Source organism: Simochromis diagramma, unplaced genomic scaffold, assembly GCF_900408965.1.
Source record: "Simochromis diagramma unplaced genomic scaffold, fSimDia1.1 OVJJ01000501.1, whole genome shotgun sequence".
NCBI lineage: Eukaryota > Metazoa > Chordata > Actinopteri > Cichliformes > Cichlidae > Simochromis > Simochromis diagramma.
The window spans coordinates 6,593,259-6,665,181 of NW_024387320.1; the positions used below are offsets into that span (position 1 = coordinate 6,593,259).

Below are 71,923 nucleotides of genomic sequence, written 5' to 3' on the forward strand. Positions count from 1 at the left end.
TTCACAGATTATCGTATGAGCTCAAATTTTGTATAATCTTAAAAATATTCATTGAAAGACCGATGAGGGCAGCGTTTAAAGCTTTGCTTGGGAGTCACGTTATGAGCGAAGCTGTTTAATGAAATGTTCATAGTAGAACAGAATCATTCTTCCAGTAATCCAGTGTTATATTCAACACACGTTGAACAACTTGGCTAACTTCTTTGTCTAACATTGTATAACCTCTGATGACAAATCGCTCACTCTCGTCCTCCTCCCTCTCCTAGTAATTCAAAATCTGCAGACGACTTCCAAACACCAGTGTCAAGGTGTAGATCGTGCTGTTGGTTTGTGTTCTTGGTGCCACTACAGAAGGGCAAAGGCAGTTAAAGAAAGAGAAAAGCTTTGAATCTGAGCCGAATGAACAAAGAAAATCAGAAAAAGAGCTGAAATGGCCTCTTAAAATAACCCATATAGTAATAATAACTATTAAAGAGATTTACTTTTATTCTTATTCTATTACTTTATTAATCTTCTGACACTGGAAAAGACCCAGTGCTTTAGCCCTTCAGCTAAAGCTGGAAGACTATTCAGGAAGGTATTTTAAAAAGTGTTTATCGAGTTTTCCTTCCAAATAACTGAAAAACAGTCTGTCCAGTCAGCTCTTATTAGGTCAGCCGCAGCATCTCATTTAATTCATGGCAGCAGTTCTCACTTCAGGTGGGGTGGATGGAATAAGGAGTGAAGAGAAACTGAATTTGTTTGTTTTGGATGAAATTTAACCAACAAGAGTTTTCTGGTGCTATAGTTCTTGCTTTTACTGCAGTGAAAGTGATAAGTGATTGTAATCGTGGGCTGTGGGGCATTACTTTTTCAGACTCTGATGGAAGGAATATCAGGAGATGTTTTTCAAGTTTGAGACTCTATAAAAATGCCCTTTTTCTCATTTACCAATTGTTGATTAAGTTGTGTGCTTTGCTTCATTTGTCTTGTTGAATCACCCACGGACTTCTAACCTTCAGGTGATGTCCTTACACCTTCCAGTAAAATTATTACCATTATGACTACAAGGCATCCAGTGTCCCGAGGTAACAAAACATCCCCCACTGGTTTCTTTTGGGTGCTTTTGCCCTTTAGTTCATTTTTTTTTTTGTCTTGTAGTGGACGTTTGAACCAAGATTTGAGCAAGCTGGAGCGATTCTTCTCACAACCTTTGCTGGTCACAAACTCTTGTGAAGAGTAGCAACATATTGTTTTACAGAAGACTGACATATAGACTGGATCTTGAGATCTTTAGACATTTCTTTACTTCATATACAGTATCAGTCCATATGGTGACTCTCGGTGAACTCCACAACTCCCCACTGTGAACACATTTTGTGCATAAACTAACCACGAATGAAACACTGTCCAAATTCCTTTTGTCTGTCTTCCATTTGTGTACTATGTGACAAGGCTGTGTTACCCATGTGGCTGTCTTAATCTTAAAAGCAACCCACTCAAAACTTGACACTTTAACGTAGTACCTTTCCCCCCCTTTTTTTCTGAATATAAATGTCCTGGAGCTCAGGGGCAGTGAGTAGTTTGTCCTTTTGTGTCCTGCCCCTTTCCCCTCTCATTCACACATGTGGTGAAACGCCTTGCCATGTGAGAAAGCACATTATGGTATGGAGTTAATATTATGGAGGAGTTAATATGCACCGAGGGTTTTAGAATTAGTAGGATGAGAGGTGGAGTCTTTCTGTCTTGTCTGGGATAAAAGATCTGAAGCTGTGGAGCACTTGTTGAGAGAGAAGCTGCGACTGGCGTGACCCGTATTCTACTTTTTGATACGATTTTGCAGTTTGAAGAGAGAGCTGACTTTGTCATTTTTTTCAGTGACAGCTGAAAAGAAGAAGAATATAATAGAATACCAAAATGAGGGACTACGAGGGATCCATTGCGTTCCTGGGGATCTGGGGCTGGTACCAGGTGAAGGTCATCTTCTTCCTCTGTATCCTCAGCTTTCCTGCTGGGTACAACATCCTGTCTGTCATCTTTCTGCTGGCCATTCCCCCACACCAGTGCTACATCCCAGCACACAGCAACCTGAGTCAGGACTGGATCCAGGCTAGTATCCCGATACAGGTGAGAACCAGTGGCAGGCCTGATCAAGCTAAATGATTTTGAATGATTGTTTGAGTGAAGGACAGCGGCTAAGAAAACTCAGATTCAGCAAGTATTATTTTATTTTATTTTTCTGTTATTTAACATTATTTTGTTAACTAACTCCTCAACCTTAAGTTTCTATCATTTCTTCTGCCTTTCTATTACACACATGAGAAAGCAGTGATACATTTTGATCACTTTAGCAGTAGATTTAATAAAAGCTTGCCTCTCTGTTCCAGCAGACGCCTGCTTCAAGTAAAACACCTCGAAAAGAAAAACACATCCAGTGCAGGACCAAACATTTGAAAGATCCACTCAGCAGCTAGCTGGCAAACATAATGAAGGACTAAGCTTGATTTTCCATGAGGAGGTGGTTCCAAACACTGTCAGCTACAGTGTCTTGTCATTAATATAAAAAATATATATTTTCCTCTTAATGTCTTTTAACTGTCTTTGCTAAATATTCTCGGTGGTGATGGTTATGTTTAAACCTTCATTAGACTTTCTACTCCTGTGAGTCTGCTAGGATACAATTGGGTTTGAGTGATGCAAGTTGGTGTAAGGATCCATGCAGACGTGCTTGACCTTGGTGACTCTAGGTGTGCGTGTGCGCCGCAGAGTATAATCAAGGGTTTAACGACTCGGCTGTTCCTAGGGTGTTTGCAGCTGTAGTTAAATTATATTTTTGTAAAGCCAGTGTGAGAGAACCTTACACTGAAACGCTTAGTTTACCTAAATCTGCAGCAAGTCACTTTCCCCTAAAGCATTCTTGCGCCGCAGATTCACGTCATCACGACAGTTATTTGTCATTAACGTCTTGTGAAGTTCCAGTGTGGCGGGTGCAGTGGAGTGTACAGTGGGTCGTGGGTTGGATTTGGGGGACGATTCACATAGGAATAAGTCACATAATAATTTGTATCGCCAACTCCAGTCGATTTTCTTTGTGGACAAGCTGCGGTTACCTGAAGTGTGCTTCTATGAGTTTTACTGCTCTTTGTAGATTTAAAAAGCGGATGTTAAATCAGCTGTCATGGAAATGGTCTGTACAGAATATTGACCCACATCTGGTAAAAGCTTACTGATTATACAGCTCACAAATAAGATTTTAAAGGCTTTTTTCCTCTGGCAGTTGAAGTCTACTGTTGACTTCGACGTTATAGAATTCTCGTATAAATTTCAATTCAGGACTCTTTCACTGTCTTGTCTGTCTCTTATAATATCTCTGCTGCTGTACAGGGTCAAAATCTGGAGAGAAGCAGTTGTAGCCGCTACGAGATGCACATGATGCAGAACTTGTCTGCACTCGGAGTAAAACCCAACCTTGCCCAGATCCACAACGATTCTGAATTCGGAGCAAGTGCAGGGGTCATGCTGTCCAACCTGAAGCAGGAGGAGTGCAAAGATGGATGGATCTACAGCACAGAGCACTACGAGTTGACTGTAGTCACTGAGGTACTGTTACTGTCTTGATGATATTGTTCAGATCCAAGTCTCCCTGGATCACAAAGGACTTCCTGGTTCAATTACTTATATATATATATATATATATATATATTAGGGGTGCAACGATATTCGTATCGATATTGAACCGTTCGATACAGTGCTTTCGGTTCGGTACGCATATGTATCGAACAATACAACATTTGTAATTTATTTTATCAACTTTCCTTCTGACGATGCTGTCTGTGTTGAGCGCTCAGTGAATCTGCGTTCGACTACTCCGCCTAGGCTGCACTGTCGAGCGCAGATCCACTGAGCGCTCAACACAGACAGCATAGTCAGAAGGAAGAGCGCAGGGCAAGCTAGCAAGACAGAAGTTAAGCTCTCCTTGCAACATTCAGATCTGGCGTTTGGAATTATTTTGGTTTTCATGTGACGTATGACCCTGAAGGTAAGCGAGTCATGGACTAAAGTAAAACAGTATGTTGGATGTGCCATGCAATGCTCAATTACATGGGTGGGAACTAGTGTGTTAGCGCAGTTAGCTCGTTAACGTGTTGGCCGTCTAGCCCCATGCACGGGGCGATCGGCGGTAGCTCGTTAACGGAGATTTGCCGTGTTGTGGCGTTAAGGTCATTTCAACGAGATCAACCTGAAAGCACTAGTGGGAACACAACGAATATGACTGTACATTTACGCCGACATCATCCTAGTGCAAAGACAAAAACAACAAGCATGCTACCAACTTTAGCCGAGTCATTTAGACAGCTGTTAGCACATGATTCTCCCTATGCTGCTGAGAATATAGCCCAGAAGAAGCGGATAGTATAGCTTTTATTTTGGAAAGAGACATTTCTCTGTAATAAACTCTCTTTTCCAAAGATGAGTGATTCCTCAATCAGATACAGGGCTTGCAATATCGCTAGCCCGACGTCCTGGGGCTAGCGATTTTTTTCAGTCGGGCTACCAAAATCTATCTCTGCCCTGCCCGTCGGGCTATTGTAGGAAGGAAAAATATATGTCAATGCTTTTGCATTCTTTCAGAAATGTAGCTGGGTAATTATGTCATTGGCATCGGTGAGCCACTGTCAATATGTGACATATTGTAATCGCGTTTGAATTTGCGCTTGTTTTTTTGCTTTCACTTTGCAATCGTGCGAACTGTGTATAGAGAGCGACAGCACTGATCTGTGAGTGATGATAATTTGTGCACCAATTCCTCTGACATCGTCTTATTAATCGTTAGCTTACTATGCAAACATGACAAGTGAAATCTCCCGCAGCAAGCTTAAACATGTGAGAGGTTGATCGTGCAGAGAATCGCTGAGCTTATGTGAGTGCGTGTGTAAAAGCAGCAGGATATATATTTTAGTTCTGCTGAGCCAAATAAGACAGGTCAGGGTGAAGAAGTGACAGCCAAAGAAAAGCTTACCACAAAACGGAGAAGTTATGACAAATCAGACTATAAGGCAAAAAGAAAGTGCAGCTTTATGGTTTCATGGACAAAATAATTTCTGTGGCTGCAATGTGACAAGCTAAATAACCAGGGCTGCACATAAGTGGTCCGCAGGTGCGCATTCGCTGTCAAAATAAAAAACACGCACAAGGGTTAGGGTTAAATTTAAAAACTGTACCTTTGAGTTAAAATATATATTTATAATTTTAATAAATGACAAATTAAAAAGGCATGAACATTTTTTTGTATCGAAAAAATATCGAACCGTGACACCAAAGTATCGAACCGAACCGAACCGTGAATTTTGTGTATCGTTGCACCCCTAATATATATATATATATATATATATATATATATATATATATATATATATATATCAGAACTGAGGGGATTGAACTACCAGAAGGCAACATTGCAGACATAGAGGACAGTTACAAGTACCTGGGGATCCCGCAGGCAAATGGGAACCATGAAGAGGCCGCTAGAAAAGCTGCAACCACCAAGTACCTGTAGAGGGTCAGGCAAGTCCTGAGGAGTCAGCTGAATGGTAAGAACAAGATCCGGGCCATCAACACGTACGCCCTGCCCGTGATCAGGTACCCTGCTGGGGTAATAGGCTGGCCAAAGGAGGAGATAGAAGCCACTGACATAAAGACAAGAAAGCTCCTGACCATGCATGGAGGGTTTCACCCCAAGTCCAGCACCCTGAGGCTGTACGCTAAGCGGAAGGAAGGGGGCCGGGGACTGGTGAGTGTCAGCACCACAGTCCAGGATGAGACAACGAACATACAAGAATACATTGGGAAGATGGCCCCAACTGACCGAGTGCTCAGTGAATACCTCAGGCAGCAGAAACCCAAGAAAGAGGAGGGAGACGAGGAACCATCATGGAAGGACAGGTCCCTGCACGGTATGTACCACCGGCAGATAGAGGAGGTGGCTGATATCCAGAAATCCTACCAGTGGCTGGACAAAGCTGGACTGAAAGACAGCACGGAGGCACTAATCATGGCAGCACAAGAACAAGCTCTGAGTACATGATCCATAGAGGCTGGGGTCTATCACACCAGGCAAGACCCCAGGTGCAGGCTGTGTAAAGATTCCCCAGAGACAATCCAGCACATAACAGCAGGGTGCAAGATGCTAGCAGGCAAGGAATACATGGAACGCCATAACCAAGTGGCCGGCATAGTGTACAGGAACATCTGTGCCGAGTATAACCTGGAAGTCCCGAGGTCAAAATGGGAGATGTCCCCAAGGGTGGTGGAAAATGACCGAGCTAAGATCCTGTGGGACTTCCAGATACAGACGGACAAAATGGTGGTGGCTAACCAACCGGACATAGTGGTGGTAGACAAACAGAAGAAGACGGCCGTAGTGATCGATGTAGCGGTTCCGAATGACAGCAATATCAGGAAGAAGGAACACGAGAAGCTGGAGAAATACCAAGGGCTCAGAGAAGAGCTTGAGAGGATGTGGAGGGTGAAGGTAACGGTGGTCCCCGTGGTAATCGGAGCACTAGGTGCGGTGGCTCCAGCAGATCCCGGGAATAACATCGGAGATCTCTGTCCAGAAGAGCGCAGTCCTGGGAACAGCTAAGATACTGCGCAGGACCCTCAAGCTCCCAGGCCTCTGGTAGAGGACCCGAGCTTGAAGGATAAACCGCCCGCAGGGGCGTGCTGGGTGTTGTTTATCTATATATAGATCTATATATATACATATACATACATATATATATAGATCTATATATAGATATATACATATACATACATATATATATCTATATATAGATATATATATATATAGATATATATATTAGGGGTGCAACAATACTTGTATCGATATTGAACCGTTCAATACAGTGCTATTGTATCGAACAATACAAAATTATTTATTTAATTTATTTAATCTACATTCCTCACAAGCCCACCCAGTTCAAGTCTCCACCTGGCACTCTGTTTGCCTACAGGCAAAACCACTCCCCGCTGAACAAAAACAGTGTTGTGCCTGAGCTTGATGAATGTGGGTTGACCAGCACAGATCAAGTATGCCTTCCAAGAACCGGGACATCAGTTTAGAGGAAAATGGAGCTCATGTGTAGTGGGGTTTTTTTTGTTGTGGATCTGCTTTCGACTACTCCGCCTAGGCTGCACTGTCGAGCGCAAGCTAGCAAGACAGAAGCTAGGCTCGTTGCAACATGGCAACTGCCTCAACGCTACCCGAAATTGAACCTCCCCCACCCTCTTTCAGATCTGGCCTTTGGAACTATCTTGGTTTTCATGTGAAGCATGACCCTGATGGTAAGCGCGTCATGGACAAAAGTAAAACAGTATGTCGGATGTGCCACGCAATGCTCAATTGGTGGGAACTAGTGCGTTAGCGCAGTTAGCTTGTTAATGTGTTGACGCCGTCCAGCCCCACGCACGGGGCGATCCATGGTAACTCGTTAATGGAGATTAACATGACTATATTTCCATATTTTGTCCATGACTATTTTGTCATGGACAAAATATATATTAGGGGTGCAACAATACACAAAAATCACTGTTCGGTTCGATTCGATACTTTGGTGTCACGGTTTGATACTTTTTCGATACAAAAAAATGTTCCTGCTTTTTTAATTTGTCATTTATTAAAATTATAAATATATATTTTAACTCAAAAGTACAATTTTTAAATTTAATGTTGCTGAAACAAGAAAATAATAAAAAAAAAAACATCTATCTGATCGAGAAATCACTCATCTTTGGAAAAGAGAGTTTATTACAGAGAAATGGCTCTTTCCAAAATAAAAGCTATGCTATAGGCTTCTTCTGGGCTATATTCTCAGCAGCATATTAAACATACCAGGTCCCCATAAGGAGAATCATGTGCTAACGGCTGTCTAAATGACTCGGGTAAAGTTTGTAGCATGCGTGCTTGTTGTTTTTGTCTGCTTCCACTTGTCTTTGCACTAGGATGGTGTCGGCGTATATGTACAGTCATATTCGTTGTGTTCCCACTAGTGCTGTCAGCGTTAATCTCGTTAAAATGACGTTAACGCCATACCGCGGCAAATCTCCGTTAACAAGTTACCGCGGATCGCCCCGTGCGTGGGGCTAGACGGCGTCAGCACGTTAACAAGCTAACTGCGCTAACGCACTAGTTCCCACCAATTGAGCATTGCGTGGCACATCCGACATACTGTTTTACTTTTGTCCATGACGCGCTTACCATCAGGGTCATGCTTCATATGAAAACCAAGATAGTTCCAATGGCCAGATCTGAAAGAGGGTGGGGGAGGTTCAATTTCGGGTAGCGTTAAGGCAGCTGCCATGTTGCAACGAGCTTAGCTTCTGTCTTGCTAGCTTGCGCTGCGCTCAGTGGATCTGCACTCGACAGTGCAGCCTAGGCGGAGTAGTCGAACGCAGATCCACTGAGCGCTCAACACAGACAGCATAGTCAGAAGAAAAGTTGATAAAATAAATAAATAATTTTGTATTGTTCAATACATATGCGTACCGAACCGAAAGCACTGTATCGAACGGTTCAATATCGATACGAGTATTGTTGCACCCCTAATATATATATGTATATATATATATATATATATATATATATATATATATATATATATATATATATATATATGTGTGTGTGTGTGTGTGTGTATAATATATATATATACCTCATTACAGATGATGAGTCAGTAAAGGCAACATTGAATCCCTCCATCACACAGTAATTTATGAGAAGCTATTGCTTAAGGATATCCTCTAAACTTTACCTTAGCCTTATGCCACTTGTGGTCATACAAACAGTGACAGGACAACCCGTTCTCACTCCCAAAGCGTAACATTTTACGCTAGGTGACAAATCGTCACCATATTACGTTTTCGGCTACCCACCACGTTCCTAAATGACGACCTCGGAAAAAAGAGGAAATATGAGAACCGTCTGGACTGAATCTACACATGTTTGCTCTTTTTCCTCAAATCCCTTAGAAACACGCTATTTAACATCATTATAGTCCTGGTTAAGGTCAGGAATAAGGGCTGGAATACAGGGCTGGAACGTCTATTACCGCGGGAGCGTCATTGCACTGGATTCCAGCCATAACCCGCCGCGTACCATAAGAACGCCGAAGGTCTCCTTTTGCGTTCCTCAGGAACGCCGCGGGACGTGACAAAACGTCGACATGTTACGCCTCGGGAGTGAGAACGCTCTGGACAGGAATAAGAAGTCAAACAGCCTGAGGAGTAAAATATGGACAGAGACAAACTCATGTTACACACCCATCAAAACAAAGCAACATGGAGGCTAATGAAGCAAACAGTCTGCACAGGGACTGCTGGAAGACAGAGATTAGTGCCCAAGTATTTCCTTCTATGTTCTTATGCCTGCTTTAGATCACCCGTATGTGTACCCTGTCTTCTAGTTTAACCTGGTGTGCGACAACAAGTAGAAACAGCCAATGTCCTCTCTCATCTACTTCCTGGGATCACTTTGTGGCTGTTTCCTCTCTGGACAGATCTCTGACCGGTAAATTCACAGTTTCAGCTCAACCAGTCTCTAAAGTTAGCAAACCTGCAATGTTTTTCACTAAAATATGTCTGCTAGTTAGCTGTGAGCTAACTCATGCAGGACTAAATAAAATAAAGGATCTATCTTCCCAAATCTCGGTTACCTTTAAGTTTGAGCTAAATGAACTCCATTTTGTTGTTGATAAATCCTAATGTAGGTGCACTGAGCACATGACTCTTTTGCTCTTGGTTAATAATAATAATAATAATAATAATAATAATAATAATGTATACTTTATTGATCCCCATGGGGAAATTACTTGTTTTTTCTCTGCATTTGACCCATTCACTCAGTGAAGCAGTGGGCAGCCACTAAGCAGGCGCCCGGGGAGCAGTGTGTAGGGACAGTACCTTGCTCAGGGGTACCTCAGGGTAGCTGTGATGCTAGCTGCTAAAGCCCTGTTGAGGCTAATGGGCCTATTTTGAGGCTGTTGAGGCTAATGGGCCTATTTTTTAAGCATTAACATCTAAATAGAAAACTGTATGTGCCCATGTTGTGGCTGATTGCTGTCTTGCTGTATTTTTACTGTAGGTTTGGCAGGAAACCTGTTCTGTTCAGTTCCATTTTCATACTAAGTGTCTTCAACATCGCTTTGAGTTTTGCTCAGTCCTGGGCCGTCTTCAATGTGCTTTTCTTCATGGTGGGCATGGGTCAGCTCAGCATTTACATAGTTCTTCTTGTACTTGGTAAGTGTGTTTCTTTATTTCTAGGATAGTCTGCTCAACTGCTGCTGTTTTTAATGTAATAAGCCTTCGGCCAACACCTAAAATGAAACAAAAAGGAAACCACTTGTCTTGTATTGTCAACTAGTCACAACCTTTGACTGACTTTTCTGATTTACACATGTGCAGTAAACAGATAACAGAAAACAAAATATTTTATTGGACATTAGTTGTAATATAACATTAAGTACAACTTCCTGATTTCCTTTAAACTTTGCCTTTTCGTCACAGGTTCTGAGCTCCTAGTTGATGTTCCAAGAGTTCTCTTCAGCAGCCTTGCTTTGAGCTTTTTCTATGCAGCTGGTATGGTGGCATTCCCTGGCACTACCTACATAGTCAGGAACTGGAGATATCTATCAGTGTTAATGGCTTTGCCTGGTCTGGCCTGTTTCCCCCTTTGGTGGTAAATTGACCTCAGTACACTACTAGGATTTTTGTTTCTTGAGTATTTGCTGATTTTTTTCAGCAGATTTTTTTTGTTCAGTATATAATAGGTTGTTGAGAAATTTGTTGAACTGTGGAATGTGTTAAGCTAATGTAAACTAAATGTGCGCCTCCATCCATCCATCCATCCAGTCATCCAGTCTTCCATCCATGCATCCATCCATCCATCCATCACTTTGTTCCACTTCCTCAGATGCCCTTTTCCTTCCATTTGGGGGATCTTGAGACAAAAGAAAGGGATTTATAATTTTTTATTCCAGTTCCCGTTCTCCCCATAGATCTCCTCCCAACTGAACGTTGTTAAAAGCTCATTTCTGTTTAAACCTGTTTTGATTTGATGATCAAAGTTCCAAGGTTGTATCTGCAATCTCATTCATTCAGTCACAGTCAAGCATAAAGTGTTAAATAAAAAATCTTTGGCTTGTGGCAAAGTACATTTTTCACAGATTTTTACAATTATCATTATGGCGCTCAGATGATCCACTGTGGCTACCCGTACAGGGACAGCCAAAAGAAGACGTTCGTGGCATCCAGATAATTTCTAACTCATCGCATCCAGATAATTTCTAACTTTTCCAGCATCTGCTTGATGAATAAATAATACTCTCTCAAACACAGATACATGGAGCAGGAGGCTCTTGCTTGTATTTTTCTTCAGTTTCCACCTGTGCTGACTTGACTAATGAACTACACATTTGTGTCTGTCTGTCCACCAGGCTGGTTCCAGAATCTTCTCGCTGGCTAGTGTCCAAAGGCCGTTTTAAAGAAGCAGAACTCCTGCTAAGGTTTGCTGCTCTGGAGAACGGAGTGGAATTTCCATCTGACCTCTTTCGCTCAGCAAAAGTAAGAGCCTCTGACCTTATCCTTGTCCAACGTGTACCACACTAAACTACATTGGCTAATGTAATGAATTTTCTATGTGGCACATTGATCAGTCTCAACAGTCTGAACAGTCGCAGCAACCCGAACAACCTCAACAGCCTGAACAACCTCAGCAACCTGAACAACCAGCACAACCTGAACAACCTCAGCAACCTGAACAACCAGCACAACCTGAACAACCTCAGCAACCTGAACAACCTCAGCAACCTGAGGTTTCTGGTTACCTGGGTCTGCTGAGGAACACAACCATTCGAAGTATCATACTCGTAGTGTGGTTTCTCTGGTGAGTGCCTTCCCCATGAATCTATGAACTCAACGAACTGAATATAAACCAGACTAAAACCACACACAGAAGTACACGTGAAACTAAAACTAGAGAATAGAAATATAAAGAAAACTCAGAATGCTGGTTTTGGGCATCAGTGACTCTGACATGTTTTACAACTGCTTATTGATGTAATTGACTGAGCGATCCTAACAGGATTCATTTTATTTATTTATTTTTTGTTCTCTTGTTGTTTGCAGGTTTTCTTTGAATGTGAGCTACTTTGGATTATCATTCAATATGGCTACTCTCCATGGCAACCCCTTTCTGAACTACGCCTTGCTGTCACTAATGGATATCCCGGCACACTTGGTCAGCTGGTTTAGCGCAAAATATTTTCCTCGCCGCGTGTCCTTTATTGTCTTCTCCCTGCTGGGGGCGCTGGCACTCTTCCTCATCCAGATCACTTTGCACAGTAAGTGAGACCACTGTCCTTTTCTTGCTCTCTTTGTGAATATAACTGTCATTGTGTTGAAAAATATCAACACAATAAGCCTTTTCAACAAGGCCTCACACACACAGCCACTATGTTAGAGGTGCTGCCCTAAATGAGATTTATAGACAAAATAGACAAAACAAGATTATTTGAGGGAAGGTAAACCTGCTCACCAAATGTTTAAAAATAACTTGTTTCACTCCTCATGAGCTTAAAGTCCTTCTCCTCCCTTCAGAGTATCACAACATCACCCTCACTCTGGTGCTGATAGGTAAATTTGGAGTCCTGGCTTCTGAAGGAATCCTGCACCTGCTCACTGGAGAGCTGTCTCCCACAGTCATCAGGAATACGATGTTGTCGTCTGCTGCCTTATTCTCCAGAGTGGGGTCCTCTATCACCCCATACATATTGCAGCTGGGTGAGATATTTGGCATCACAATCACCCCATTTTCCCCCCAACAAAAGAAAAAAAGAAGAAGAAGAAAAACGTTAAATTTGGGACAACTGTTACAACTGACGATACTTGTATTAAAAATGTCCTAAGCTTACTCTCCAACACTTTCTACTGGTCTTGGGTCTGAGAAAAGAATAAAGCTATGGAGTGGGCTATGATGAAAAAAAAATCTCTTTAATCAAATAATCCAAGACAGTAAATGTTGAAATTAAGTAAATTTTAAAAACTTCGCTAAACTTCATTTTGAGGCAAGAGCGAGAAATGATTGAGAAAGTTGTGCAGCGCATCAAAAAACAGCAGATGGAAAATTGAACAACTAATTCTGTTTCAATATGTTTTTGTTACGATGTCCTTGTGCTCTATTCAGTGCCTTGTAGGCTTCTAATGATCTTAATAGCCGTCTGTTTTTCATTTACATGTTTTCAAAGCATCCCTACTTTTGTGTAAACATCATACTACACAGCAAAATCTCCAGTGTTAAATTAACACTGGAGAGTGTCTATATGGGTCCACACCTCTGAGTGTTAAATACAACACTGTTGAGTGTTAAATTAACACTTTTGACAGTGTTATATGTTTAAAAGTAACCTAGTCAGTTTTGAAGATTAACAAAGACTAACACTGAGCAGTGCTGATTTTCTAACACTGGAAAATAACTCAAAATGTTAGAAATATTCCAGTGTTAGAAAATCAGCACTGCTCAGTGTTAGCCATTGTTAATCTTCAAAACTGACTAGGTTACTTTTAAACATATAACACTGTCAAAAGTGTTAATTTAACACTCAACAGTGTTGTATTTAACACTCAGAGGTGTGGACCCATATAGACACTCTCTAGTGTTAATTTAACACTGGAGATTTTGCTGTGTAGGATAATTATTCTGCAATAGAGCACTTTGTAGTGTACACAGAACCTTTATGCCTTTTTTATGAGACAGGTGTCATTGTGTAGAGATGAAGTTTTAGTTCACTTTAATGACAAAAGCATCCTTAATGCTCAGCTTCTCAACTCTAAATCTAACAAACTGACCTGCAGCTCAGTGATGACAGAAGTCTGTAGCAGAGAAATAATCTGAATAATGGGCTCTGGTTTTGTCTGCAGCTGTGTTCTACGAGTTCCTGCCGTGGTTGACTGTGGGTCTCCTGTCAGTCATCGGTGTCTTTGTCTCCCTTTTCCTTCCGGAGTCATTTGGAAAACCGCTTCCTGATACCATCGATCAGATGCAAGTCATTAAGAAGTAAGCTTGTCTATTGATTATGCTAGTAATGCTGCTTTTGCAGGTTGTATATTCAGGTGCGTTCATATCTGCACTCTATATAATAGATATCCTATGAATGGATTGTAATAAAAAATATATAAATAGGGAAATCTGGTTTGATTGTTTACTGCACTGCGGTCTTAAAGTGTTATGTGGGTAGGTCTGTGTCATGAGACCAGAATAAGAAATATACAGTTCATTTTGAAATATCAAAAATAAAGGTGGGTACAATGTGAAAAAAACTGAAATGAAAAAACAAAACAAATAATGCAAATATATATCAAATATCTATTGTTTAATATTGCCTAACTGATGCAGCTCTCCTCATTTGGCTTCCAGGTTCAAATTTAAAGGGCTCTGTCGCCAAAAGGATGATGGGAATTCAGCTGAGGTCTAGGAGCCAGCTGTCAGCGAGACTTCTCTGTCTGAGATCAAATGCTCAACTGCCTTTTAAAGCTCGTGATGCAGAAATGAACAAATGATTTGAATTTGCTTTTCTAGTCTTGTGTTAGCAATTGTTAGCCACATTTTTAACCATGTGTATGTTCTTTTTATTCTCTAAACTTTTTTTTTTTACCTCATCATGTAGAAAGGCCCCAGTCATGAGACCAGGAAGACCAGGAACCTTCTTGTTGTGGGGCCGCAGCGGAAATTACCACAAAAACACATATTCATCCTGAGCAGGAATATGGAAGTGAAACAAAAAAAAGAAAAAATTAAATTTTTAAATAAACTTGAATTTAAGTTGTGTGAGCAGTTGCCATGCTTGGATTATACGATTTAAAATTTGTGTTTAAAACTTACAAATTTTTTTTATATCATTTTGATGAAATAAAAAGACTTTGATTAAGGAGTTACCATATAAGACGTGAGGGTGGAGTGCTTGCATTGGTTACTGATGCTTTGGATTGTTGTTGGTTACATAATAGAAATAACAATAATAGAGATGATGATAAGAACAGTAATATTAATAATAAAATCCTAATAATCCTGATAAGAAAAAAATGTGACTTGTTGTGTGTATTTTCTCTTTCTCTATGCCGTCCATACAATAATAATTACAAAGACTAAAACTAACACTGAAACCAATAAAAGGTAAATTTAAAAAAAAATCAAAATGAAGTAAATAATAATAATTATAATAATGATAATATAATACAAAACGAAACCTCCCATAGACAATGGGTGCCAGACTAGAATTTCTACTACACCAATGTAATAATTCACAGATAAACAGTTAAATTAAACGTTCTTTTTTCCCACTATCACAGTGGGTCCATAGTTTTGTTTGTTTGTTTTTCAAGGATTTTTTCTGTCAATTAAGAAAAAGTTGAAAAAGTTTTATAATTACATGACATGGTATTCTTTGCACTGAACTACCGGAACTTTTTCTGTACTTTTACACATTTATCATGTACCACGATATTTATATTTGTATTTATATTTATTTATTTAGCAAAGTGGCCACGTGTGTGCCCTGATGTAAAATGAATACTGAGGAAATGGGGAAAATAAAACTTTACACACACACACACAACATATTTCCAATGTTTCTGAAAAAACCAAACGAAAAAAACAAGAGGGCAAAAGTGTGCAAATCGTGGTTGTAAATAAATGCTGATAAGTAATGCATAAGTAAACATTGGCTCCTCTATAAAATGTGGTGAGAAATTGTTCCTCCAGGCATTTATTTGGAAAGTCGTTTTCACCGGAAGTCGCGTTCTTCGAGTTGGCTACACTGAGGCTGCGCACAACAGCCAGCTCCAACGCCTGCCTTGTGAGTGTGTGTTTGGAGTAGGACTGCAGCGGTGTTGAAAGCGTACTGTGAGCTCGCTGAGCTCCTCGGTGTTTTTCATGGAGAACAGATTCACTATCTGCTGATAAATCCGCCCGAGAGGACACAGAAGAGGAGGAGTAGGGAAGAGAGAGGAAGAAGGGAAAAACTGCAGAGGAGAAGAAGCGACAGAGGAGAAGAGGAGGGGGGACTAGGAGGAGGAAAAAAATCGGGACAGGGAAAAATGCCGCAGATTTGACTGAAAAGGTAAGAAAACGTGCGGGATCGATAGCTGCTGTTGTGGATCCCGGAGCTGCCGAGGCTGGGCGGGTCGAGGTTTGCAGTGAAGGGGAGGTTACGGCTGCAGCAGCCGCAGTCTGCAGCTGTGAATGTAGGTCATTGTGTCTGTGGGCCGAGCCGAACCAAGCCGAGACACACCGAGCTGGGCCGGATAAGCTGCAGCAGGACGAAGGTGAAGCCCCATCAGCAGCAGCACCAGGAGGAGATAGACACAGACTGGTGCTGCAGGGACCAAATCATTTAATCTAACTAATACTACATCTGCTGCAAATAGCACAATGAACACCTTTGTGCCAAATCATAAATGTGACGCAAAGTTTAGCAGAGGAGTAGAACAGAAACAGTAACAGAAGATAGTGGAGCATGAGTTTATACTTAAAAAAAAAAAAAAAAAAAAAAAAAGAGGTAAAAATGATAAAATATGTCATGACTGAAAGAATTTTGTTTTTCAAAATCTTCAACTAGTCAGAACTGTGTGATCATCAGATGTAATAAAGCAAGGACCCCACAGCTCTCCAGACACCAGATCGACATGACTCACTCACTGTAAGGCCAAAAACAAGAATACTGCAAACACAAAGCTTGAATATAACTCCAAGTTAGAAGCTCGATAAAGTGCTGAGTGTCTGTGTGCCACATCACGTCAAGGTCACTATGTGAACTGCATGATTGCAGTCAGCATGCCTGTGTAACTGAATAAATCCGAACACTACACTAAAATTAAAGGCGTTGCAATCCTGTGTTATGGCTTGCATGGGGGTGATTGCTGTGTCTCAAATTACAAGCAACAGAAAGCAGCTTAGATGGTAAGGAGCTAAATCTACAAAAACACTGAGATGGAATAAAAAAGGAATAGTTTGACATTTTTCTGTAGAGCCTACATTAAGTCCTCCAGCACTGCTGTAATTAACTGAAAAGCCCAGACTGTTCTTTAAAGGAGCACAGCCTTTAATAGGAGAGCGTGAGAAACAATGCAACAACTGTAGAAAGGGCGGGGGTTAAAAAAAAATCACCACAGATGTTAAGTCGTCCGATAAGCTGACAGAAATGCAAACTGACTGATTTACTGGCTGACTGCTTGAACCGCGCTGACATGCCGATGAGGCGGGCAGTAAATCGCAGGCCGAGGCCGGAGCCAAGAATCTGAATCGGCCGGGAGAAGCGCCAGCTGAGAGAAAATCCGCACACGAAAATCACAGTGCTGCTTCGCTGATATTGCTCTGACACTTCGGAGCTGGACGCAGCTTTTTAGCAGCCACCCCCAGATCTGTTTTTTATCACCTATGGCTGCTGTGCTCCTGCACTGACTTGCAAGGACGCTGTAAACTCGTTAGCTGCGGGATTTCTGTGTAGTTAATGCACATTCACATTCTGGTCAAGCACCTCAGAGCTGTTAAAGTGTGAGCCTGTGGGCCAACATCTGATCGTGCAGGTTTGAAAACTGTGGTCTAGTGTTGGAGTTTATTGACTATCTCGTGTAACAGTGGGCCTCTTTTCCACTAACTCACACTGCTTTTAGCTTTAGAAAGGATACCTTAGACTTAAGGAGGAAAAACTGTCTGCATGTGTGTTTACAGATGTCTGCTGTCACAATGGAAGCGACCACCATCCTCCCCATTCTCAAGAAGAAACTGGCCTTCTTGTCAGGTAAAACACTTGGATTTAAAATAAAAGAAAATGAAATATCGACACCTGTTTCCTCAATCCTGTGGTCATCCCAGTTTGAGCTGTAATCTGATTCCTCCCCTCTCCCACCCGTCTGCCTGTCACTCTTTAGGGGGTAAAGACCGGCGCAGTGGTCTGATTCTGAACATCCCTCTCAGTTCAGATCAGACCAGCATGGAGGAGCTTAGCGCCACGCTGGACTACCTGCTTAGCATCCCAAGGTACACACAGAGACACGACTGAGGACAGTCTGGTGTGTGTCCCAGAGCAGTTGTGTCACCCGGAGACTGTTGGATTTCACTTTTAATGCTTTTAGACATGTTTGGGTTTTGGCTTGTCAGCGAGGAGCTGCTGGATCTGAACCCTGTGGCTCGAGTGTAGAAATCCAGCTTAAAGGATGATTCTAGTTTATTAAGTGTTACTATTTTTCAACTCGTCCTTTTTGAGCGTCCCCAGCACGATCTGACAGCTGTAATTCTTGGCAGCTCCACAGGTGATTCAGTCCCATTTTCCATATCTGGCCTCTTCAGCTCACGCTTCGTTTCTTCCAACACACGCTGGATGAGCTGTTTAAGCTCCTGTAGGTTGTTTATAGCTGACAAACTGGTATATAGATGGACTTGAAAGAGGAGCAGAAATATACCCGATGCTGGGAATGTGTGAAAAGCATATAAAACAAATAAAAAATAGTCTCAGGCTTTATTTTTGTTACCATTTGTACTGGTGAAGAAAACATAAAGTAGCCTCGGTAGCAGCAGCTTGGTGAGCTGGCTACCCAAATGATGCTCAAACAGGAAACTGTGTATGTAAATGATGGGGTGTGCGTGCGCTGTTGGTAACACACTCCCTCTCTTTGTCTGTGCCAGTGAGAAGTGTAAGGCTCGGGGTTTCACTGTTATCGTGGATGGACGGAAGTCTCAGTGGAACACCGTGAAGACTGTGGTGCTCATGTTGCAGGTAGAAACACATTTAGAGTCCCCGCAGGCACAACGCAGGCTTATGCATTGGCTGCTATGGGTGTTCTTTAAAAAGCAGCGGGCTAATGATGGCGTTGATGCTGTTTCAGAATGTGATCCCACCTGAAGTGTCGCTGGTCTGCGTGGTGAAGCCAGATGAATTCTGGGATAAGAAGGTGACACACTTCTGCTTCTGGAAGGAGAAAGACCGTCTGGGCTTTGAGGTGAGTCTCTGAGCTGCTTCAGCTTGCAGCTAACTTTACACTTAAAACACGATCTCTCTCTGGAGCAGTGGGTTTGTGGATGTTGAAGATTTGTACCTCAAATGAAAACAAGTCATATTTTGCCTCACGTGAAGCTGTGATTTTCCCCATCTGGGGCCATTTTAAACAAATGGCCGGCGTGTGAGAAGCATTTCTTGTAAACCTCAGATTATTAGAGTGGGGTTTGGTTCCCTTCATCACTGCTCCAACTTTCCATGTTCCATATAACCTTAAGAAGAAACAGAGACTAACACTGTTCTTTTTTGCAGTATTATACATGTTTTGGTTTTGAGAAAGCTCTGGCTTTAGATTTCTGTCACACGTGGTGTAAACTCTTAGTTTCCATCTCCAGCCTGTCAAAAATCAGGTTGATTCCCACATGTAGACTTTTAAATTCACAAGCAGCTGCTTGCAAGAGAGGTAGTCCTTCCCCTAGCACTTGAGAGGGCCTAACAGCATATGGTGGCTGCTTTGTTTGCTTATTTTTACACATGCAGTTGTTAAGTTTGCGTGTCGGGATACCTGCTTGTAGGGAAATAACATCTGCTTGCAATCATGTTTCATCATGCTCATCATTTTATGACGGAAATCCATGGCCACACATCGGCATCAGGGCAATAACTTACAAACTGTGCTCACATCGGCTTCACTTTGTGCTTATGCTAAACTATAGAGGTGGTAGTGGGATACCTGTAAAACTTAACCTTGTTAGTACTGGTCATTATCAGCAGGCTGCTTGTGCTTTTTTTGGCGTCTCTCGCAGTGCAACGCTCTGCCCTAAGTATAGCCCCACACAGCTGCGTGGCTCCAGACTCCTGTTACTGCGGCTGTGAGAAGTGGTTCTAATAAAAGCGCTATACAAATACAGGCCATTTACCAATATTGTATTTATTTTCTTTTCACTTTGATTATTTTGCATAAACTGGCCCTGAAGTAACCAGTGCACAAGTGACTGAGTTAAGAGTCAGCACAAAACGGTTTTACTATTCATCCTGGAAAATCTTTGGTTCCTACGATACTTGAAAGTAGAATGGGAGACAGACACCTTCTCTACTTTTCTTTAAGATTAGGTTTAAAACACTTCTTCTTTTCGATAAAAGGATCATGTGGCCCTGAAATCCTCTCTTAGCAACTCTGCAGGAGGCTGAGACTTCTGGGAGCTTCCCATGATGCACTGTTTCTTCTTCACTTTCTATGTGTTTATACAACACTTTGTATTTAATCATTACTTAGTATTAAGCTCTGGCTCTCCCTTCCACAGTATGTCTTTTGTCTTGTCTTCTTCCCCTCACCCCCAACCAGTCACAGCAGGTGGCTGCACCTTGCTGAGTGTGGTTCTGCTGGAGGTTTCTTCCTGTTAAAAGGGAGTTTTTCCTTCCCACTATCACCAGGTGCTTGCTCAAAGGGGGTCGTGTAGTTGTTCGGGTTTTCTGTCTGTTATTGTATGGTCTTTATATTACAGTATAAAGCACTGTGTGGTTACTGTTGTTGTGATTTGGCATTATGTAAATAAAGTTGAATTGATTTCTTCTCAGTCACCAAACGGTTGTTGGTGCAACTTTGTGTCCTCCCCGTCTTCAGACAAAAACAGTGTAACTGCCACACCTAAAGGATGAAATGGCTGCTTTTACATGGAGGACTTGGACCAGTGTGAATGTCCCAGTTTTTCTCCAACATTGGAATGAACCAAACGATTTTTTTTCATTCTCATTTTCTTTTCCTCGTGATTTTTGGTTTAAAACGCACATGTACACACGTACCCTTCTGATCTGTGTTGTCACCCGATATCACGCACAGAGCAAGTACGCCAGTTATAATAACCTTGAGCGTCGTTAACTGTCCTGAGTGCTGCTGGAAACCTGAGACAGGATCAATGGAGTGTGAGTGTGTTTGTGTGTCTGCCTCCTCCTCTATTACAACAGATGGTTTTACCGAGAGAGATCAGTAGTCATTGTGACCCAGATTTCCACAGCCACGTTGGCTCCACGATTGTTACCATGGCAACCGGAGCAAGTTGGTTGATCTGTATTGACTTGATAGTTGTTAAATAAAGATAATCCGTCACAGCCAATGTTAAGGTGACTTTATTTTAGTAGTGAAATTGGAGCTTTTTTGGTTTTGTTCTCAGGGCAAGAAATCTCCCTGGTGGTGCGTTTAAGGACATGTGAACATTTCAGAAGTCGGCTCATGAGCTAAATATTTAAAATAATATGGTCAAAAGAAAGAGAGCTGGTGGTCTCATAAATTACATCTGTCTCATTCAATGCACTGGAGTATTACCGCCCATACACAGACCATCATCACTGAGCTTGTGGCTGATTGCTGGTGGTCTTGCGGTTGCATAGCTAAACCTCTAATATATTTGTCACACTGTCATATCTCAATCAGTTATTTTTTTGTCTTTTCTAAATGTATTAACAGTTGCTTCAAAGTTTAGATAAGTTTTAAGTATGCACTGGCATACCCAGCGTTTTTCTTTTTTTTCCTGTAGTCGCTACAAGTTGCTGAATTTCATACATGCTGCGTTGTCACTGGTGGCCACATCTCTGCTGTGCACCCCCCTCTGCGCACACGCACACACAGCTGTTAGAGATTCCAGTGATGGTGCTGAAATGTTACTCATCCGAACTATGGAGTGTCTCTGAGGGTGACACAGCAGGGTGTGGGTTGTACAGCTGCTCAAACATCTGACCTCACATTTAAATAAACATGCAGACACACGCTAGCTGAGTCCAATTCGTCTGCCGGCATCTGTTGCAGTGACAACTGGAAGTTTGACTCGACGTCAGATGTCTTAGCAGGTTTACTTACAAAGCAGCAATTAAAAAAGCAAACAAAACAAAAGGCACTTCCTATTTGTTTGTTCTCTTTTAAAAACTAAATTTCAGGAATGCTGAACGCGCCATCTGCAGATTTAGAAAGCCAAAAGAGAAGTTTATTGTGTTCCAAGCACTCCGCTTGGTTGATGGATCCAAACAATCAGCACTCAGTGCAGTGGCTTCTAAATGTCCTCTGAAAACAAGGACTAGTTATGTATGCCCTTCCTCAGACATGCCTACGTCTCACAGGGCTCCTGAGACATGAACACACAGACTGGCTGCCTGGCATGTGGCAGAGATTGAAGAAACTGTGTTTAATCCACAAATCACTGATATCAGAGCCTCAAATTAGACAGACAAACATGATCTTAAATGTAAGGATTGTTTATTGGATTAGAATCCGTAGCAACCAGTGACTGACATCTAGAATCCATGGACATCACCATATGCTGTGTTTCCTCCCTAAAGCTGCTCTGCTGGGCCTTTGCTGCAGACGCATTCAGTCACTGCATGTTAGTGAGTCTTTCAGTTTTGTATTTAATAACTGAAATGCACGCTCTGCTGGGCTGAAATCAGGTGACTGACTTTGCCGCTGAAAAAGTCTTGATTTCTTTGCATCGAGACACTCGACACTTGTTTTTTTGCTGTATGCTTTGGGTCATTATCAATTTACACAGTGAACTACAGTCCCATCAGTTTTGCAGTATTTGTCTGAGCAGAGTCTTTAGCCCTGTACACTTCACAATTCATCCTGCCTCTCCTATCAACAGTCACATCATCAACAAACACATCATTCATCGGTTCAGGACTGTGCAGGTGTTTTTCTTTTCTTTTCTTTTCTTCCAGTTTCAGGTTCATGCCAGAGGACTAATTGGGATTCTATGTATTAAAACCTGTAATTCCATGGAGTTAATGCAATCCTTTAATTGGTTGAATTCAAGCTGATATTCTGCACTTCAGTGACACGTTGATTATTTGATTGAAAATCCTCTGTGGTAGCAAAAAAATTTGTATTTGTCCAACAAATGATGGACTTGAATGTATACAGTTTATTGACATGCCCTACTTCAATCCAAATAAAATATCCTGGGTGGATGCTCATTCATGTCCCATGTAGCCTTACGTTACACATTTACACAAATTGATCCACATAAAAGCCTCAACAAATCAATAGATAATTAACAAGTTCCCTTGGTGTCTTACCACTTAGCCATTAATGAAACTTTGAGATTCGGCTGATAGAAAGATATTTTATTCGTCGTTGTGTGTGCCTGTGTCTTTCTGAAGACTCTCTTCCAAGTCTGTAGCTCAGTTTCCCTGCTGGTTGTGTGGTTTCAAAATCCAAGACCTATAAGAGTGTCTCGTGGTAAATGGATGTAGCACCATATGTAGCACCTAACAACCATCTTGAAATCGTCTGCCCTCAATGTTCCTTTTTCTTCTTCCTTTTTTATTTTTTGTGCCTTTTTGTATTAGCTTGCAGGTACAGTTGAGTGCGCCTCTATTTAGTTTTGTGGTGCGTGCGCGTTGCATATAGATGTGCAGATCACAGCTACAACTAGTACGGCCAGATTTATATTCACTGGAGGCCAGATTTGGGCCCCTGGGCCTTGAGTTTGATGCCTGCTGTTACATATATGTGATGAAGCCATGGACTAATTAGTAAATGCTTCTAACAAAAGGTAAGATTTCCAAAACATTAATAAAGCATTTCTTTTAAAAGGTCACACAAACTGTAAATCTGAAAGTAATATTGAGTGGCTTTATGATAGACTGTCTGTTCTGGATGACTTTCTGAAGTGTTCTGTAGTTTAGTGTTAGTTTCTATAGTCCAGGTTGACCTCTGTGTTACTTCTATATTGGAACCTACATGACATTTCTCAAAATTGCACACAGTGTGTTTAGTGTGTTTCTCCCTACTGATATGTGTTGCATGTTGGCATCTCTGCTTCCTGTCAGGTGATCCTGGTTTCAGCCAATAAGCTGACTCGTTACATTGAACCGTGTCAGCTGACGGATGATTTCGGAGGAAGTCTGGACTATGACCACAGCGACTGGCTCAACAAGAGACTGGTATCTATCTATTTAATTTTTATTTATTTTTTTTTTTTTATGCTTTCGAGGGATTTCTGTAACTTAAAATATTTGTTGCCATGGTAACCTGGCACCAGAACTGAGTGTTTGGCTTTGTTGCAGGTTTTTGAGAAGTTCACGAAGGAGTCTACGTCACTGCTGGACGAGCTGTCGATCATCAATGATGCTGATAAAAGCAGCTCAATGGACAAGGACAAGTAAGTATACACACACACACACACACACACACACACACACACACACACACACACACACACACGTCTACAGTTTAAACTAAACTGAGGGCAGACGGGTGAAATCCAGAGCCGTGTGTCTTGTCTGTCCTCTGCAGATCTGCCGACTGTGCCCTCTTGCCATCGTTTGACCCTGAGACTGTCCTTCAGACTGGTAAATATACATTTTCTTTACTTTATCCTCTTTCAGGAACTAAGATAATGTAAATCTGATTGCATTTGTACTGCTGGACTAGCAGGTAAAATACATGCAACTCTCGATAGTAACAACACCCAGCGTGAGGAGGCATTCGACTTTTTTTTTTTTTTTTTTTTTTTTTTAAGCCTCTTTAAATGATTCAGTGGATTGAAAGGTCAGTTTAGCGTTGACCTGAGGAGTGATTAAATACTCCTGATAAGATGAGCAGTGGTTTTGAAAATCAGGTAGTGGACATTTGTGAATGGAAAAATAATGTAGTGCATTCCTCTTTTCCCCATTGAGGTCCAACCTACTTCTTCACAAAGCACACAGTGATTTCTATGATAGCTCCTAAAGCACAACGATAAACTGTATCAAGCTTTCAGGTCAAGCAGGCGGCAGGAGTGGAGAGAATATCTCGATAATGAAGCACAGACATGATGGTTGACTGAACAATCATTCTGCTCTTCTTGCTGCAGAAACATACAATTCTAACACAGGAAAAATTAATAGAGCATGTTTAAATACATCAAATGTTGACTGGAGTGCTTTACAAAGACGTGACAACTACAGCTTGCCAAGAGCACAAACAGTCTGTCTGCGAGTATTTGGGCAGTGACACAATTTAAAGTAATTTTGCTTTTATAGACCACTGCAGCAGAATGATCATTTAGGAAGTCGAGGCATTTTGCATAATCTTTGCTACAGTGTGCTTGGGTGTGTGTGGGTGCTGCACACTGTGGAAATAAAAAAAAATAAAATAAACACAGATATTTCTTAAAGATTTCAAAGATGTCAGCCACGCTGGGTGCTCTAGTGGAGCTGTTTCTAAGGTTATTTGCTGATTAAAATCTGTATTTTAACTGGTAATGTTGAATGAAAAGTGCTGATTGATAAGGCAGGTGGGCGTTCCACTCCCACTCGAGACTCTATCCACTTGATTGAGTTCTTGGATTCTAGAAAGCGGTGGTTTCACAGTTCAGTAACTACAGCGGAGGTATTAATGATTAGCCAGTCAGCACAACACACTTGGCTTCTGCAGTCCTGAGCCATGGGCACAAAACTGGAAGAACACACACAACCATTTTTCAAACAGTAAAGACGCTATTTTTTTTCAGGTTATTTAATGCAAAAATAAATAATTTTGTACTCATAAATATACACAAATATATAACACAGGCCGTCAGCAGCAAAAAAGGCAGTGCTTGCTGACAAAAGAGTTCAGGACATCCTCAACATTCACATCAGTATCGCTGTCATCGAACAGAAGCGATCTTCACTAATTCATCAACTCATATCGGACTGCTTTCACAAAGTTTTACGGCTTCCTCCAGAGTAAAGGGATGTGGACACATATCGATAGCTGGGTTAAACAGCAAACTGACAGCCTACACTTACTACGGATGAAGGGCAGCCAGAGTTGTTTGTCCTACAGTGGCTACTGTAGCTCGGATTATGCATTCGAATTGGGAGCGGAAAGAAAACAGGACTCAGTTGACTGCAATCTGCGATCTATTGAGATTTACTGGTGAGATTTTACTCACTGTACCTTTAAACAAAGCAAGCTGTGTGGTTTCTGTTTTGTTTTCATCGTTGCATTTACAAGGAACGTTTTTTAAATTGTATTTTTTAAACATGTTTTTCCCATTGCAAGTTTGCTACCATCAAAATCTAAAGAACACACTGAAAACACAGGAAGGATGGATGTGTTGACTGTACAGAGGGGCCTATGATTGTGTGTGTGTGTGTGTGTGCGTGTGTGTCTTGGGCTGAGGTGAAAGGAGTCTTTGTTTGTAGTACCACCCTCCTCCCTCCACCAGATCCTTTCGTAATTTAGCAGCATTTACACAAGCATTGACTCATTATTGCTTCTGATGCTTTTTTACCACCTTTTTAAATCTCAACTCTCCTCTCTCTCTCTCTGTCTCTCTCTCTCTGTCTGTGTGTGTGTGTGTGTCTGCTGAAGGTCATGAGTTGCTGTCGGAGCTGCAGCAGCGACGTTTCAACGGCTCAGAGGGAGGAGGAGGAGGACAGGGAGGTGAGCAAGCAGCTGTCAGTCACCCAAATGTCGCTGTGCTGGCTCAGCTCAGACAGAAGGGTGATGCACAGATTAATTAAGAGGTGTCCTTTGTTTTCTCTGGAGTTTGGCGCATGAATGCAGCCATTCATTTCCTGGAGAGTACTATGCACTGTGTACAGTACAGTGTGACGCAGTGTAAGTGGATGCTGTGTTGGCTACTGGAGTTCTGTGTAACATTGTTTAAGAACTAATAAACATCACAGCTGAGGCCTCAGCATCCACTAATTCAGTTCATACTGATCTGCTTCTACTGTGGTATGTCTTCAAGAAGCTGCACATGTAGAATCATCACAAAATGCTGTGAGGTAAATGCAGTATAGCATCGTCAGGCCTGATGGGACTAAACCTTACACTGGCAGAGAGCCAGAAAAGTTGCTATGGAAGTATAACCATGGAAATGAAAGTAAATTTAGATGGAGCCCTTCTAAACTCTGACTAAGCTTAAGGTTTATCAGTCTCTCACATCACTGTGGAAGAATTCTAGCCCATTGTGGTTTTTCTTTTTTTTTTTTTTTTGTTTTTTTTTTTTTTTTTTGTTTTTTTTTTGTTTTTTTTACACCATTGCTCCAGTTTTTTGGATTTGGAGCATTTGTTGATGCACAGCTCTCTTAAAATACCAGCTTTTCAATCCGGATGAGCTCTGGATCTTGGATTCTTTTCTTTTTCAGTCATTCTGTTGTGGATTTGCTCCTGTGCTTGGGATCATTGTCCTGTTGCATAATCCACATTTGACTAGAATAATTTGTATGCAGAGGGGTTCATGAACAATTCAGTGACTGCAAGCTGCCCAGGTCCTGTGGCTGCAAAACCAGCCCAAATCATCACTCCTCCATCACTGTGTTTGAAAGTTGGTAAGAGGAGTTTGATTTTCACCAAATGTGGTGCTGCACGTTACAGCCAAACATCTCCACTGTGGTGCCGTTTGTTTGTCCAAAGAGCATTGTTCCAGAAGTGCTGTGGTTTGTTCAGATGCAGCTTTTCAAACCGTTGTGCTGCTATGCTTTTTTTTTTTTTTTTTTTTTTTTTTTTTTTTTTTTTTGAGGCTTTCGCCAACCCTTCAACACAAACCATACTTGTAAAGTCTTTTCTAATTGCACTGTCATGAACTTATGAGATGCCACTTTTGAGGGTTTTTTTTTTTCCCTGCATATATTACATGGTCAGACTTCAGAGTGAATTTGCTGGGACATCTATTCCTGGGAAGTTTGAGACATTGTATTAAAAACAACTGAATGTTCCAGTGCAGCAAACGTCCCAAACTACTTCTTTAGAGAGGTGATCACACTTGCAGATGATCAGTTTAGTTTATTTCCTCCATCCACCTTAGCTCAGTTTTCCTATTGTGAATTAATCATTAAAGTTTAGAGAAACAGTGATAAAGTTTTATTTGAACAGTTCATTTTATAGTGCCGGGGTATCCTACACGAGAGAGCTGACATTTCAGTTTCCTGATGAGGAACCATTGTCAGCACGTTTTGTAAGAGTAGATGTGAAATGCTAAAATCCCACAGACCTTCTTCCTGACCTCTCTCTGAACTTCAGGTCCAGCCTGGTGTCCAATGGAAGAGGAGCTGCTGGCTCAGCCTCAGGTGATGAAGCTGCTGGACTCCCTCAGAGAGCAGTACACCAGATACCAGGAGCTCTGCAGGCAGCGAAACAAACGCACCCAGCTTGATGAGATCCACGCCAAAGTCATGCAGGTAACGTGCACACATGCATCGAGTGTCCATCTCAATATATTTCAGTTTCATGTGCAAACACTGCTGCGTTTCATCCTTTTTAGCAACTTTTATTTTTGACCCTTGGTGTCAGTGAGCTGCCTCACTGCTCAGCAGCACTTGAGGGCGAGATGAAGTAAACTCGCTTGTTTGTGGAGTTCTTTCAGCTGCAGGGGCTGATGGTTAACACCAGTGTCTTGGAGATGAGCCTAGGGTTACCATAGTAACTGAAAAATGTCGGTCACTAGCTCAGAGGATTTGAGGTAGTTGTGGAAAGTTGGCCTAGATCTTGATCAAACTGTTCATGTGTGTGCCCAAGCTCTTCAAAGCATCACTGACCTGATAAATACAATCAAGTTATGATCCTGACACACACACACACACACACACACACACACACACATCTGGATAAGCTGTTACTGTGCTGTATAAATACAAGCACACAGACAGCCTTCATACTGATAGCTGTATGAAGCTAGCATGATCATGCTAATACTGCTTTCCAGGGAAACCTTACACACATTTCAGACCCATCACCAATTCTGCACATGAAGCCTGCTTTCTTGATGTGATGTCACAGGTGTTGGCATCCTGGTTTTTCCTTGTATTTAAAACTCACTACATGAACAGGCAGACTGGGTTTAGAGTTTGTGAGAAGTAAACATTTACCAGACAGAGGTAAATGCTTCCTTTTTAAAGAAAACGTAGGTTTTGTTGTTGGAAAAAGGGGGGGAAAAAGAAAAAGTGTGGCTCCACTCTTTGATGTTGACAAGGAGAAATCCTTTTTAATTGCTTACACATTGGTTTACTTTACACTGATCATTCTAATTTAATTCTCAAGCATGTGATGATATATACTGATATCACGTCTGGCAGCAGTAGGTTCAAAGATTCTGCTGGTCACTCTGCTGCTCTGAGATGCACCGAGGCTCCTGTTGGAGAGTGAAATGATCCAGAAGTGCATGCAATCCAGATGCTTGAGTGGCTCTGCTACCTAGGCCGTTTGAGTACAGTAAACTCATTGCCATGGTCAAGAAACCAGTTTGAAATGATTTGAGCTTTGTTACATAGTTGGCAGGAAAGAGATGGATATAGTCAGCAGCAATACAGTTAGGCTGTGGCGTTTAAACAATGCTCTGTTTGATGTAATGGGCCTAAAGTGTGGCAAGAAAATCCCACACCATTAAACCATCAGCAACAGCCAGCATTTTTAATACAATGCTGCTTTCCTGTTGTTTATGCCAAATTCTGACCCTATCATCTGAATGTGACAGAAGACAAGGCAAAGTTTTTCCGGTCTTCTCTTTCTGATTTTGTGAGCAGCTGTGAACTGTAGCCTCAGCCTCTGCCTTTGGCTGACAGGAGTGGTACCCAGTGTGGTCTTCTGCTGCTATAACCCATCTGCTTCAATGTTTTATTACGTTCAGAGATGCTCTTCTGCATACCTTGATTATAACAAGAGGTTATTTGAGTTACTGTAGCCTATTTTAACCCAGAGAACTGCTGCTGACTGGATGTTTTTTCGTTTTTGGGCCATTCTCTGTAAACCCCAGAGATGGTTTTGTGGGGGGAAATCCCAGCAGATCAGCAGTTTCTGAAATGCTCAGACCAACCTGTCTGGCATCAACAACCAAGCTACGCTCAAAGTCTTCAACGTTCTCATTCTGATGCTCACCTTGATCATATTTACATGCCTAAACACATGGAGTTGCTTCCATGTTATTAGCTGTTGATTTGTATTCAGTGTGCCTAATGTAGTGGCCCATACGAGGAAAGACTTTATTTTTATTTATTATTTTATTAACATCACGTTATTAAGGAGTGTAGTTAATGTAGTCAGATTCTTTAAGCACTGGGCTTTGCTGTGGTTTCCCTTAAGTTCTTTCAAATTCTCCTTCATGCATTATCGACCTCACGTTGAAGTTGCTGACAGTTTCATTGCTTTTTAACTTGAAGCATTAAAGAAAATGGTAATAAAAACAGCCAAATTCAGCACAGATGCTTCAGTTTCAGTGTACTGGCTCTGCGTGAGATGTCAACCAAATGTACATGTTTTCTTACATTTTTATGGTCACCATTTTTCAAGTTTGCCAGCTTGCGAAGGTACCCAAAGTAGATTGTCCTCCTGACTCTGTAGGAGATCATGTATTTTGTGTTTCTCTCTTCCAGGTGGTCACCTGGCTGCAGGGTCCGGGTTCAGAGCTGCTGAAGACTCAGCAAACGATCGGGGACTCGATTCGATCAGCTCAGGCTCTGCAACAAAAACACGAGGAGATCGAGAGCCAGCACAGTGTAACGAAACACACACATCGTGATCAGAATCATGTGATTTGAACAATCCGATGAGTCGGCTGCTGTTTTTAGTTTCCATGTTAAAAGATCACAGAAACTTGCTTTTGGTGTTTGAGGACTGTGAGGCACGAGCTAATTCTGTCTCTCGCTGTGTGTACAGGAGTGGTTTGCTGTTTATGTGGAGTTGAACCAGCAGATTGCTGCCTTGCTCAGCACCGGAGAGGAGGAGGAAGTGGCCGAGCTGAAGGCGCTGCAGCAGCAGCTGAGCGACGTCTGCTACCGCCAGGCGGCTCAGCTGGAGAGCCGACAGAACGTCCTGCAGGCAGCACAGGGCTTTCACAGCACCACGCAGGAGGTAAAGCACAGTCTTAGCACTGCTAGGCTATTAGCCTAGCTCGACAGCAGAAATCTACTCTAACCTATAATGTTGTGTCTTGCTATTATCCAGGATGGGTAGACCTGTGAAAATGCTAATGACTTCTTCAGACTGATCCAGGGTTTTTTTGTTTGTTTTCTGTCTCTGCAGTTGTCTCAGCAGTTGGACGGTCTGCTGGGCATGCTCTGCGCTGATGTGGCTCCAGCTGATGGAGCAGCTATTCAACAAAACCTCAAACTGCTGGAGGAGAAGCTGCAAACCGTTGGTTTGTACCCAGAACAATCAATCCCCTTATTTTCCGTCAGGATAATTAATGGTTTTCATGAAGGTGCTCCGTCACATTAACCATCTCCTCCAATGCAGAGGCAGGTCTTACCTCGCTGCGACAGAAGGGGGCGTTGTTGCTGGAGCAGATGTGCAGCCAGCCGTCCTGGCCTCTGGAGGAAACGGAGAGTCCAACCACAGAACAGCAGGACAGCGTTCAACACATCCAGTCTGTGATGGAGGACATGCAGCTTCGCAAGCAGAGGTTACTTTTGTCTTGTTTTGCTACAGGGAGGGGTGAGTGAGGGTTTTTGGGGGGCTTTTTTTGCCAAGAAGGAAGCTGTATTTAACTCCCCACTTAAAGCTAGAGTCAAAAACTGCCTGTTCCCACTCCTAACAGGATAAAAACCAAAGCCGATATCTGAAGTCCCCGATCCTGATTGTGATTCCCTCAGATCTCACTCATGCGATAATCCTCAAAAAATGAGTGAATAAAGCTTAATGGCTAAGGAAAAACAAAGAGTTGTTTGCTTCTGTGCAAAATGCAGGTGGATATTTAAAACAAATACTGCTGTCCTTTTATTTATAATTTAACAAGGCTAATATCATGTTTTAAAAAAAATCCCAGAAATATCAAATGTTTTACACAGTGAACTTTCCAGTTTTGGGCTTCATCTACATTCTGGGTTTTCTCATTTACACCCACAAAAAAGGGAACTGTTCAAATATTAAACTTTTCTCTTCCCTGTCCTCTGGCTTCACCTTCAGGACAAACTTTGTATTGCTGCTCCATTAATGGTTCAGATTCTGAGGTATGTGGTTTGTTTGTGGTAGTGGCAGCGGTTTACACAATTACCTAACAAGCAAACCCCCCCCCCCCAGGAGATTAGACACAGTTCCCTGTGGTGTTGTGTCAGCAAGAGCATGTGGTGTGAAAATCTGTTCTGCTGTTTGTTTTCCAGACTTGAAGGCATATTTAACTGTGTGTGTTGCAGATGTGAGGACATGGTGGACGTAAGGAGGCTGAAGATGCTACAGATGGTCCAACTGTTTAAATGTGAAGAAGACGCTTTGCAGGTGAGGAATGCAACACAAAACGCAACAAAACACACACGCATATGTGGATTTCATGTGTTTATGTTATGATTAATTTGTGCATGCATCTGGTTAGGCAGTGGAGTGGCTCAGTGAGTTGTTGGACGCCTTGTTGAAGACTCACGTCAGACTGGGAGACGACTCTCAGGAGACCAGGACCATGCTGGACAAACACAGGAAGTTTGTGGATGTCGCTCAGGTGAGATGCTTCACTTGATCTTTAGCTAACATAAAAAATCCAGCTGATGTACCTAAACATCAGCACGACAGTGCTCATAACGTTTTTGCCTTATTCCTCATGTCTTAGTGTTTTGTGTGTTTTTCACACTTAAATGTTGGAAACCATCAAACAAATTTAAATATTAGACAGAGACGACCCTGATTACTGCCAGAGCTGCTGAATCAAGACTCATCAAGCCACAATCTAAAGAAACAGTTTGGAAAAGGTTACAAAGTCATTTCTTTTTCTTTTTTCTTTTTTTTTCCTGAGAGGGACAGTGAGAAAGTGCACTTAAAAAGAGAAAGAAGAGGGGAAAAAAATCTCCTGGATCACCTGTTGAGAGAAAAAGAAGAAAACAAGCAAAAAAACAGAGCAACATACTAAACACAACACCATCACGTTAATATAGCTACGTGTAAACAGCAGTAAATACTAAATATTGAATGTTGTTGTGCAGCACGCAGGACCGACAGCGCACAATGTGCTTGGAAATAGCAGCCAATAAAGGTGTAGTTTATGTCTATGAACAGTGAACACCCGTGTGCACACCTGTGTGGATCAGCGCGCTTGTATTCAAAAGGTTTCCCCATGTAACGGTCTGCTAGAGGATGTAGAGAGCCATAGCCCCGTCCCCCAGGGCATGAAGCAGGCATGGAGGAGATCCAGGCTCCAGACATCCAGAGGCCCCAGAGTGCGAGAGCCCAAGGAGGACCACCGGAGGGGCATCGTGCCACCCTCCTGGGAAGAGCTGAGGACAGCCCCAGATGAGGGGTCACCCAGTAGCCATGGAGCAGAAGCTAGAGGGGGCTGCAGTGGTGTGCCCGCTGGCTCTGCCGGCAGCCAGCTGTGCCAGAGTGAACCGAGCCGCAGGCCCAGAGGCCGGAGGCCCGAGGGCCCCCTTTGCCCCGGAAGAGGCCTGACCGAGCAACAGGCACCAGGCCCCGCCAAGTAGTCACCGGGAGTGAGCTGGTACATACCTGAGCGCCCAGCCCTGGACACCAAGAACCACCAACGCACCGACCCCTGAGGGCATCAGTTACCGGCAGGGAGAGTGGTGAGGGGAGATAGGCCTCCACACTTTGGAGGGCCTGGGAGTTCCCAGAGAGGTGGAGTCTAAGACCCGACCTGACATATAGACACAGACACAAACATGCATTCCCACCCTCATGCACACATATACAAATACTCAGCACTCACCCAATGTAGGGATAGACATACATGGACACTGTACACACAGTCACACTCCCCAAACAAACTCTATGCCCCAGGTCCAGGTACCCTCGCCCCTGGAGGGGGAAACGGCACCTAGACCCAGGAGATGTTACCCTTTCCCCCGGGGTGGAGGCAAGCAGACTGCCCCAGGCTCCGCAGCAGCAAGGAGGGCCCGCATCCCAGATCCCAATGGGACGGCCAACACCTCCTCCCAGCCCCCCCGCCCCGATGGCCAGCAGAGAACGGGGGTATGTGAAGACCCCAAACCTCCCTCCTCTCGCTCATGTGTAGTGTTGCTGCGTGTTGTTCTAAGGTGCATTTAAAACACGGGCGAGCATGGTGCTGCTGCCAGAGAGCAGCAGGTGTTAGCACGGCCCCTCCCGAGAACCCTCAATGTCTACATGGATTTAAAATTGAGAGGTGGGCACCGGCGCCAGAAGTGGGGTTGAATACACAGACCGTCCACTGGACGCAGTTAACGTGCCCACCCTCAAGGCCCTATATATATGTGTTATGAGAGTGTGAGTAATGTGGATGTCTAAGTAGTGGAATAAAATTGAGGCACAGGCAGCCAGAAGGGGACGGGGGGGGATGCCTCCCCTGCACCCTGGTGACACACCCGCACCCCAAGGCCCTACTTGTGTGGGTGGGTGTGTTGGAGCGGGAAGAGGGAGGCAAAGTCATTTCTAAGGCTTTTGGTACTCCAGTGAACCACAGTGAGAGCCATTATCCACAAATCGTGAAAACTTGAAGCAGTGGCAAACCTTTCATGAATGGCCTGTTGACCAAAATTACTCCAAGTGTGCAGCGACCACTCATCCAGGAGCTCACACAAGAACACAGAACAACATATCTAAAGAACTGCAGGCCTCACTTGCCTCCGTTAAGGGCAGAGTTCATGCTTTAACAGTGAGAGAGACTGAAGACTGACCAAAAGAACTCAAAGGTTCGTCGCACAATTGTCAAAAAATATCTTAATGATCCCCAAACTTTTGAGAAAATATTCTGTAGACTGACAAAAGTTTAACTTTTTGTGAGGTTTGAGTCCTTTTACATCTGGAGTGGAACTAACACACCATTTAATAAAACAAACACATACCAACAGTCAAACCTAGTGGTAGTAGTTTGATGGTCTGTGGTTGCTTTGTTGCTTCAGGACAAGCTCAAGCACACCTGGGTTATCTAGAAGGAACATGATCTGAAACACAACAGCAAGTCCAAAACACAAAAAACAAAATGATTCTTTTGGAGTTGCCTAGTCAAGTCTGGACTTCAATTCAAGATGAGATGCTTTAGTATGACCTTAATAGGCACTCAAACTCTCCAAGTAGCTGAAAATTGAAACATTTTGCAAAGAAGCCATACTAAATTAGTTTCATCTCGCTGGAAGAGTGTCCAAACCAGTTTCATGGAAATCTATTTGCTAGTTTAAGGCTGGCTACTCAAAACCAAAACTGTGAAGCTAATGATGCCAAAGGATCACAAATGTCGTTCGGGTTTCATCATCCAGGTGCCGTTTCTGTCTGAATGTCTGCACAAAATAAAGTGCAGTCAGTCTAACAGATTATATTTAACTATTAATATTAGATGTTATTGAACTGAATATGTTTCTGTCTTCTTGTTCCTTCAGAGCACCTATGATTATGGCCGCCAGCTGCTGCAGGCCACCGTCGTCCTCTGCCAGTCTCTGCGCTGTACGACGCGCTCGTCCGGAGACACTCTGCCTCGCCTCAACAGAGTCTGGAAACAGTTCAGCGTCAGCGCCGAGGAGCGACAGCAGAGACTGGAGCTGGCTCTCAACTTCCACACTGCTGCTGAGAGGGTGAGAAAAACACTTTTAAACTGTCAGATGTTACATCAGTGTCGAGTCTGGACGCGTCAGCATGCCATTATTGACTAAAAATAAGCCACACGGTTATTTAAAGTCTAAATTGTATGTTTACTATGGTCCAGGTGTTACAGCAGGAACGTGTGGAGGCGGAGTCTTTAGATGAAGTCGACTCTTTGGGCAAAACTCTGCTGGACAGACTGACCATGCCTGTGATCTTCCCTGATGGGTACGTACACATTCATTTGACTTACCTGAATTATGACTTTATATGTTTAATGCTATCCTAAATCATGCAAACACTTATTTGGCTATTTAGAGCCACATGAATTCACTTTGCTTTTGTTACCAGTAATTACTGGCATAAACCTAACATAAAGAGCCAGTTATCAACACAGAAATGTAATACACTACCTCATGGCTTACAGGTGTCATGTTGCAGCAAGGTCCTCTGAAACATGCCTGCATTATCAAACCTGATGAGTTCAGTTTTCAGTTAAATTCTGTTTTATTTATATAGGACCAAATCACAACTGCAGTCAGCTGAAGGCTCTTTATATTGTAAGGTAAAGACTTTAAAATAATACAGAGAAAACCCCAACAATTAAATGACACCCTCTGAGCAAGCACTTAGCAACAGTGGGAAGGACAAACTCCCTTTTAACAGGAAGAAACAGGGTCAGAGAGGGGTGGCCATCTCACACAATCAGCTGGGGATGAGGGAGGGGAGGATAAAACACAGACTGTGGAAGAGAGCCACAGATTAATAATTACTAATGATTAAAAGAACAGTGCTGATTTCGCATGAAAGCTGAAGGCTCTGCCTCCCATTCTACTTTTAGGTATCTTAAGAACCACAAGTGAGCCTGCAGTCTGAGAGTGAAGTCCTCTGTTGTGGTGATATGGTACTATAAAGTTTTTAAGATGAGATGGGGTCTGGTTATTCAAGACCGTGTGTGTGAGGGGAAGGATTATAAATTTGATTCTGAATTTAACTGGGAGCCATTGAAGAGAAGCCGATATGGGATGCTCTCTATTTCTAGTCCCTGTCAGTAATGATGTAAAAGCAACTCATAATCGGGGTTCTTGTGATTTCAGGAGCGAGCAGTTCTTTGGGAGTCCCACTGACACGGCGGCAGCAGCAGAGGGTGTCAGAGAGCGCCTCCTGTTGGTGGAAGAGCGGCGGCTGCAACTGCAGGAGGCGAGGCTGCACAATGATGGGGATGAGAGGGAGGAAGAAGTGTTGAATGGGCAAGATGCAAGACTAGATGTAATTGGAGAAGAACTTAGTGAGAAAGAAGACCAAGATGAAGAGGAGGAGGATGTAGGGCAGCAGGAAGAAGATTTGGAGAGGGCTACACAGGATTGCTAATGGATCGCTGACGATGTTAAACCAAGCAGCCTTAATGAAGCCTGTCAGCGAAGGGCTGCTGATTTCTACAGACCTCTCGTGTTCTCGCCTAGGGCAGGATCGCCTTCTGTCGGCTGCTTCTCTTACTGCAGCGGCTTTTCCCTACATTAAGACTACACTGCACCATCAGCATCACTGCATAACACTTCCTGCAAGAGGATAAACATGTTGGACACTTTTCCTCCATCTGGTTCTGGAAGATCAGACATAACAAATGTAAAATACTGGAATTGTTTACTGGAATGTCTACTCCTTTGATGATAATCAACTGTAAAATAATCCATTTCAGGTGAGAATAGTCCCAGCTTGTATCTAACTGCTTCCTCCTCCTCAATCCCTACAGTAGACAGAGCTTCTATGGTGCTTCCTGTTGGTCTCATTCCTGCATCAACAGTCCTGATACGTTAGTACAAACAGGCTGGGAAAAAAGCTTCTGTCCAGCTTTCTGGAACTCGAGGAAATGTTTAAAGTTCAAAAAGGCATCAGGAACAAATTTCATTCGGTGTAAAGTAAAAGGTTTGTACTCGTTGGAATTTGTTTTAAAGTCTGCCTGAAGTTTAAAATTTTCTCTATATTAATCACCTTATTCCTAGCCTCATGTTAGCGGCGTGCTACACGTGTCATTCCTTTTTTCCAGCAATAAAAACTCTTATAATAATGAATAATGCAGGAATACAGCCTGTTACACCTTAAACAGTAGATCATATATAGAATAAGGACACCTGCCTTCTGCTACCAAGGGTTCACAGGAAGTGGCATCAGAGTAATGAACTGCGTTAACTAATACTCAGATAAATTATGCTAAGTGAAAATGGCTTTTAGGCTCTTATTTGGATGAACTTCTTTCTGCTTTAACATAAAAAAACAAAAAAGCAAAAGTCCAACTTTATTTTCTTGGACACAGGAAAAAACAACTTTGACCTGCAAGAGCAGGGCTTCACAGACAGAAGTTAGCATTAGCATAGCAGAGCTTTTCAGATGCTTCATTTTATGTTACATGAGCCACTTTGTAGATGGCAGAGCTGTGTTCCTGCAAACATCTTAGTAAAGGTAAACATGTACTAAAGGACTGACTTAAGTAACCAGCAAACTTTGCATCTGTAGTTTAAACAAAGTAACATGGGAGTAGGAAAAGGTGTCTATGACTCAGCTTCTAGGAGGCCATTTTTTCATCAAGACACACCATCAGGTACTGTTTTAAAGATCATGAATGTGCATACTTTTTTCAGTTTCTGGATGAGCAGCTACCATTATTTTATGCTAATGAGTTTTAACTCAACAGTGAAGGCAGAGACTGTTTGACGTGGCTAGCTTTAGTGTGGCTGAGTCAGCGGTTCTCACACTGCTTTGTACAAATGAGTGGGTGTAGTTTCTTTTTCAAGTGATCCCATTTTCCTGTACGTGAGTCATGATCCAGGATAAGGAGATGGATCACTCTGACCATGGCTGGGGTCGAGCAGTGTGTGTGACTACAGCGGTTAGTGTGATGTAATAAAGTATATCAAATGTAAATGTCAGATTATTCATTTAATACAGTTTTATATTGATCATGGACTGACATGCTATATCCAGATATATATATTTAGGGTTTGGCTGTTAGAACACTGCCCCCTGGTTTTGTTTTGTTTTTTTCTTTTAAAAACATTTCTTCAAAATATTGTTTTTGTATTCTTTTTAAACTCTTGTGGAGGAGGGGTTTTGGGCCTTCATATCTGTAGTTACACATTCGAACAAATAAATGTGCATAAAGGAGAGCTATTTCTTTTTCATTTCAGTTGGACTTTAACTATTTCCCGTTGATGCGGTCTCTGGGACGTCATCCATCACTGTTGTAACATTGTGTTCATGACTCTTACGTCTGTCAAGGACTTGAAACGTTAAACTTCCTATCATAGTGGAAATCAGACCATGTGCTGTTCACTCAGAGGCCAGTATCTGGTTGTCATTAGCCAACGTAGCAACATCCCAAAAGGACTGATTCTTTTTTTTTTTTTTTTTTTTTTTCTCCCCTGACATTTTTCAAGCAAACCTCTCAGTAACTGGTTGGTGTTTGACCAATAATTGCTGCTGTAAGTGTAATTGCTATATGCTTTGTTCCTTCTGTCTATTCACATGTACCATGACATCAATACAGCATCCTTCTCTAAATAAAGCTTTTGAACTTCATGGATTTTTTGTCGCTTTCATGATAATTTTTGTATCAAACAGCAAAGCATAAAACAGGTTAATGGGTAAATGTATGGCTACAGGCAAAGAAACAGCAGGTAAATTACAAAATGTATGGTTATTTTAAGGTTTGAGTTGCCAAAGGCAGCTTATTGTTCAACATTTCTAATAGAACAGCTGTAAGATAGCTCTGAAACTTTAAATTGAATACATTTCAAGAAGTGCACTGATATCTAAAAATAGATCCTACTGTGAATATTTGCAAATTAAGTTTATTTTTTAACTTCCACATTAAAACATTGAAATATGAAAACAGAGTTTGTTCTCTTGCTGCTTAAATAGATCATTATTCATTATATTTACACAGCCAATAATGAACTCAGCACAATTACTGTTCCATTTTCAGCCAGCTGCCACTAGGTGGTGTATATATCCTTTCAAACCCCTTCATTTAAATACAACACATTACTTCTATGTGTAAAATAACAGCAGGTGGTTTTAAGGATGTATTAACCTTATAATCACAGGGGTGACAAATTCAGTTAAACACAAGTTACTCTGGCAGCTTAACAAAGAATCCTTTTAACGATCCTCTTGAACTTTAGCGGTTTCCCCTGTACGGTATTCATGCTCATTCAAGCAGTACTTTGAAGCTGAGGGGGGATGAAAGTCTTTAGTGCTCATTGACAGTGTGCATCATCGGCGAGTCTCTTTGTCCAAAAGGTCTTTAGCTTCGTTGATCTTGGCAGCGAGATACGGGGAACCACCTGCAAACACAAAAACAATTTTGGTGCAACTCACTAAACCGGCTCTACATGCAGTCTAACAGACAGGTTTTGGTTAGAGGCAACTTTATCTCTTGAATTAATATCACAGATAATCACAGATAACAGATCGATCTGGTTTAGGTTTACCTTTATCCGGATGGTTCAAGACCATAATCCTCCGATGGGCCTCTCGTACCTTGGCTTTAGTGCTGGCTGGGCTGGATGTAACATAATACATCCATGTGATTAATTAGAAATGATAAAAATATGCCTAATTTTAGAAGACCAACATTATTTATACCAAAAAGATGCATTACCTGATGCCCAGAATGAGACTGGCCTCTCGTTTGGACATCTTCTGCTCAAAACCTCCTTTGTAGTATGATGAAAAAGTCTGAGGAGACACCACAGTATTAGACCTTTGATTATGTATGCCAAATAACTTTATGATAGAACAGATTTTTTTAGATCATTCCTCTAAAGACAGGCTAAAGCAACAGCACCCTCTGGCTTTCTTTAAAAAGGTTAATAGTCTGAGGAGGAATATATTTCAAACATACTTTTTAAATGACGTGTGAAACATTCAGGGTGACAAATGCAGAACATTTATAAAAAACAGCACATAGAATCCATACCACAAGTGCACACGCAGGCAAAAAAATGCATAAAAGTTCATGAAACCTAAAAATAGTTCCCTTTATTATTTACATGGTTTGGGTAATGACAGGTGAAAAAGACTCAAGACCAGTATTTCCTGAATCCACCTGCCTGTAATATCTGAGATTGACATGTTAACGTGGCACAGTGTGTAGCAATTAGGGCTGCTCGATTATGGCAAAAATGATAATCACGATTATTTTCACTGAAATTGAGATCTCGATTATTTGACAATATTTATTTAACCCTTTAAGACCTACCATAGAACCAAGTCCGCCAGAGCTTTTTTTTTTTTTTTTTTTTTTTTACATGTTGTAGTGCCATTTTTGGGAGCATTTCAAGTTGCTATACATCAATACAACTGTTATAGCCCATATTTTAATAATATGTATGTATTAAGTCCATAGTAATTACATTAATTGCAAAAAAGCGCAATAAACTACAAAAAAATTGAAAATCGTTTTTGTTTTGTTTTTTCACATATATTTCTACTTGGAGAAATTTAAGAGGCTTATCCCTCAAAACTTTAAATACAAGAAAATTGCAAAAAATAGTTTCCCACCACAGGAAATTTATTTTGAGTGTCTTCATAGTTTTACTTTGGAGATACAGCAATTTTTATATACTGCAGGAAAAACAAAAAACAATCCTATGATGCAAATTTGCAAAGAAAACAGCAGGTGCATCAAAATAAACTATTTCCAGCAGTGCAATTCGAGTTCTAAGCATCACAGAAACTATTCAGAAAAGTATAGAGTCAAACATGACTTATAAAAACACCAGTATAGGCTTTTAAGGCCTACAAGTAAAAAACTACATTTTCTGCGAAAATGACGTCACTTCCGGTTTCGGACAGGAAATGGCAGACATGCGGTAGTTTGCGTTGACGTCTTTTTCATTGTGGGAAGTGTTACGAACAGCTGATCGGATCGGCAAAGCGTGTTTCTGGAATATTATGTTTTTGTTGCTGCAAGCGCTTTTTATGCAATTTCTGCAAAGCTTTATGTGGAAGGAAACCGTGACCGAGGACAAGCTGATGACATAAGATGTAAGTACAACTCCTCCGGTTTCATATGCAAAAGAAATTATTGCCCTAGCTTACACGGTTCCGGTTCTACAGGGATTTAAAGGGTTAACAATAACAATGTATTGAATAATGACTTTAAAAAGATAATATAAAATAGTGTGCAAATACTGATAACAGTGCAAATGTTTGCAATATAAAAAATAAATGAAAAATGTAAACATCTATGTTTAGTGAACTTTGCAGTGTTGCTCTGTGGTGCAGCTACGACACCGTAGCAAAGTTTACACACTATGTCTACTTGATCCACGTCTGACTCTGCGAACCCATAATGTTTCCACACCACTGAAGTTTTTTTTTTTTTACCTCTCTTTTCAACCAACGGCAGTCACTCTCCTCTCCAAATAACTTCTGCTTAGCTTTCCGAGCTTCCCTCGGGTCCTCTTAATTGTTGTGAGGCGTGTTCGAAATGCAGAGAGGTGCGCTCGATTTGCCACACGGAGCAGCGCGAGAGTAAAGCACGAGGGAGGGGCTAATAATCGGCTCAGTCATTTTTAATGATCGTTGAAAGCCCAGATCGTAATCGTGATTAAAATTCGATTAATTGAGCAGCCCTAGTAGCAATTATTCACCTGGAGTAGATATAAGCATTACAGTGGATGTGCAGGATGTTCATCATTTACTTACTGACGAAGGCATCTTCTTCACAGTTTCAGAGAAGACTTGGCCAAGAGGCTTCCAAAGGTGGAAAGCATACCGGCCTGTAGATTAAACACAAGACATGCACAAGAATTTTAAACCAGAAAAAAAAGAAGAAAGCTTTCAAACTACAGAAATTAAAAAAAAAAAAAAAAAAAAAAAATCAAATTCAAAATCAAACCATTATTACCTGCAAACCCTGCTGCAGCCACACCAAGACCAACTGCAATTAATGTCCGTCCCTGTCACCAAAAATGAAACATCCAGCTGTTAGCACACTGGGTCAGACAGGTCATTCGACACAGCTACTTGAGTAACTTCACTATTTAAAGTTAAACTTTATTGACTTGTGTCTGCTGATCATGTTTACAGTGTTTTAAAGCAAATAACCTTTGCAGACACCTTTTCCTTTGGAGTTCTCTCTATCCCCTCCCATGATCCATAGCTTCAAAGCTCACTCTGGCTTTTCGTCATGTTTCTACAGAAAGAAATAGGCCAAAAATGATGCTTTTCTTGCATCATTTTTGAATGGCCATTTTAAACTTCTAATATCTAGAAACCTACTTCAGCTAGGAACTTAAATTTTTTAGGGTGTATGTCTGGTACTAGAGCGCTACGAATACAGACCTCAAGGTGAGTAATTATGCCAGATGCTTCAAGCCCAAACTATTTGGACCTCCGATATCTAAAAACAGACTTTGAGGCGTGTTGCCGATTGTTGTTTACAATTTCTCATATTCGAGGCACGTGTTTTTGTTTCCCCCCAAACAGTCCAAATGAATGTGAAACTAAATGGTTTCACAGATATTAAAGCCTCATTATCAAAAATAAATAAATAAAAACAAATAAATAAGAAAAAATACATTTTCTTCCAGCTTCCCTGTAATACCAAGTATGACATCATGTACCAAATCCAAATGAACTTTTTTGAAGGCACAAATTTCTCTTCATCATTATATCCAATATTCATCATGGTGATCGCTCTTATTTTCCCAATAAGATTTTTAGAAATCATCCCAGTAATGTAACTTGAACTTCTCCGTGTTCATAGTACCAGATATTTAATATAGAAAACTGAAGTAGTGGTAATTTTCTAATACTGATAGTTTACTGTTTCTCGATGCCAGAGATACGTCTAAAACAGCCCTACCTCCATAATTAAATAAATGGGACCTGAAAACGTGCATTTTTTTTAAAGCGTGTCTTTCCCCTGTTTAAACCTCAGTATATTTTGCATCGTATTTTTTAAGCCTCACAATAAATATTAATGACATCTAAAAGAACCTCTGCAAGGGCTCTGTGTTAACCCATCGACATACAAACGTCACTGTTCCTTGGAGTCATACATGTAACCCACATGTAGCTAGTTGTGGCTAACCAGGTTACGATTCCTCATCTACTGTTGTTTAACCCAGAGAAAATGAAGATTGCACCAATTAGCCCTGAAAGCTCGTGTCTGTGAGACATTCTTTAAAGCTTACTTTGCTCAGGTTAGTTCGCTAGCTTCTGTACCTGATGCAATAGACCGACGTGCCGTTAGCGGTCATTGAAGTTACTTAACAGAAGTGTCAGCTGCTATCAAACCACCTCGATTTAGTTTGACAGACACAAAAGTCCTAAGTATTTAAAACAGGTACTTACCAGCTGCCTGTCTATCTCCGCGTCACTTCTAACACTGGTTTTTGGAGAGTACTCAGTGTATCGCATCAGGTCTCCATCCACGGTCATTCCACCGGCGTTCGCCATGTTGCCTCACAACTGTTAAACCCAGAAATGACTTAGAGCACATCCGGTTGTGACTTTCACAATAAAGTCGTCATCTTTGTTGGAATGGGGACTGTGTGGCTAATTGCAGGGAACATTGAGATTTTTTTGTTTAAATTAACTAAATGCCATTAAAAATCCTTTTCTTAATTTAAGCGAAATAAACAGAAATGACAGTATGCTTCAAAATAGTTCAGTTAAAACACTGTTGGAGAAAAATTATTGGATCTCATGATGAAAATGCAAGTTTGCTTACTTGAAGTACAGCATTCCAGTCAAGTCATAGCAAACACCATAAATAAACCAACACTCACCCTACCACAACCCCCCCCCCCCCCCAATAATAAAAATCTAAATAAAATCTGATGTTTCATCTCCAAAACATAAAGCCACAACATTATTGCACATGTGTGCTCATGTGTCAAACAACGCTATACAATTGTGTATATATCATAAATATATACACAATGCTTTTTTCTGAATACTATTGTCATGCTTAGCGCAGAAGAAACTGTAAAAATAGTGTTTTCCAAGGACAGCACAAAAAAGAAAAGCGAATTTTAAAAAAATGCCACGGCTTTCCTATTGGTGTAAAAGTGAATCATGTCGACCAATAAAAAAAAAATCATTTGGCAACACGTGGGATTTGGTTATTTAGTGAGAGGGGAACGTTTTGGAAGTGACGGCAGCAAAAAAATCCACCAATATAGACTATATTTATATGAAACGAGTATACTTACTGCATTTGGTGTATTTTAACCATATATAATGCATATTACTCGGTTGTCTGGCTGTTATCATTTCTAACTTACTTAGCTGACTATTACAATAACAGGGACACTGTTTGCTTTTTAATGTAGACAACTTTATTTTTACTTCAAGAAATGAAACTAATCATTTCAATTTTTCTGTGATGCCAATTCACAACAAAATTCGCCTGAAGGAACTTTATACCGTAAGCTGAAAACCCTCCATAAGGTGGAGAAATCCCTGACAATCAAGTGAAAGCATAGAGAAAGGAGAGTATAGAGATGAGAAATAACTAGTGGAAAGAGAAGACAGACATTAATGATGTGCAGTGGTGGAATCACTGAAATACAAGATTGAGAAATGGACCAGGGAAACCTATAGAGTCTGACAATGTTAGTGACATTACACACTGATTCAATATTAGTTTTAGTGGCCTCATTACTGCTGAGATGAATTTTAACAGTCTGTTTTTCAATAGCCAAACGTTTTAAATTTGTTTAAGTGAGATTAAGTGAGGCACTCACGTCATGTAAGAAAAATCAAGTGTTACTCTGCTTGCCCTTCTTTTGCTTCTCTGCAGCGGTGGTCCTCAGCCCGACTGTGATTGAAGGTGTTAACGGACATGTGGCTCCTGCCATCTTCGTAGTTTGCTCTGGCCCTCTCATTTGACCTGTCAAAGCAGTTTTGGTCTGGCTTCCTCTTACTCGCCAAGATGGAATTCTGTGTCCTGTAGCCACTGGTTGAGCAAGATGAACCCGTAGAATGATGGTATTTCTTCTGGTCATGATCTGACCTTTCATGTTGGTACGGTATTTTTCTGCTCATGTCTTTCCAATCAGTACTTTTTTCTTTTTTTTTTTTTTTAAAGATCTGGGTCACTCGTATCCTTTTTATCTTCTTCCAGATGTTTTCTTTTAAAGTGTGATTTGATTGGAAATATTGGAAATGTGTGAGCAGTTTTACAGTGACTGGGCCTGATGAAGTTCAGGCTGCTCCTCTGAGAAGAAGGGTGGAGGCCAAGGGTGGGAGTTCTGTTGGGCAGGTTGTCTGGTGTCAGAGGTGGGCTGGTGCAGAGATCCACACCCTTCTGTTCCGCTATCTGACATCCCTGTCTTCTTTATTTTAAAGCTGTTAATGTGCTCATAGCAGGACTTAACACTGCAGACAATGAACCATGCCATATGTTAAATTACTCATTTAAATGATAACAGAATTTTCACATAAAGCAAAGTAATATGTAATAAAAAGACCAGATTATTTTTAATAACCTTATTACTATTAGAGTTCAACAAACATCAGGAGATCACACATTTCTGCGGTTTTATCTGCATAATCCTGAGGCTCGGTGGGGTGGATCTAAAGGGTGATCTGAAAGCAACACAGCACAGCTAAAGAGACTTTGTTTTTTGCCCACTATATGGTCAAAAAGTATACTTACATGTAAGAGGTCATCCAGAGATTTATTCATCTTTTCTCCACGAACTGAATACCAGACTCTTGGAAATACAGTTCAGATGTCTGAAAAGACAGTCTGAAATTTTCTTTGGGGGTTGTCCTTGAGTCTCCATCATGTATCTCAGCTGAGAGTACAGCAGAACATGTAATCAAACTAGGAGTCCAGCACAGACTTTTAACTGACATACATCATGTTATCAATCTTTTCTATTAAGCTTGAGATCAAATTCTTCAGAAGAAATAAAAACTGCTCTTGTATTGCTTTACTTACCATGGCATACTCACTGTACCCAGGGTACAGCAAGGAACCAGTGTACAGACTCAGCCATGCAGCCCAGGGACCATACATCTATGGCTTTTGTAGATGGAAGCCCCAGAATAATCTCCGGAGACCTGATGGACGACAAAGAGAAATGATTGTCACATTTTTTGTTTATGTTGACCATTTGGATAAGCATTATTTATACTACAGCTGAGAAACCCCTAACAGAAATCACAAACACTGGAGTTTGTGTGACTGTGTGAGGAAGAGATTCAATTTGATTCCAGCTACTTACCAGTACGGACAGGTCTGAATGTAAGAGCCCCACTTTGGCAGCTGAGGTGTCATAGGCCAGGTCAAAGTCAATAATTGTATTCAGTACGGCTCTTGGTGATATTTCACCAACATTACATTTTATAATTTCAGGTCTGCGTGTATTGTTCCAAGAGACTTGAGGTGATTAAGCACTATTCCAGTCTGAGAGGTATCAAAGAATATGTCATGTTACGATTCAAATTTGATCAGTATCCATTTTCAGAGCATTAATGTAAAGAATCATGGAGTTAATCATACCTGCACGACAATGGGACGAATTGCCTTTTAATTGAGCAGTTTGAAATTTATTCCTTTCATGAAGTCAAAAAGACTTTTTAAACATATTCAAACTCAGGAATATATTTGGTTTGTTGGAGTTACAGGCGTTACGTTTTCACATGGCAGTGAGCTAGAAACATGAGATGGTTTTTACATTAGTTTAACAGAAAAAAACATTTTATAGGCATTTCATCACAGTCCTTACATCCACTGCAAACATCTTTCTAACTGAAATTCTAGGGAGCAGTTTTTACCTCTTGGTTTTCCAATGGGTCTTTGGGTTCTCGTTTTTCATAATGGCTACAGCCTTCCTGTCAGTCATACTGACACATTTTGCAAATGTGCCATAAGACCCTTCTCAAAGGAGAGTTCAAATTTGGTACTTGGAGGATCTGGAGGTGAGCCAGCCTCCTGGGACTACCTTGTCCTGGGCATTGTTGGGGGACATGTCTGATAAAACAATAAGAGATAGAAGAGAAAAGCAGATTTAAACTTAAATTATAATGAAATAACATAGATGGTAAATACTAATGCGAATAGAAGATACTATTATAGACAAAAATACTAGTAAAGTATTGTGAGTGTAAACAAATCTGTTGCAAGCTGGATGAACAGACAGCAGATTATACACTGTACACACTAACCAAATTAATGTTTCTTATTTCTTCTTCAAAATGTAAGATGTGGTCAGTGTCATGTCAATCACAAATTTAACAATCCAACCAGAGAACAGATGGGTTTGGCTGTCGGAGTGGTGCTTTACTGAGCTTCAGGTCCTAGAAGGGTAACCAGTTTGAAGCTGGAGGATCTCTAAATAAATACCCCATAAGGCTCATACAAGCTAGGTCCCTTAACTTTGGTCTGTAAAAATTGTAACTTGTGTAAATATTTTTTTATAAACACAAATTCTCATCTACAGATGCACAAACCTAAAATTTTCTGATATTTTGTGCTGTTCAAAACTACGCAGCCTGTTTACAAGTACAAAATATTTATGACCACTACTTGAGCCCATACACGTGGTTCTTTTTCCCATCTCAGCCACGGGACTGAAGGCAGTACTGCTAAGATCAAGAAACGCAGAGAAAAAAAGGAGGAAAACCCAGAGTTGAACTGTGGGGAAAGAAAAGGCCAGCGCACTTGCTGGAAGTCCAGAGCCGGGTGACTGGATCAAGGAGAGAAGTACAGTTGCAAGATGGGTTATTTATGGAAGCCCGTTTCCGCCACTAAAAAAAAAAAAAAAAAAAAAAAAAAAAATTCCAAGTTATTTTCTTGAAATTTCGAGTTACTTTCTTGAAATTTCGACATATTAACTCAAAATTTCGATTTATTAACTCATTTCGAGTTAGCGCTGCCAATCAGTAATCTACGTGAATGACGTCATTTCCTTGTTACCCGGAAGCTGAAGCCCTCAGCTACAAATGCTACAGCTAAGCTACCGGTATTACATCCAGTCGTGAATGCACGGATTGCTCAGTGTTTTCAGCCTGGCTTCACAAATGATGAAATCCCTGTGTTATTAGCTGAATCACATGGTGTTACTATCAGCAAACGTACTCGCGAAAGCGCCAATTTGTTGGGATCCGTTTTGAGTGCGCGTTCCTCTGCGCCATATGCTTCCGGGTAACAAGAAAGCCACCTCATTCACGTATATTTTTGATTGGCAGAGCTAACTCGAAATTTTGAGAAAAGTAACTCGAAATTTTGAGTTATATTTCTCGAAATTTCGAGTTAATAAGTCGAAACTTCGAGAAAATAACTCGAAATTTCGAGTTATGGATACTAGCTTTTTTTTTTTTTTTTTTTTTTTAGTGGCGGAAACGGGCTTCCATAGGTTATTAATTGGTTGGAGAAAAAAAAAGAGAAAAAAAAAGAGAAAAAAAAACTTGTAGAGGCTTACCATTGTTGTCCGTGCTAATGCTAGTTTGGGCTCTCACCAAATAAAAGATGGTGAGAATGAAGCCGAATTTTCCCGCTTGTGGAAGCTGCCCTGTCGCACTTTTGGAGCCAGAGGCTGCGCAGTAGTGACTTGAGGTGGAGCGCCTGCATCACTCTCCCGCCCACACACCCGCTGGGGATGTGACTGCGAACTAGTGATGTGTCGGTCGTGAACAAAACGGCTCTTAGAGCCGAGTCTTTGAAGTGAAAGACGCGTTCCGGCTCCTTATCGCAAGCTGTTTTTTTTTTTTGTTTTTTTTTTTCTGTCACCCTCTCTCTCGCACTTTTTTTCCGCTTCACTCCGCATGCGAGCTTTGTGCTTTGCGCTGGGCAGAGGGGGGAGGGGCGGTAGTTACACTGGCAGTAGCACAGGAACAGAGCAAGACGGAGAGACGGAGAAAGGGAGCCAGGGACAACAACATCACATTAGAAAGGTATAGTAATCATCCACAACTATTTTCAGTTGCGGATGATAAAGGATTCAGAAAGTTTATTCATGCAGGCCAATATGACAGAGAATATGCATCTTCTTTTTGTTTTCATATTGTAATTTATATTTAATTGTGTTGTGGTTTGCAGTGTTTTGTGTTGTTTCATTTAAAATTTGTTTAAAAGGAAAAAGCTGAAAATTTAAATAGTTAAAAGTTGAACTGTGACTAGTTGTTTTTTGTATTATATGATTCATTTATTACATTTTATGTGGAGTGAATAAATAAAAGTATATTTACGGTGGCCCCTAGAGACAAAGCACATACAAACTCCAAAACACGTAAAAACTCAGAAGCACGTAAAAACTCCAAAACAGGTACAAACACAACAGAAGTGCTCCAGGATGCTGGGCCCAGTGTTGAGCTTTTGTTACCTAGTGGCTACACAAGCCAGCAAGTACCAACGACCGGATTTGGTGTGTGGTAGTAACAGGTAAATTAACTTTTTTTTTTTTTAATTATTTGAATATATATGAGTGCTTGTGTATAAATACACAAACCATACACATATGCTTTCAATTGTGTAATTTAAGTGATCTAGGTAGCTCTGTTTTGGAAGTTCAGTTAAAGCTAGAAATGTGTTTTAGAGTTTGTACATGCTTTGTCTCTAGGGGCCACCACATATATGTTTATATATAAATATATAACTAAAACCACTTTTTTTTTTACATTAGTAATTCCTTTTGTGCATAATTTTATATTATTGTTAATAATAAATTAATTAAAGCAACAAAACAACCAGAAGAGCCGGTTCGGAGCCGAAAGAGCCGGCTCTTTTTAGTGAGCCGAGCCGAAAGAGCCGGTTCTCTAAAAAGAGTCGGAAATCCCATCACTACTGTGAACACGCCCCCCTACACTTTTTTGGTATCCCAGCTGCTCCAGTTTATCTGCTGATGGCTGTACCACAACTGACTACTTGTTAAATTAAATGGTAAATGGCCTGTATTTGTATAGCGCTGTACTTAGTCCCTAACGACCCCAAAGCGCTTTACACATCCAGTCATCCACCCATTCACACACTGGTGATGGCAAGCTACATTGTAGCCACAGCCACCCTGGGGCGCACTGACAGAGGCGAGATTAAGGTAACTTAAAAATATGTTTAAATGAAAACAACTTTAATGTTTTCATTTAAACATATTTTAAGTTAATTAAAAATTAAATCTTTTTATGCCAGCTTTTTGCTTTGCTTGACAGTGTATAGAACAAACCCGATGACACAAACTCAAAGAAAATGTAAACATCAAACACATCCAGACTTTGAGGGCTGTGCAAAAAACAGAGATGACCAACCCCCCAAAAAACAGCTGTAAATATTTGTGGCTATTACAGTAAACACTGCAGTGTTTTCCTGTATACTTTATTTTATAATTTGGTTTATAGTGAGCAACATGAATGTTAACAGACTGAGAATTTTACAACACCGGTTGTAACAGTCATTGCTTTCTGTCTTTAAGAGTCTCATTTTTTTCCTTCCCTGTTTGTACGAGGATTTCTCCAAAACATGTGATGGTCACAACTATTGACAGTCTGGTTTAATAAGTATTTTTGCTTTGAATTTTGCTAGGCTTTTCTGTGTCATTGGCTGTATCCCAATTCAGGGTCTGCAGCCTTAAAGGCCGCATTTTAAGGCCGATTACGTCACAGCGACGCGACGAAGGCTGTCCCAATTCGAAGGCTGCTTGAAATGCGGCCCTCAAATGCGTCCTTCATTTCCCTGAATTTCAAGGCTGTGGCAGTGTAGACTTCGTGGCCCAACATATCCCAGAATGCATAGCGCGGCGGTGGGTGTGGATAATTTTGCCGAAAAAAAAAAAACAGCGGATGAGGGGCGCCCGAAGAGTAAACTTTAAGTAAGTACTGAATATTATGTCACTTATTTATGTGCAAATGTTTAATAACGAAGAACATTAAAACATTACTGTTGGCCACATGTCGGCAAAGTTATGTGACATTAGTGGCGTTTGTACTAACTTGGTTTTAAAGCCTTTACTTTAAAATACACGCCGTTCAATAGCTGACCTTAATCTTACAGAGAATGATCAAAGCTCATGTAGAAACAAACAAACAAATGAACAAAAGGTTTTCTCCTTCATTTCTGTCAAACAAAGCTGTATGAAACGTTTCCAGCTGTTAGTATCATGGTTGCTAGGCAACCTGGGAGGCTAGACCGTCCCATTTCACAAGCCTCGCACTTCCGGCCTTAGCGGTCTATAAGTACGCGGCCCTTGAGGATCGTTCAGGCTGCGTACTTTAAGGCTGCAGATCCTGAATTGGGATACAACCATTGTTTCACAGAACAGCATCATCAAGATGTAGTGATAGCCAATCTGGCCAGCAGGTGTCACTGTTGAGATGGGTTTAGATCATTAGATGCCCACTGAGCTCAGACTAAATGTGACTGCAGCCATTGTTCTCCAGAACACAAGACTTGAGACTTTATTTTTTATTTGTTCCCTAACAAGGGATTGATTTTTTTTAAAAATGATATTGGAATACACACAACACTTCCACAAGTATCTGGTATTTCTACTGGCATAAACATAACTTTAGATTTAAAAGGTTGCACATTTTTAGCTACAAAAAAAGAAGAAGTTAAAATGGAGTGAAAATGACATGTAGGATAAAATAAAAGGCACAGCTGAATTAGTAAATACATGTCAGACAGTGGTCAGTGAATTATTCTGTTGTATGTTTTTCACAGATCCATTTTATAGAGGCTGAACATGAAAGATCATTCCACGATGCATCAGTTTGTACTTGAACGCAGTCCTCTTCACCCCACTTTGGGTTTCCACCACCGTTATCCGGTTGTTTTGCCATCCAGTTCCTGACAAGTTAGTGAACAAGAGAATTATTGTATTTGACAAAAGACTTATAGAAAGGAGACCCCCCCGAAAAAAACAAATCAAAAAACAAGACAAAACACAAAAAACTAAACAAACAAACAACCCAAAAAGCAAAGAAACATCAGCTTAATTTTCTATTTTTTTAATGCAGTGTTTATAGCAATATAACTGTGGTAATTTGCTGAGCATTTCTTCTGACCTTATAGGCCATAGGTGTCAAACTCTGGCCCGCGGGCCAAATTTGGCCCGCAGCCTACTTACATTTGGCCCGTGAAGCCATACCAAATTACTATCAGAGCTGGCCTACTGGTATTATACAGCTAATATATATATTGTTTAGTATTAAGCTTTGCTCGTTCCATATTCAGTTTTTCAGCAAAACGTGTTTGAGTCCATAAGAAAAGATTCATTCTTATATCTGGAGGAATAAATATATTTCAATAAATATTAACGTTAGCCCGCGACTTTGTTCCAGTTTTGAATTTTGGCCCACTGTGTATTTGAGTTTGACACCCCTGGTATAGGCTATGCTAAATATAACTCAGCAGTTTCTAGTTTGACTAAACCCACTGACAGCTCAGCCCACCAATGAGCTTATTTCTGCTGAAAATTCAGTAAAAGTAATAAATTCAATCAAAGTGTACGTTCCAAAAGTACATGTTATGAACCTTTCCAAACCAGTTTTCCTTGCTGAACATATTATCAGGTGGGTAGGAGAATTGATAAGGACTTTGAAAAACAGAAGAGCAGTGTGCTGAGAACCTGAACACCATTCTCTACTCTCTTTAACAAAGTCACTGAATGTCTGCCATGTTAAAATAACCAGGAAATGACTACAAATTGGGCATATGACTTCAGCACCATGATTTCTTAAACTACTGTTTTACAGAGGTCAACCTTTGAAACCTGTGAAAAATAAAACTTAATTACAAAGGGTGATAATAAAGGAGAAGGAATATTTAGGGCCAGATTTATTAAAATATGTGGCACTCAATTTACTGCCAATTGCTCTAAATCTAATGCTCTCATATTAGAGACTGTCACGGTAAATGTTTTGTCTTCTTCTACATTTGTACAGCTATTACAAAATTTTGGACTTATAGCCCCCTCTCCCTGTTAATGCCCTACCTGGCCCCCCTGGCAAAACTTTGCTAGACCCGCCCCTGCACAGTTACCAGCTGTCAGCTACATGAAAAAAAAAAAGATCCTGGTGTTATTTGTCTCTCAGAAACAGTTCATAACTTCCCTTCAACTCATTCATGTCACCTAAAAGGTAAACCTGTTTCTCCATCACCTGTTCAGCTCTGATGATTCAGTAACATCAGGACATCTCCTGGTTTTATCTTCATGTTTCCCTCTCACCACATATCCAAACCGATATCATGACCAGCAGCTTTACAGCTGTGGCTCCAGCAAGCATCAGCTGATACTAGAAATTAATATTAAATAAATTCTAACAACAGCTGATCAAGCTTAAACGTGCTGCTGTTGTTTAGCGCGACATCCGCTGGTTTCCTCTTTCGGCCGCAAAGTGGGCGATAAACAAACAAGAGAGAAAAGCCGATCAGCTGATCATTGATCAGTTTCATGATTGAAGTAGAAACCGGAGAGGGAGGGTGAGAGAAGAATAGGCAGCTGTGCAGCAAAGACACAGAATAATTCCAGCTTTGTGTCTTTTTCATTGTAGCTGAAGTAGGCTACGGGACAAACTGCATTTCTTTTCACCTCAATATGAAACACGTAATATTTTCTCTGAATACGAGATAATTTAGTTTTTTAGAGGACGTTGGCAACATCATAGCACCCACCCAGCTGTATAGAAACTCCGTCATGCTAGCTAGTACGCAGTACGAAAATGTCAGCACAACGAAAATAAACTCCATCTAAACTTGGTTTCTATCTGACCCAGATAGACTGCAGGTCATAAATTCTTACCTGAAGTTCAGTTCACCTGACACTCAGACAGACGGCCACCTCGGGTCTCTCCTCCTCCTGCCTCCCCTTCCCTCATCCACCTGCTGGCCTCCACCACTTGCTAATGTTACTGAATCTGTGGAAGCTCAGCGATAGCCACCACACGAAGTAACGAGTAACGAGCCTATCTAAATCCCAGTAACGATTAACGCGTTCCTGATTTTGGCATAATAACTAGTTACCGTGCTCGTTACCACAATAATAACGTAGTTACTGTAACGCGTTACTTAATAACACGTTAGTCCCTACACTGTAAACGAGGTAATAAAAAGGAGTATTTCCTAGGAATTTGTAGTATTCAAACAGCATTTACTATAGTTGATATGCAGATTCTCCTGGGTGACATCACTCAGTTACGAACCTTCCTGAGCAAATGAGACCACTGGAGCAAAGTGAAGACTTACTTTAGATTCAGTGGAGTTCCATCGACCCATTTCCAATTTCCTTCCTCTTCCTTGTCATTCAAACCAATCCAAGCATATTCCTTAATGTAACTAGATATAAATTCCTGTAAAATATTTATTGTTTAAAAGAGTGAGGAAAGTAATTGATATAAAACATTTTGAGGAGTGTAATTTTGAATAACTATTTACAAACACAATGACACATGCATACTGGTTATGCTGTACCTTGTCTTCAAGGCTTTCTATCACCACCAGATCTGCTCCTTTGCTTCTGCAGTCGTCTCTACCTTCATCCCAGGAACCAAGCTTTTCAGATAATACATAACAGCTATGACTGAACATGATCCATCCTTCAGGACACACTTTCTCTGCAAAAAACATTGAACAAGAGGCATTATGGATGCACAGGCCTGGCACATGACAGCTATTTTGTGAATTCTTGATGTCACTCTGTAAACAGGCCAAATAAAATGTACACAAAGATATTATGTCACTGATGTTACAATGTTTTAAATCAAATCAAAATTTATTTATATGGCACATATTAAAACAACATTGTTGACCATAGTGCTTCACAGTCAGTAAAAGCATGAGACAATTAAAACAAACAATAAAACAGCACAACAAACCATAGGTGACAACACAACAAGCTAGAACAGCCAACTAGTTAGAATCAAAGGCCAAAGTAAAAAGATAAGTTTTAAGACGTGATTTAAAAGACTGGATAGACTCGGTAGTACGAATATGAACAGGGAGGTTATTCCAGAGTCTAGGTGCCACAGTTGCAAAGACCCGGTCACCTCTCGACTTCAGTCGAGACCTAGGTCGTGCTAGGAGCATGTGATTGGACGATCTAAGTGCTCTGTTGGGATTGTATAAGTGGAGTAGTTCAGAGAGATAGGTCGCCGCTAAATTATTCAGAATTTTAAAAGTGAACAAAAGAATTTCCGCAGTGATAGTTTTTTTTTTAAAATTAATTAATATGTGCTTCACTGAAAGTTGATGTAATCATCAGTTCTTAGATGAGTTGGTATTTGCTTAAACATTTTTCAGCAGTAGTTGAGTCCTGCACTTCAGCCCTAAAACGAATAAGCAGTTACAAAAAAATGCAAACATGGCCTGACATCCCAGTTAGCAGTTAGGTAGAGAGCTATGAAATGCAAATGACAAGTATCTTGTTCTTGTTAGGATTTTATTATAGTAGTCAAAAGTTACAACTTTTACTTAAAGCTACAGTTCAGCTGACTTTCGTTTTCCCCCTTAAAACGAAAGGTAGGGTGTAATCAATTTGATTTGTTTGCTTGTCTGTCAATATCAGGGTTGTCAAACTTAAATGAGCTGTGGGCCACTGCTGACAGAGTCATCGCATTGGCCAATTTAGTGTTCAAGTAGTACAAAAAAAACAATCAGACAAACAAGAAAACACACAAATATTTCCAAAAATTTGGTGTTTTGTTTGTTTTTTTTTCATTTCAAAAATTGTATAACAAGACACAACTACAAACGTGAACGCAATTATTTTTCATCTCACTCTTAACTAACCGAAGTCTTTCATTGAACTACCAAATAAAGCACTTCTGCTATGCTTTTGTATGTATTTAACAAACTAAAAATCCAGACATAAGTATACACATTAGTTTTTGACTGCTAGTGAAAACTGTTTTCTTTACAAATAACTCTCACCGAACTAGCACGACCAATCCCTCAACGTGTTTGTACTCTCTGCTCAATATGCCTTCATATTAAATATTTCTTTTGCTTTTTAAAGAACTTATTTTAACATTGCACTAAACAACAAAACAAATCCTCCCTAACAAAAAAAGTAACTTCAAGGGCCAAATTGCATCATATTTCTTCATGTCAATATGCCCAGGCCGCAAGTTTGAGACTCCTGGTCTATGTGTTTGTTAGCAGTATAGTGTCCTCAGTTTTTGAGATATCATTTTCAAATTTTTTGTCATGGTGGATATCAATAACAGCCAGAGCTGATTTAATTTAGGTGAAAATCGGGTTAAGGTTGCATAAAATATTAAAATATTAAAATCCATAAAAACTTCATTTTACCTTCATCTTACCTACAATTTTTAATGGATCATCTTGAAACTTCACAACAATATACCAGGCCTTAAGTACCATTGTCGTTTTTAAACCAGTGCACACAATATAGCCAACAATGGCTGTTTTGTACAAGCAAGTGCTAGGGAAAAAAAAGTCAAAGTATTTTAGTGTAGCACTGAATTTGAGATGCCACATCATTATATCATCACCAGACTGTGAATTTATCACTGAATTTTTCAACAAAAACACAAAGAAACAAAATAAGTAAATCTCAACAGCAAATACAAGGACTCACTCTGTTTGGACAAACTCTGAAGGTTCTTCAGCTCTTTGGTGGTTTCAGTGAGGTTGGCTTGCAGCAGATCTCTCTCCTCAGTCATAGAGGAAAGTTTGTTACTCACAGCAGAGAGATTTGCATTCAGAAGGTCTCTCTCTTCAGTTATAGCGGAAAGCTTGTTAGACTCAGCAGAGAGATTTGTAGCTGAGACATGATCTGAAATAAATCGAAATGAATGATTTCAATCATAATTGAACTGTTTTCTCATAAATCTAAATTTAAATATTTCAAAATGTTACCAGAAGACAATGAAAGATGTTCATAAAATAAATGGTTTAAAGCTTAAGTGTTTTCCAAGTGCTATTAAACAGACAAAGGAATTTTGAACACAGCTTTTCCAAAACATCCTGCTTACATTATTTTACTTTGCAAACAGAAACAAAATAATTTTGCAAATAAATAAATTTACCATGGTCAAAATGATTAGCCCCCTGGCACTAATAGTCAATTGTCTATTCTCCTTGCTGAATAACGGCCTGCAGCCATTTGTTGCAGTCTTCAATAAGTCTCTTACACGTCTCCTGACTAATCCCAGCTGATTCTTGTTAGGCAGCTACTTCTGGCATGGACCTTGGTTTTTAGTTCACCACATATTTTCAATGGGATTCAAGTCAGAGCTTTGTGCAGACCAGTCAGCAACGTGCACTTTAGTTGTCTGGCGATTGTTCTTCACTCAGAGCAATGCATGTTTTGGATTGTTGTCATGTTCAAAGATGAAGTCATGACGCAGACCCAGTTGTGTTTCTGACTGCTTGAGGTTTTATTTGAAAATCTTTACGTAGCCTATTTTCTTCATGATTCCTTCCACCTGACAGGATCCCCAGTTAGAGATGTGTTTATGCATAATGCTCCCACCACTGTGATTCTCTGTCTGGACATATTGTTTGAGTTGTAAGCTAATAATTTTGTCCTCATCTGTATTCCGTGTCATATCCTGTATGTATCTTTGGGAAAATGAGAGTAAAAAATTGCTTTACTGTGAATGAGGAACTATTGTTTTTGTGTTCTTTAAATGTTTTGGATCAGTGAGACTTCTTAAGTTCAAAGCTTGTGTAATTTGTCAAATTAGTTATAGATCGGGCTGATGCCATTCTACTTTTTTTTTTTATGTGGGCTGATTAGTGTTTGAGTGATCATTTATGAAAAACCAAACTCACAGTAAACACCGAGGGTGATGAGTCCAATCAGCAGGAAAACACTCAGCATTCCCAGACAGATAATAATTCCTAAATGGGAACTCCTATCACAGCCGCTTGTTCCTTAAAATAGAAATGAACACAGAAACATTCAAGCTGTACAACAGTAATAGATGTTAAAATACATTTTCTTTTCTGTCACTTCTTTCTTACCTGTGTGACCTGGTGAAGGTTTTGAATTGTTATGCTTGAGGTATTCAACATTGACATAAATTTCCTCCATGGTTCAGATGCAGATTATTACTTAGAGCTCAGCTCTGCAGCACAGGACATATGAACTGTTTGAACACTGTCAGTTTCCTTTGAGGAAGTCACACATTTCAGATATTAATACTTTCACATAACACTATACAAGCACTGAAATGTGAAAAGACAAAAAGTCAAACATCTCTTTGGTTTAGTGTTCATTGCTGTGGTTTATTCTTGTGAAAGATGTAAGGAGGCATTTAGTTTTTCACAGAGGTGCAAAGAGTCCTATGCAAACCCTGTTGTTTGTGTCACTATTGGTCTTACATACTTTAAAACAAAAATGCATATGTTACGTCCCTCTGCAGCCTCTAATCTGCTCAGTGTGTTCAGCTGGTGCTTATTGGCCACACCTAGTCAGGTGTGGATAAAAGCATACCTGAGGCAAGTGTCCAGAGAGCTCACTAGTCTTTGCCTTGGTGGTACCAGCCATTTGAACCAACCGGCTATGCCATTTTAAGATAAAGCCTCTTCACACTAACACTCTGTTATTCATCTCCGTTTTTATGTTGCGGCTTTTGAGCCGGGTCGTAACATAAGTGGCGGCTCGTCCGGGATATTTGGACATTTTAGTGGAGACTAAATGTCAGTTTGTTTTGCTTTTAAGTGGGTGAGTGATGGTGTTCACTGTAATTGAGCAAGCTGCCTTTAAGTGTGTTTCAGCTGGGTGGCTGTGCTGCCCTTCCAGCGAAGCACTCGTTTGTTGTTTTGCTTTGTTGTTTAATTTGTTGTGTTTGGTGGCTATCCTGGGTGGGGGTACGCTTCAGAGTTTGGTAGGAGACTATATCTCTGGTCTGCTGCCTGCTCTCAAGTTCGCATTTAAAGTTGCCTCGAGCCTGGTACACCACTGAAGACTAGGGTAGGTAAAGTTAGGGTTTTGTTGTTTTTTTTAGTGTTTTAGGCTGGTAGTTGCACATAGTAAATCAATGGCACCAAACTTGGTAGGAGGTTTGAGACCATTCATGATTATGGTCTGTAGCTGAGGCAGGTAGGCTGTTTTTAAGTTGGCATTGTGTGTACACCATGTGTGTGCATATGTCAGTGTTGATGGATGCTAATGAGATCCTTGTGAGGTGAGTGTTTTGTGATGTGACCTTTAGTGTTGTGGGGAATATGGCTAATTTGTTGGATCACTTGTGAGTGTTGTTGGCCAGGTGATGGCAATAACACTGTGGGGTGCTGAGCCACCCTTGATGTGATCATTGTGTGGCCATAGCTCTCCATTTTGTGGTTGGTCACTAGTGTGCTTGCTTTACTGAACTTTTTGGATTAAAGTAACTTGTTGTGGTATAGGGCCACTTGTATGTGACTTAGTTGTGATTATTTGTTGCTACTTTTGGTTTTGTGTTGTAGCAGATCAGGTAATCATTTTGGGTTTGACTGTTGTGCTCCTTTGTGTTGATCACATGTTACTTTTTGTGTGTGTTCAGTGTGGCAACTTCAAATCCTCATGCCCATCCATGCTTAGAGATGCCAACTATAATGTGAACACTGTGCTTCTGTTAGCTTTAACTTTTATTCCAGGTTTGTGGGTCAAGGACCTGAAGGCTTCAAAGGGGCTTTTAATAAATTTAGGGGTCCTAGAGGAACCCTTTTAACGGAGGTGGTGTTACGTCCCTCTGCAGCCTTTAATCTGCTCAGTGTGTTCAGCTGGTGCTAATTGGCCACACCTAGTCAGGTGTGGATAAAAGCATACCTGAGGCAAGCTTCCCAGGGAGCTCACTTGTCTTTGCCTTGGTGGCATCAGCCATTTTAGCCAACCTGGTTTTCCATTTTAAGATAAAACCTCTTCTCACCCATACTCTGGTATTCGTCTCCTTTTTTATGTTGCGGCTTTTGAGCCGGGTCGTAACAGCATATAATATAAAGTAGATATCTAGCTTATCACTCTTGCTAAAATACTTATAATAAAAAATGTTGTCCACCATATATCTGCATGGTATTGTTTTCAAAAAGAAAGGGCAGCAGTCTACACCTTTTATAACTGTGACTCAAACTAACTTTTTAGAATTAAGTGTAAATTTATTTCTTCAAAACACAAATTTGCATTAGACTTGTTCCTTTTCACATTTCATTGCTGGTATATTTTTGTGCGAATATAAAGGCTAAATTGTGACTTCCTCAAGCTCCCCAAATAAACTAACACGAGTGATATGATTTGCATGTTCTCTGCTGCAGAGCTGAGCTCTGAGAGATAATTTGCATCCTTATGAGCCATGAAGGAAATAGATGTCAATGTTGAATGGGCCAAACCTAATAATCATTAAATCCCACAGGTATGAAAGAACTGAAAGAGAAGCAAACAGATGTATGTCAACATGTTAGTAACAAAATGCCAACTCAACACTCAAAAATGTTTAAAATGCTGATACTAAAAACTGGAGTCTGTTTCCTTTGTCAAGTTATGAGGAAGTCAGTTTCTAAAACGATAATGGATATTTTACTGTTTGATTTTGGTCATTAAAAATTAACAGTTCTTCTTGTGTGTGTTTTTTTTGTTTTTTTTGTAAAACATCATGAGGAAGTCACACATGTTCACAACAACATCAACAAGAATGTTCGGAGGTAGATGCTACCTAATTCATTTTTTACAAATTTTGTTATTGAAGTGTTTATTTATTAATAATGTTAATAATCTCTGATTACAGTTGAAAAATCCTATTCTGTGGGGGCAGGGAGCACTGTTTGTATAGTCCCTCATTAAGACCAGGCTGAACACTGTTAATTCTCACCTATCTGTCAGCTTTTCTACCTATAACTAATAAATAAATACTGCAAGTGTGACACTTATTTGTGCAACATGTACCAGTTGTTGAATTTAGAGTGTCACTTTCAGACACAAAGTATTAAAATAAATGGGATTTACTGTACCAAGATTAGCGACAGACAACTTGAGTAAGCAGGCGTGACTGTGATCGTTGCTGCTATGATGGTTATTTAGAAAGCGTAAATGGCGAGAATGACCAATAGTTTTACGCACAGTGCCAGAGGTTTGTGGTTCATTCCTAAAACAGCATTTCACTGACCTTATTGAGAACAAAATGCCAAATATTTCTGGCAGAAATACACACACATACATATTGTTGCACAGAGTTTATTTAAATTTAAATTTAAAATCAAAGGAGCTACTGCACTGTTTTATTATCTGAAAGGTTGGACTCTTTTTTTTTTTTTTTTTTTTTTTTTTTTTTTTGTGGGACAGGCACTGTATCTGTTGTAGCATTTGGAGTGTCCACGTAACAGCTTTCGGGAAGACACACAAACTCAAAGTCTAAGTTTTCAGATTTTATTATTTAGTGGTTGGAATTTCAAGTTAATAATTTAATTTCTAGAATTTCAACTGTCCAGCACTCCAGACAAAGAAAAGAAGGGGCCACTCCCTAGTGTGCAGGGTCATCTTCCTGTTTGTGTATGTTAGTGTCTGTGTGAAGTCTACTTTCAATACTCTCTTCTCCTTGACTCTGACTTGATGAGTGATGAAATATTTCTCCCTCTGAAAACGCTATGTCCAGATGAACAGAATCAACTTTTTAGGGGGGATTTCCTTACTTGCATGCATCAAGACAATTTGCAATTGAATTTAAATTTAAATTTTCAGTTTTGAATGAAAAACAACATGACAGTGCCATGTTTTCATGTTCAGAAGCATTATTCAGCAATAACCACAGAATGCAAACATCACTTTTTGTTTTCTGCTGTATCTCGCTTCAGTGTGCACAACCTCTATTTGTATCTCTACTTTTAGGATTAGGCTTTAAATTTTACTTTTTGCTAAAGCATGTAGTTAGGGCTGGGTTGGCTGTAGCTCAGGTGGCAGAGCAGGTCAGCCACTAATCAGAAGGTCGGTGGTTCGATCCCAGGCTGCATCCTGGCTGCATGTCAAATATCCTTGGGCAAGATACTAACCCCATGTTTGCCTACTGGTGGTGGTCAGAGGGCCCGGTGGCGCCTGTGTCCGGCAGCCTCGCCTCTGTCAGTGCGCCCCAGGGCAGCTGTGGCTACAATGTAGCTTGCTATCGCCAATGGGTGAATGACTGAATGTAGTGTAAAGCGCTTTGGGGTCCTATGGACTAGAAAAGCGCTATACAAATGCAGGCCATTACCATTTAGGGCTGGATCAGGTGACCCTGAATCCTCCCTTAGTTATAGTTAGGCAGTTTAGGCAGCTGGGGGATTCCCATGAGCATTCAGTATTTCTTCTTCAGTCACCATGTGTTACTACACCTTTCTGCACTGAAATATACTTGTTATTAATCTCTGGCTCTCTTCCACAGCATGTCTTCTATCCTGTCTTCCTTCTCTCACCTCAACCGGTCGCAGCAGATGGCCGCCCCTCCCTGAGCCTGGTTCTGCCGGAGGTTTCTTCCTGTTAAAAGGGAGTTTTTCTTTCCCACTGTCGCCAAAGTGCTTGCCCATAGGAGATCATATGTTTGTTGGGCTTTTCTCTGTATGTATTATTCTAGGGACTATCGTACAATAAAAAGCATCTTGAGGCAACTGTTGTTTTTGATTTGGCACTATATAAATAAAACTGAATTGAATTGAATACTTATAGAACCCCTGATCAACACAAGGGGCTCCGAAGGGCCTCTCTCTCTAATGTCTAATGGTGTGTGCGAGTGTAGCAATCTACTTGTAAAACTACCAAAAATACTCTTAATACTTAAGAGTGGAGACTATTATTAGCATCACAGCAGATTCTTTTCTCACACATAGGTAATTATTCAAAATTAAGTTCCACCAGTCTCATAAATAACCCCCACATCTGGTTTGAGATCTATGAGGAAGTCTGTGTGCAAGAACATTATTTTTCTGTATTTAATTTTCTTCTGAATTGTATGTATTTTGAGCCCATTCTCACTCTGACCACATAATATAGCCACGATTTTTCACATCCCAAGGTGTTCCTCAGGAACATAAAGGTAACCTTCCGCGTCCTAGATGGAATCCAATAGATTCACGCTCCCGGCGGTAATACACGTTCAAGACGTGTATTCCCACCTTAACCCTAACCGTATTTCTAACCATAACCTTATCCCTAACCTTAACTACCACCTTAACCGTGTTAGATAATGTTTTCCAAAGTGATTACAGTAAAATAAACGTACATGTGTAGATTAATTCCAAATGGAACTACAAAATATACTCCAAGGATACAGTAATGGAAACACGGCCAAATTTCAGTTTGAGTGGATTTGTTATGATTTGAATCAGTTTGAGTAGATTTGTTATGATGTGATGTTTGTTATGATGTGCTATAATTTGAATGAATTTCTATGGATTTGGTTGGATTTGAATCAATGTGAGTTGATTTGTTTGGATTTGTTATGATTTGAATTGATATCCAGGGATTTGTTTGGATTTGAATCATTTGAGTGGATTTGTTATGATGTGTTATGATTTGAATCGATACAAATACATATGTATGACATATTTAATTCATTATTGACACATTTAATTTAATTTATTTATTTCATTTTGGCAGTCCTGGCCCTAGGGTTCAGGACTGCTAAAATGAATTAATTAAATACACCATTAAACATGTTTAGTTATAAAGGGCACCTTTACTCTCATTCATGAGCAGTATTAGTTTTATTCTAATATCCAGAAGTCTGCACGATGTGTTTCATAGTTTCTAACAAGCCTTTGACAGTTAAATGTAACATCACTGAAACACCAACATAAAAAAAACACCTCTCACAAATCAGATGTTAACCTCATGTATTTTTATTTTAGTAAACTTTGATAATTCTAACAGACAGCTGGTGCTGAGAATACAGCTGAATAACTATTAAAAACAGACGATGTAATATTTCTGGACAGGCTGAAGTCTTTCAGTATCCATGCTGCTCCTCTTGGTGGAAATACGCCTTCTCTTTCCTCTTTGTATAAAAAAAGATTTTTAATATTAGTTTTAACTCGAAATTCAGAGTTAAAAAAAAAAAAAAATCACACATATGAATGCCATATAGAAAAAAGCGAATGGTTCAGTCTAACCTGCTCCAGTGAGACATTAAACTTCAGTAAAACTATGCATCTATGACACGTAACTTTAATCTGAGCCAAATCAATTTGCTCAGTTGTAAATAAAACAGTGAAGTAAACATAACCCGAAAGAAAGAACCTGAGTGAATTAAGTCCAGTGTTTAACCACTGAGAGCTAAAACTCAGTGGAGGTTTTAAAGCTGCGTGCAGGTGACTGGCTATTAGCCACTAATAAAGTGCTCTGTAGTTTTCTAGGTGTCCATCGCTCTCTGTTTAAATCCCGTTTGTCACCTTTATCCCAGGTCAGTCACTCTGATGGAAACACAAGCTCCAGCAGCCCTGAACTCAGGGAAAAAAAAAAAAACTACATTTATCCACATAGCAAGCAGGTCTGGCTCAGATCTGGTATCAAGCCGGCACTGCTGGCTGACTTCTGGTATGATAAGACATATGTCATCTAGATATGGGCCAGGCCTGGCGTACATGGCACTGTTTATGTGATGGCATGCCGTATCTGGCTCGATTGTTTATGTGTTTGGTTATATGGCCCAGGCCCATAGAAAACAGGTCTTCCCTGACTGACCGGTGTCATGGCAGAGTGTATGCCAACCAGATGTGGGCCAGGTCTGGCAATGATGGCACTATTTACGTTCATATTTTCCAATTTTAGTTAGAAGACCCAAATGCCATGATACAATGCTATACTGCTATGGTAGCCAACGTTTTAAATGCAGCTTTGACAGGTTTGTGAGTGTACACTTTATCCAAAACCTAGTGCGGGTTTACTCAGATTTACCACTGGGTGGCTGTAGCTCAGGAGGTAGAGCAGGTCACCTACTGATCGGAAGGTTAGTGGTATGATCCCTGGCTCTTCCAGTCTGCATATCAAGAGTGTGAATGCGTATGAATGTGCTTAGGAAGCACTCACTTTAGAGAAAGTGTTTGATTGGGTAAATGCAGCATGTTGTATAGACCACTTTCAGTGATCCGGGATAGTGAAAAGTGTTACATAAGAATCTGTCTGAACAGAGTTTCGTCATGTTATTATGCACGTTGTTTTTACATTGCTTGATTAAGGTACACATTAGGCTGAGCTGAAACTGTTCTGGGACAGCACAGGGCCACCAGTGTGTCTGCAACTGGTCTTGTGCTGGCCCATGTGTGGGCCGCCTCTGTCAAACCAAAGGGCCGTCATTCTGTGCGGTATGTGGGCCATATGTAAGGACATTGTGTGGGCCAGATCCATACCAATTTTGCTATGTGGGTACTTAACTTGTGAAGAGTAATGTGCCGACATTGCATTATATCGAGCTACAGCTGCCCACCTTAAACTGTGACCATCACCAGGTAACGTGGGCGTGTTTCCCAAATAAGCAGCAGGTGTTAAACAGCTGACAGGTGAGCAGGATGTGTGCAGGTAAATTGAGGGTCTGTTGAACTGATCACTGGTGTCGTGAGGAAAATCAAGTAACATCTCCGAAAACATTGGAGTACTTTTGCAAACATGTTCTGTATTGACCAGCTGACCAAACATGTGAACTTTACGCCACTACATTCACGGCTAAGTATAGTTGGTGACAGACAAACAGGGTATTTAAAAACTTACATGTTAGAGCGCCACCGCCATTGCTATTTGTGATGTGAAATGCATTCTGGGCAGTCTTGAACCCTAGGGCCAGGACTACCAAAATGAAATAAATAAATACATCATGAAATAATTACTTAAATGTGTCAATTAATTAAATGTGTCAATAATTAATTAAATAAATATGTTATAAATATGTATTTAATTAATTCATTCCAATTGTAATTTATTATTGGTGTATTTAATGGTGTATTTAATTAATTCATTTTGGTAGTCTTGGCATTCCATACTATTTGTTATGATTTGAATTGCTTTCTATGGATTTGTTTAGATTTAAATGTGATTTGAATCAATATATATGGACTTGTTATGATTTGAATCCATTTGAGTGGAGATATTTCAATTTTTTATGATTTGAATTGAATCTATGGATTTTGTTATGATTTGTTATGATTTTAATTGATTTCTGTGGATTTGTTTGGATTATATTCAATGAGAGTTGATTTGTTTGTATTTGTTATGATTTGAGTGGATTTGCTATGATGTTATGATTTGAATGGATTTCTATGGATTTGTTATTATTTTAATCGATTTCTATAGATTTGTTTGGATTTGCTATCGTGTGTTATGATTTGAATCAATTTCTGTGGATTTCTTTGGATTTCAAGCCATTTGAGTGGAGATGTTTGGGTGTTTTATGATTTGAATCGATCTATGGATTTGTTTGGATCTAAACCGATTTCTGTGGATTAGTTTGGAGTAGAGATGGACCGATCCGATATTACGTATCGGTATCGGTCCGATATATGGAGTGCCAGGACTGCCATAATGCATTAATTAAATACACCATTAAATAATTAATTAAATGTGGCAATAATTAATTAAAATTGGAATTAATTAATTAAATAAATAGTTATGACACATGTAATTAATTAATTATTGACACATTTAATTAATTATTTATGTATTTCACATTTTAATTAATTATTGACACATTTAATTAATTATTGACACATTTAATTAATTATTTAATGATATATTTATTTATTTCATTTTGGCAGTCCTGGCGCCTGGCTCTCATCATGAAATAATTTTATCTGTCAGCCTCACCCATCAAACTCAGGGGGCGGGGTTAACGCTGCCCATGCAGCTTCTCTAACATTTGATTGGTTGCCGTGCAAAGTAAGTCAAAACAGGTCGATCCTAGATAATCGATTGCTTGTGTAGACTTGGGACAGCCAGGTATCCTAGAATGCAGATCAAATCACAGGCAGCAATGGTGGTGGTGTAGTTTTAAAATACCCCGTTTTTCTGTCACCAGCTACACTTTTTAACAGTGTTTTAGCCGCGAATGTCGCGACGTATGTCTGGTCAGGTTGTCAACATAGAACATGTTTGCAAAAGTGCTCAGATGTTTTCAGAGATTTCACTAGCTCTGCTAATAATTAGCATGCAGAGTGCACCCAGGGGGTTACGTTAACCGGTTTGTTTACATATTCCACTCTCCGTGTTCCACATGTTGCATTCGCAGATTCTCATTTTCACCGAACGATCGTCTCTTTCCGCCTGGTCTTGTGTCTCTGTGCTTCTGTAACATAAAGAACGAGCTGACATTTTTCTCACGAAATCAGCGATCAGCTCAACAGACCCTCAGTTTACCTGCATGCATCCTCCTCCTCATCTGTCAGCTGTTTAACACCTGCTGCTAATTCAAGAAACACGCCTACGTTACCTGGTGATAGTCACAGTATCGGTACTCGATATAAAGCAATGTCAGCGCATTTTTCTGCACAAGATAAGTAAATATAGTGTTTTCCCCGAGCGCAGAGCTGCTGGAGCTTGTTTCCTTACAGAGCACTTTATAGGCGAAGCAGCTTCATCGGCGGCTGATGTCCAATCACCGGCACACAGCTTTGAAACCTCAGCTGAGTTTTAGCTCTCAGTGGTTAAACGCTGGACTTCATTCACTCAGGTTCTGTCTGTCAGGTCACGTTTACTTCGCTGTTTTATTTACAACTGAGCAAATCGGTTTGGCTGAGGTTAAAGTTACGTTTCATAACTGCATAGTTTCACAGACGTTTAATGGTTCACTGGCACATGTGTTAGACTGAACTATCATCTAAATATCATCTGTTTTTTAATAGTTATTCAACTGTATTCTAAGCACCAGCTGTCTGTTAGAATGTGATTTTTTTTCTCTCTCTGTTGGCAGAGGTATAAAAATGCGCAGGAAAATCTGACGTGCATGGCAAACTTCACCGACGACATTTAGGGAGGAATAAACACACATCAAACATAAATGAACCATTTGCCTGTCTCCATAATTGAGAGCATTTTCTCTTCTTATGTGAACACTCTCTTTTTTTTTTTTTCTTTTTTTTCTTTTTTCTTTTTTCTTTTTCGGTCATGTTATGTTTACCTGTCAAAGGCTTGTTACAAACTATGAAACACATCGTGCAGACTTATGGATGTTAGAAGAAAACTAATACTGCTCATGAAGGAGACTAAAGGCAGGAAGGTGTCCTTTAAAACTAAACATGTTAATAGGACCTCCCTATTTATATCATAGTTTATGATATAGCACGTGTATTTCAGTAATAGCCTGCTGATTTCAGGTGAACAGTCGCTCACGTAGGCGTTATCTGTGAAACTCCTTAACTATAATTTATCCAAGTTAACTTCAGTCAGGGCTGGACTGGGACAAAAAATCGGCCCGGGCATTTTGACTAGAGACCGGCCCACCAGGATAAAGATTGAAAATGTGACGTCATTCAGGGGTAAAACCGCAAAGGATTCTGGGAACTTGTGGCAAGAGGCACTAGCGCACGCAGGCGTTCAATTGAACTCAGTTACGATAAAGCGATAAAAAGAAACCCAAAAAATGCCAAGAAGCTGTTGTATTATTAACTGCAATAGCCGGTCGCATGACAGCCACGGGAAACCGACGGGTAAAGAGATCAGTTGTTATTGGATTACGTCGTTGAAGAGAAATTTTTTAAGCCATGTTTCCGAAGTAAGAGCCGACGGATGGTCTGGATATACCAAATATAACGTCTCAGAACACTCCAGCTCCCATGTTAGTCTGCTCCAAGCATTCCCAAGGTCAGAGTTTTGTAGTAGTTAATACGTCATTTTTCTTAACATAATTGGTGATATAGGTTACAAGCAAGTTTGGCGCTGAACAGAAATTGTCGCGCTATGCTCCTTTATTTATTGTGCATAAATAGTGAATTGTCCTGACACAATATTGCGTTTCGCTTCTGTTATTACCATGGTACATTGACAAAAACATATACTTTTATTCACAGGATAAAACAGTTGCTTTGTATCACTAATTGTCCAGTGCGATTACAACATACAATATTATTGTCACTGCTACATTTCTGTGATGCTACCAGAAATTATTTCCACCACTAATTAATTACCGTTGAGCTCAAAGGTTATATTAATAAACGGTTAACGAATGTGTATTTATGACGACGATTTGTGAGACTGGTAAACTTACCTTTGTTCGTACGATGGTGTTTCGTTCTACACGGTGCATTTCAAGGGTCTGTACCCATCCGTCGGTAAACTGTACCTGGGCTTGTTGCAGTGACCTGAAGTTACTAAACTTCATGAGTGTATGCACTCACTCCAAGAACCGTATAATTATAAATATGAGCGTGGTGAAAGTTGGGCAGCACGCTAACATCTTTTGTCCACTCTGTGTGCTCCTAAGGGTCTGACACTTTCACTCCTTTGATTTTTCCTCGTATCTTTTGTTTGTCTTTTCGTCGAGTCTGTCTTTGTACGGACCGGCATTGTTCTCCTTTTGTTTTGTACATTCCTTTTTTGTGCGGCAAAGAAAAAACAAGAAGGTATGGAACCGGAGAATGAACGTTTTGTGGTGCTGCAAACGCTTGCATTTGATGCGGTACTTGGATTGTTTTGCCACGAGTTCCCGGGCATGCAATGCGCGAAAATCACGTGATTGCTAAACAAGGGGGAGGGTGCATCCAGCCTCCTCGGCTGTAATTGGTCCAGCCCAGAGTCGATCATGACCAATTGGCCAATCCAACACCTTTCATTATATATACCCTTCTTAAAAAAAAAAAAAAAAATCCATCGGCCCATAAAAACAAAAAATCGCCAGCGGCCCACCGGGCAAATGCCCGGTATGCCCGATGGCCAGTCCAGCTATGACTTCAGTTAACCATTCAGACAGTTCTTTTGCAATGAAAAACATAAACACCCATGCTGGTGTAGGTTTCCTCAGTGCCAGCTGTTAACATTACAGCTGCTTATGCAGTAACCATGGTAACCACGGACTCTTAGCGGCTGGATCGACGGAGGTCAGACAACAATTTTACATGTATGATCTTAAAACAGGACACAGCCACTATACGTGCTGGCTTCATATCAAATGTGAAGGCAGACTGAGTCTATGTTTGACGTTTTTTATATCTAATCTTCCTTTTCAAACATTTAAACAGCAGCGAGTCTGCAGCTGAGGGAATACAAACTCAAATTGTCGGAACAGGTTTGCTCGTTTCTTGGATTCATTTGGTGATTTATTAAATGTATAACTGTTATTCTAATCTGCTGCTGAGTCTCTTACACTTTTCTTTATGCTGTATATTTTCACGTCTCTGGAATAGTTGGAAGTTAGATAGTCAGCTGGGAAACTTTGTGTTAACTCATGGAGCTGAGGATATCGTGGATATCGTGGATATGCTGACCTCGCTCCGTGGTGTACAGGGCCGTTTACCCTCATGATTAATATTCGCAATAAAAATATTAGCCGAACATCATGAAGTCTGTATGTGTTTCATAGTGTCGAACAACCTTTGTACAGTTAAAGCCAGCAGTTACTACATGACAGAAACACCAACGTTATCTCTTTTATGCGTTTATACACAGGTCACGCTGATTACTGAACAAAAACCCAAAGATCAGATGTTAAACAGATTTATTTGCTCTCTCTCCTCCTTAAACATGTTTTTAATGTTAGTTATAATTCAGAATTGGCGACTGAAACATGTAGGACACATAAGAACATCAGGAAATAAAACACCGATAAATATAACCTCAGTAAAAGAAGTCAGCGGGGGTTACTACAGCTGTGTACCGGGGCCTGCGCTTTGTCGGTGGGATTGCTTGCGAGGCGAGCGGGTCTATCCCACGCTTTGCCGTGAGACTGGGCAGACATCTCCGAAATCATCGAAGCACTTTTGCAAAGAGGCTGTATCTTGACAAACCGACCAGACACATGAAGATTAAACCACTACATTCTCGGCTAACAAAATATTAAAACAGTATTTGGTGACACACAAACAGGGTTTTTCAAAGTTCAGTTCTGTTAGCTTCCACATGCCGGTTGTTGTGTGCTAGAAACAATGGCCACCAGGCCAAAGCAATGGTTTTGACTCGATCAGCGTTAACCCCGCCCCCTGAGTTTGATGGGTGAGGCTGACAGATAAAATTATTTCATGATGAGAGCCAGGCGCCAGGACTGCCAAAATGAAATAAATAAATATATCATTAAATAATTAATTAAATGTGTCAATAATTAATTAAATGTGTCAATAATTAATTAAAATGTGAAATACATAAATAATTAATTAAATGTGTCAATAATTAATTAATTAAATGTGTCAATAATTAATTAAAATGTGAAATACATAAATAATTAATTAAATGTGTCAATAATTAATTAATTACATGTGTCATAACTATTTATTTAATTAATTAATTCCAATTTTAATTAATTATTGCCACATTTAATTAATTATTTAATGGTGTATTTAATTAATGCATTATGGCAGTCCTGGCACTCCATACGATACTGACCTAAATTA

The 71,923-nt window shown here is 40.5% G+C and overlaps 3 protein-coding genes across 3 annotated transcripts; 1 reads left to right on the plus strand and 2 right to left on the minus strand.

Annotated features, from left to right (window-relative positions):
* Positions 1–15,806: 15,806 nt before the first annotated feature.
* sestd1 (SEC14 and spectrin domains 1) lies at positions 15,807–39,051 on the plus strand. The gene is made up of 19 exons (XM_040005529.1): positions 15,807–16,148; positions 17,759–17,828; positions 17,959–18,067; positions 18,713–18,803; positions 18,913–19,026; positions 23,844–23,957; positions 24,081–24,175; positions 24,310–24,365; positions 26,356–26,427; positions 28,012–28,169; positions 30,357–30,479; positions 30,640–30,834; positions 31,006–31,120; positions 31,219–31,384; positions 32,115–32,196; positions 32,291–32,413; positions 35,277–35,468; positions 35,600–35,703; positions 36,573–39,051. Exons 2-19 carry the CDS (start codon positions 17,759–17,761, stop codon positions 36,844–36,846), a joined length of 2,253 nt encoding a protein of 750 aa, XP_039861463.1. The 5' UTR covers positions 15,807–16,148; the 3' UTR covers positions 36,847–39,051.
* Positions 39,052–39,303: 252 nt separating this feature from the next.
* Positions 39,304–47,460, minus strand: dnajc15 (DnaJ (Hsp40) homolog, subfamily C, member 15). The gene is made up of 11 exons (XM_040005532.1): positions 47,278–47,460; positions 47,003–47,153; positions 46,439–46,906; positions 46,151–46,292; positions 45,237–45,870; positions 43,840–43,956; positions 42,389–42,440; positions 42,187–42,260; positions 40,136–40,212; positions 39,966–40,036; positions 39,304–39,818 (listed from the first exon to the last, which is right to left on the minus strand). Exons 6-11 carry the CDS (start codon positions 43,942–43,944, stop codon positions 39,748–39,750), a joined length of 450 nt encoding a protein of 149 aa, XP_039861466.1. The 5' UTR covers positions 43,945–43,956; positions 45,237–45,870; positions 46,151–46,292; positions 46,439–46,906; positions 47,003–47,153; positions 47,278–47,460; the 3' UTR covers positions 39,304–39,747.
* A 4,268-nt stretch (positions 47,461–51,728) lies between these two features.
* Positions 51,729–58,809, minus strand: LOC120717490 (CD209 antigen-like protein C). Its single transcript, XM_040005531.1, has 6 exons — positions 58,421–58,809; positions 58,229–58,330; positions 57,030–57,227; positions 54,902–55,044; positions 54,677–54,780; positions 51,729–52,279 (listed from the first exon to the last, which is right to left on the minus strand). Exons 1-6 carry the CDS (start codon positions 58,488–58,490, stop codon positions 52,129–52,131), a joined length of 768 nt encoding a protein of 255 aa, XP_039861465.1. The 5' UTR covers positions 58,491–58,809; the 3' UTR covers positions 51,729–52,128.
* Between the last annotated feature and the right edge of the window lie 13,114 nt (positions 58,810–71,923).

Coding starts and splice junctions, on each gene's coding strand:
- sestd1 (XM_040005529.1), top strand. CDS start 17,759: ATGTCTGCTGTCACAATGGAAGCGACCACCATCCTCCCCATTCTCAAG. Junction 18,068..18,712: donor TACCTGCTTAGCATCCCAAG/GTACACACAGAG, acceptor TGTCTGTGCCAG/TGAGAAGTGTAAGGCTCGGG. Junction 32,197..32,290: donor GTGAAGAAGACGCTTTGCAG/GTGAGGAATGCA, acceptor GCATCTGGTTAG/GCAGTGGAGTGGCTCAGTGA.
- LOC120717490 (XM_040005531.1), bottom strand. CDS start 58,490: ATGGAGGAAATTTATGTCAATGTTGAATACCTCAAGCATAACAATTCA. Junction 58,331..58,420: donor ACCTTCACCAGGTCACACAG/GTAAGAAAGAAG, acceptor TTCTATTTTAAG/GAACAAGCGGCTGTGATAGG. Junction 55,045..57,029: donor TCAGAGTTTGTCCAAACAGA/GTGAGTCCTTGT, acceptor TGTTTTTTGCAG/AGAAAGTGTGTCCTGAAGGA.
- dnajc15 (XM_040005532.1), bottom strand. CDS start 43,944: ATGGCGAACGCCGGTGGAATGACCGTGGATGGAGACCTGATGCGATAC. Junction 40,213..42,186: donor TGAAGAAGATGCCTTCGTCA/GTAAGTAAATGA, acceptor GTGTCTCCTCAG/ACTTTTTCATCATACTACAA. Junction 39,819..39,965: donor CTTGAACCATCCGGATAAAG/GTAAACCTAAAC, acceptor TTGTGTTTGCAG/GTGGTTCCCCGTATCTCGCT.